At 35.3% G+C, this 69,765-nt stretch overlaps 3 protein-coding genes and 5 long non-coding RNA genes across 12 annotated transcripts; 1 reads left to right on the forward strand and 7 right to left on the reverse strand.

The window, feature by feature from the left end:
- The first annotated feature begins 8,990 nt into the window (after positions 1 to 8,990).
- LOC123905257 lies at positions 8,991 to 12,363 on the forward strand. Its single transcript, XM_045954873.1, has 4 exons — positions 8,991 to 9,080; positions 10,604 to 11,386; positions 11,503 to 11,955; positions 12,145 to 12,363. Exons 1-4 carry the CDS (start codon positions 8,991 to 8,993, stop codon positions 12,361 to 12,363), a joined length of 1,545 nt encoding a protein of 514 aa, XP_045810829.1.
- An 11,850-nt stretch (positions 12,364 to 24,213) lies between these two features.
- On the reverse strand, positions 24,214 to 26,183 carry LOC123905258 (importin subunit alpha-2-like). Its single transcript, XM_045954874.1, has 6 exons — positions 26,180 to 26,183; positions 25,833 to 25,960; positions 25,634 to 25,732; positions 25,068 to 25,253; positions 24,366 to 24,491; positions 24,214 to 24,240 (listed from the first exon to the last, which is right to left on the reverse strand). The coding sequence occupies exons 1-6, from the start codon at positions 26,181 to 26,183 to the stop codon at positions 24,214 to 24,216; spliced, it is 570 nt and encodes a 189-aa protein (XP_045810830.1).
- A 301-nt stretch (positions 26,184 to 26,484) lies between these two features.
- LOC123906396 lies at positions 26,485 to 27,102 on the reverse strand. Of its 2 annotated transcripts, none has more exons than XR_006808869.1 (3): positions 27,025 to 27,102; positions 26,739 to 26,912; positions 26,485 to 26,526 (listed from the first exon to the last, which is right to left on the reverse strand). It is a non-coding gene; the product is annotated as an uncharacterized LOC123906396 (long non-coding RNA). The 2 variants fall into 2 exon arrangements; XR_006808870.1 differs by having other exon boundaries at positions 26,656 to 26,912.
- Positions 27,103 to 29,258: 2,156 nt separating this feature from the next.
- LOC123906397 lies at positions 29,259 to 37,587 on the reverse strand. The gene is made up of 9 exons (XR_006808871.1): positions 37,414 to 37,587; positions 37,062 to 37,336; positions 36,681 to 36,960; positions 35,581 to 35,754; positions 35,258 to 35,388; positions 30,319 to 30,428; positions 29,927 to 30,034; positions 29,743 to 29,775; positions 29,259 to 29,409 (listed from the first exon to the last, which is right to left on the reverse strand). It is a non-coding gene; the product is annotated as an uncharacterized LOC123906397 (long non-coding RNA).
- Positions 37,588 to 39,109: 1,522 nt separating this feature from the next.
- Positions 39,110 to 43,193, reverse strand: LOC123906398. The gene is made up of 8 exons (XR_006808872.1): positions 43,079 to 43,193; positions 42,923 to 43,001; positions 41,642 to 41,752; positions 41,421 to 41,538; positions 40,683 to 40,697; positions 40,501 to 40,573; positions 39,277 to 39,368; positions 39,110 to 39,139 (listed from the first exon to the last, which is right to left on the reverse strand). It is a non-coding gene; the product is annotated as an uncharacterized LOC123906398 (long non-coding RNA).
- A 245-nt stretch (positions 43,194 to 43,438) lies between these two features.
- Positions 43,439 to 45,682, reverse strand: LOC123905259. The gene is made up of 6 exons (XM_045954875.1): positions 45,532 to 45,682; positions 45,385 to 45,457; positions 45,205 to 45,288; positions 44,926 to 45,075; positions 43,572 to 43,694; positions 43,439 to 43,468 (listed from the first exon to the last, which is right to left on the reverse strand). The coding sequence occupies exons 1-6, from the start codon at positions 45,549 to 45,551 to the stop codon at positions 43,439 to 43,441; spliced, it is 480 nt and encodes a 159-aa protein (XP_045810831.1). The 5' UTR covers positions 45,552 to 45,682.
- A 44-nt stretch (positions 45,683 to 45,726) lies between these two features.
- Positions 45,727 to 48,111, reverse strand: LOC123906399. 4 transcript variants are annotated; one of them, XR_006808875.1, is made up of 8 exons: positions 48,004 to 48,111; positions 47,831 to 47,924; positions 47,632 to 47,688; positions 47,213 to 47,324; positions 46,990 to 47,046; positions 46,524 to 46,698; positions 45,987 to 46,286; positions 45,727 to 45,900 (listed from the first exon to the last, which is right to left on the reverse strand). It is a non-coding gene; the product is annotated as an uncharacterized LOC123906399 (long non-coding RNA). The 4 variants fall into 4 exon arrangements; XR_006808876.1 differs by having other exon boundaries at positions 47,632 to 47,684; positions 47,831 to 48,105; XR_006808873.1 differs by having other exon boundaries at positions 47,831 to 48,105.
- A 1,421-nt stretch (positions 48,112 to 49,532) lies between these two features.
- Positions 49,533 to 50,522, reverse strand: LOC123906400. Its single transcript, XR_006808877.1, has 3 exons — positions 50,394 to 50,522; positions 50,199 to 50,298; positions 49,533 to 49,627 (listed from the first exon to the last, which is right to left on the reverse strand). It is a non-coding gene; the product is annotated as an uncharacterized LOC123906400 (long non-coding RNA).
- Positions 50,523 to 69,765: the final 19,243 nt, after the last annotated feature.

Below are 69,765 nucleotides of genomic sequence, written 5' to 3' on the forward strand. Positions count from 1 at the left end.
GTTTGTAACAAACAGGACATCCTTTTTCAAGATCAGTCACTCTGTCTAGAGTTTGCTGATACAGACCTTGAAAATGGCTTTCCTGATCAGTCAGAGTATTAAGTTTTTCTTGCAATTTTTTTTGTTTGCTTAATACTTTGAGATGCTTCTCAATAACCTTGTTAAGAGCAGTTATGAGTTGAGTTTTAGAACAATTTGAAAATAACTCATCAGCAACTTCTGAGTCTGACTCTGGCTCATCATCTGAGTCTACATCTGAGTCTGTTGAGGCCATAAGTGCTAGATTTGCTTCTTCATCCTCTTCAACTTCCTCTTCAGATGATAGATCTTCAAACGTAGCCATCAGACTCTTTTTCAACTTACTTTTGAATTGTTGCTTCTTGGAGTTGTACCTTTTACTCTTGTCCTTGGAAGACATTTCTGGACAGTCAGCAATGAAATGTCCTGGCTTCTTGCAATTTCCTCTGAAATTCTTCTTGTTGAACCTAGCCCATTGCTGAAACTTGGTGAAAAGAGCAAATTCATCTTCTCCCATCTCTTCCTCTTGACCATCTGCAGAAGATTCCTCCTCAATATCAAGAAGCTGAGTCTTAAGAGCTTTGGAAGAAGTCTTAGTTGACTGTAAGGCCACAGACTTAAACTTCTTATGAGCTGCTGTGTCAGCATTCAGAACCATCTCATGGCTTCTGAGATTGCTTATCAGTACCTCAAGACTCATATTCTTGAGATTTTGAGCTTCCTCAATGGCAGTGACTTTAGGTCTCCACACAAGAGGAAGACTTCTCAGAATCTTCTGAACATGGTCATAGGTAGTGTAACTTCTCTTCAGCACCTTGAGACCAGATACCAGAGTTTGAAACCTTGTGAACATGGTTTCAATATCTTCATCTTTCTCCATGGTGAAGAGTTCATACTGTCTTATCAAGAGACTAGCTTTAGCCTCTTGAACTTTCTCATTACCATCATATGTTGCACACATAGAATCAAAAATGGATTTAGCAGAAGATTTGTTCTCTATCCTGACATAATCCTCATATCTGATAGCACCAACAACAATGTCCTTAACCCTGTGATGCTTAATATAGAGCTTCAGGTTAGCTGGTGTAAGTAACTTTCTATGCTCAATGGATAACGTTCCATGTTCATTCAGATGCTCAAAAGTTACTCCCAACTCAACCAAGTCCCATAACTCATGATCAATGGCAGTTATGTTACTGTAAAGTCTTTCCTTCCACCATTCAAATAATGAAGCATCACCATTGAATACAGGTGCTTTTCTATTGCCACCGTGTTCATATGATTCATTATTCAAATAGTAATGTCCAAAGGCAGCTCTACCACCAATCCCTTCACCTGCACCACTAGCACCAGTTCTAGTTGTACTTTCTTCTCCAGACATGATGTTTTCACGATCTTTACTGTCTCACTGTTAAGTGAAAGTAACAGACCAGAGCTCTAGATACCAATTGAAGGTGTGAAAACACAAGAAGGGGGGGGGGGGGGGTGTGGGGTTGAATTGTGTTTTAGAAAAGTTAAAACTTTTCCAAGTTTGCAACTTAACTAAGATGACAGCGGATAAAAGGCAAACACAATAACAGAGATCAGAGAGAGAGAAAGCACAAAACCGATTTATACTGGTTCCTCTCACAAAACGAGAGTAGTCCAGTCCCCTTGCACTTCCAAGAGATTTCACTATAATCACACAAGATTACAATTGCTCAAGCACACAGCAAGAGACTTCTACACAATGCTCAAGCACTCAGCAAGAGACTTCTCAAACTAAAGTAAAGTATATCAGATTGAGAGTTAATACAATACTCTTAAAAGAACCTTAATAACAAATACAATGAGTACTAAAAGACTTCAAAGTATTTTGAATGAAACTGAGATTCAAGGTTCAAAGGATGAGAGTTTGTATTGACAATTTGATTGTTCAATGAGCGTGCGCGTATGTCTGTCTTCAAGAGTGAAGTGAAGATATATATATAGTCCAAGATGACGCTCAAGTGAAATGTGACCGTTGTACAAAGATCAAATTGCCCAGCTAACGTTATCTTTGCAGTCTGAAATGAAAGCAACGTTTGCAGACCAAAGTGGTAGTGAGGTTTCTCTACTTTGTCATGGCAGAAGGTGTTTATACCAAACAGAGAAACTTTCACGGTTTGACTTCTGAGCTACGCAAGAGTGGAATAAGGTTAAACAACTTGTTTGTCCATTTGAATAGCTTAAACCAATCTTGAGTAAGGTCCTTTTAACTTGGTTCCAACGTTCTCTGATTAAGCTGACATGAAAGTGACTTCTCAAGCACACAGTTCATGGTTATCTTCTGAAGTCATGTTGCTTATGAAGGACTGTCTTTCAGAGGAGAAAGATTAGAGTGTAACTGCCTTGCATCTGAGTCTGCTTCTGAACTTTGAATGTCAGAGGATACTTATAACGGTCCTGCACACTAGATTGAAAAATTAGTACTACCAATTGTTCATTTAATACTTATTGTTCTCATCAAAACTTTATAGATTTAAAACCTTGGGGCTTCAGAACCAATTTTGTTCCAACACCGTTTCGGGTCCAGATTCAAGGGTTGTATTTAGTATATAGGGGTCTTTAATGACTATTTGTATTTACTTTGGAAAATGTATCTTTATAAAGAGAATTTATTTTGTATAATGCGAGTTTTACTAATTAATTAAATTATTATTATTTTGATGAAGAATGTAATGCTCGAACCATAACTTTTATAATAACAAACTTCGATTTTCCGCCGCGTATTTTGAAAAAGATTTATCATGGTAGAATTTTATTAAATAATGAATTTGGGTGTTACATTGTTCACCATCCTCAAACTCCACTTTCAACCAACAAAAATCACTTTTCAAACTTCACAAAGTCAAAGCATCCAAAAGTTCATCCAATTTCAACAAACACTAATTAGAATTCAACAATATAGGCATCCACGTTTTCATCGCCCAGATTTCAACAATACATTATTACAATCTCAGTGCTGATATCGAAGACCCATCAAGTGGGATAGAAGATGTATGAGTTTCAATATTATTGATCGTGTGACAACGTGACTGCAAGTATACAGTCGTGTCGTGTAGTTTTAAAAAGATATCGAACCCAAAGGACCAATAATCGACCTACCGTTATCTAATGTTACTTTGTAAATCTAAGGCTTAATGATTTAATTAAAGGGAATTTAAATTATAAAATATATTTTTTTTATGATTTTTTTTATATTAATTTGGAATAAGTATTACTAGGATGTGCTTTTAGTTGCTTCAGAGGGTTCGATGCTTAATTCGTGCTAGACAAACTGTTAAATCTTCGAAACTATATTGTTTTAAAAACACTAATCTCAGCTCTCGCAAATCTTGACTAGTATTATAAATTATAAAGGTGGTGCTTAACTCTCGTCCTCGCACCCGCTAATAAAATACTCTTTGAAAAGCAATATAATTTAATTAACTCTAATCCCAACTCTCGTTGCGAATCAGAGTTAATGTTCAGTTTTTACTATCTAGTAGAAATCTCACGCTCTCGCTCTATTGATTTTTACTTTAGTTAATTATCACTCTCGTGACGAATTATAATCAACGTTTAATTAAAAACTGCTTAAGAAAATAAAACAGTTGTCAGTTTTCAAGAATTATATTTGATTTAAAAACACTAATCTCAGCTCTCGCAAATCTTGACTAGCGTTATACTTAGATAAAATAAATGCTCTGCTCTCACGCGCTCACTTACCTATATAAGTACCTTTGAAAACCAATATAAAACTCATCAATCCTAAATAGCTCTCGCGGACTTTAGAACTAACGATCAGTTTTAACTATCTGGCCCTAAACCTCAACTCTCGTCAATGTTGGTTTATTGCCTTTAAAACAATCCTCACTCTCGTGACAAATCGTTTGAAAACGTATTTATTTAAAACTGGTGGTTGAAAACTATTAAGCACGAATTAACTACCGAACCCCTATTAGCTACTAACTACACATCCTAGCAATATTAATTTAGCTAGACATAATTAAAACTAAAGACATAAAAATAAAATAAGCAAATAAATAAAAAGACATAATAAAAATAAAAACGAAAATTAAAAGCATAAAATAAAAGCAATAAAATAAGGACAAGAAATAAATAAGACCATAAAATAATATAAGAACCTGAAATAAAAAGGCCGAAAGTACGGACGCCGGGAAATAAAAAAAAACTTATTAAATTCTCAACGGAGAATAAAATAATACTAAACTCTCAACTTTAGAGAAGAGAACCTTGTGGTACTAAGCCTAGTTCTCAATTCTCCAAGTCAAGTGTTATCTTTTTGAGTGAAGAGAACTAGCCTATTTATACTAAAATACAAGAGAGGAAAAGCAAAAACTGGCCGATGTGGGACTTAGAATGTGTGGCGAGAGCCATACGATTGAATTTATTTGGACGGTGTTGGACATAAATTTGGTGCTTATTAATTAAAGATTAATTAGTAGGTCCATAATTTATTTGAAGGTTATATTAGTAAAATGGAACTTTCAAATATTGTGTCGAAGTTTGATCATGTCGAAACGGAGGAAGGTTTCGAAAGCTTAGAAGGATATGGTTGAGAAAAGCTTTGCAAAAGAAAACTTGTCGCAAGTACAAATGGAGTCGAAAGGCTAGTTGGGCTAGGCCCAAAAGAAATGGTAAAGGCCCAATAAACATTGGCGCGCGCTGACAGAGTGAAGATTGAAAGTGGAGAACGTGGGTCGATGTGGCAAACGAAGGACCGTCCAGATGATCGAGAGGCAGTTACCACTTTGCTTTAGTATTTATAGCAATTTTTCATTCAGAACAGGGGTCACAAAATTTTACATAAAACTTTCTCTGAAATTCTAAGTACTCAGCGTTCGAACGAAAGGAATATCTGAGAAGAAATGTATGTTTTGTGAACCATTTATTTGTAATTGTTTTACATTCAATGCAATTTACTTTCCAGCAATTCTCTTTAGTTTAATTTGAATACTTGCTTGAGAAACTGCTACTTCGAGGCGATTCGAACTAGTTTTCTCTTGTATTAATTGAAAACGTTTCAATTTCTAAGTGTTTGTTTCCTTGTTAAAATGAACATTCAAACCTTTTTCTAAGTAAACAAAACACAAAATTGTCCTGAGATTTACTAGTTGGTCTCGGGAGTTTAAATACTTAAACTAGCGGTTGTTTACCAAATTTTCACGTAAACAAATTGGCACGCCCGGTGGGACTGGTTTTGTGTTTGTTTAAAATATTTCTTATATTTTGGAATGAAAAACGTGTTGCCTGCGTATAACTTATGATAGTTTAGGTTATGGTTAAAACTACTCAAAGAACTAATTCAAATAAAAATCAAAGTTCTAGTGCAATGAGTAGTGAGGCAAGTTCGAGTGGTGGAGTCGATCCACCCCCACAGAGTTTGAACACGTCTGGATTAATTAACGTTCCAATATTTTCCAGTCCAACAATCTCGAATGTTCATGATGTCATTCCAACAACGCCAATAACAACTATGGCAATCCCGTCCGTGACTGTGGGTCTGGGACGTTCGAAACCACCATCAGGTCCTAATCCTATGTATGGGCCTCCCCCTACACTTGGCTTTGGGATGCCAGTTTTCGAACCTGATAGGTATACTTCAGCGAGGGTGACTCCCACACCCTTAACTGCTGCGTCTATGTTGTCTTTGAGACAACAAATGGATGACAGTAATCACGAAATGGTTAATCTCTTAACGCAACAAATTGGTACTGTGTTTAATCCCTTAATTCAGAACACCAATGAAAGTTACCAAATGTTAGCATTCCAAATGAGTCGAATTGCTGATTTTTTTGGTACACCCCCACCACCTCCTAGAGTAAATCCTGTTACTCCACAAGTGATATTACCTGCAATGTCTTCGACTCCAGTGCAGCAGAGGCCAACTTATGTGGCTAATGAATCAGTTCCTAACCCAACACCTACACCAGTTGTACAAGAGGAAACTTATTACCCTCACGAGGTTAACCAAATTCCTCAAGTAGTAAATCAAAATCCTCCCGTTTTTAACCCAAACCCTCAAGTGGTTCATCAGAACCCTCCAGTGGTAATGGTCAGGAGGAACCAAGACCCTGATGAGGTGGTGCGAGAGGTTCAGAACAATAACTTACTTGGCCAAAATAATTTGGCTAACATGGTCGAAACAATTTTGGCCCAAAACGGCCTAAACACAGGTTGTCGAAGGCCAAATTTTGTTTCTGCCTTCAATGAATATGTGTTGCAAACGGAGTTACCAAGAGGTTGGAAAGTCCCAAAGTACACTAAGTTTGCTGGGGACACTAATGAGTCAACTGTATAACATATTGCTAGGTACTTAGCTGAATCTGGGAATTTGGCAAATAATGAAAATCTGCGAATGAAGTATTTTCCTAATTCGCTCACCAAGAACGCTTTTACTTGGTTTACAACTTTGCCTCCCAATTCGATTCATAGTTGGGCCCAATTGGAAAGAACTTTCCATGAACAATTTTATATGGGCCAAACTAAGATAAGCCTGAAAGAGCTAGCCAGTGTAAAGAGAAAAAACCAAGAGTCAATTGATGACTATTTAAATAGGTTTCGTTTACTGAAATCCAGGTGCTTTACCCAAGTGCCTGAACATGAGCTGGTAGAAATGGCTGCTGGTGGTTTAGACTATTCGATTCGAAAGAAATTGGATACCCAATACCTTCGAGACATGTCACAGTTAGCTGACAGGGTGAGACAAATCGAAAGGTTAAAAGCTGAAAAAGCTAGAAATTCTAAGTTTCAGAAAAAGAAAGAAATTGGTTTTGTTGACTCTTATGATAATGAAATTGATTATGAAATTAGTGATGAATACTTAGAATTTGAAGATAATGATATTAATGTAGCTGAATTAAAGCCTGGGCCTCCTTACACTTGTAAGTTGTTAAGGCCGTCGAATGGAAAAAATCCAGTCGAACCAAAAAATGATAAGTTTGTTACAAAAACTTATACCTTCGACATTACTAAATGTGATGAAATTTTTGATTTATTGGTGGCTGATGGTCAAATTATTGTGCCAAAAGATATGAAAATACCACCAATAGAACAAAGAAAGAAAAGAGGTTATTGTAAGTTTCATAATTATTTGGGACATAAAACTTATCAATGTGTTGTTTTCAGGGACTTGGTGCAAAGAGCGCTGAATGAAGGAAGGCTGAAGTATGTTGATAAGGCAAAGCCTCCAATGAAGGTAGATGCAGACCCTTTGCCAACTGCTGATGCTACCTATGTCGAAGTCTACGACTGCAACATGGTTGAAGTTGTAGATGTTGCTGCTCCAGTTGAGGCTGTGCCTGAAGAGGAGTATGAAAAGAGGGTGCGTGAAGTGTACCCCAATGCTGAGGAAGAACTGGTGGACTTCCTGAATAAGTGCAAGCTGAAGAATTCTGAGGTGATGCTTTGCCCTAGGTGCAGTGCTGTGTGCGACAAAGAGGCCACTGCAGGCCTTCAAAATGTTGTACCTTACGCTGAAAACAAGAGAAAATGGCCAAAAGCTAGGCCAAACCAAAAAGTTTGGCCCTACAAAGGAGCCAATTGGGGAAAACCCATCACCAAAGGCCTTTCGATCCAGCAAAGGCTAGGCCCCCAGAACACTTTCAAACCATCTGGGAAAGCACCCATTAACCAATGGGTAAGTGAGTAGTATGTGACTTTCAATCGAAGAATGATGGAAAATGGAAGCTCTAGCAATGTCAATGTGAACATTGTGTCTGAACCCAAAGGTTCAAAAGTGGTAGCTGGAAAAGAAACAATGAATGCTGCCACAGAGGTCAACAAATACTCTTATAGAAACAACTATAAGGGAAAAAATCCTATGACCCGCACTCAGTGGCGAAGGTTTCAGAGGAAACAGAAGTTGACAGCAAAGGATGCTGAGGCTGGGGGCAAGGTTGTTGCAAACCAGAAAGCTGAGAAAGTTGAAGTGGCCAAAAGGCCAGCGAAAGAGAGGCTTTCCATAGTATTGGAGGAGCCAACAGCTGAAAATGCCCAAGAAGTGGCAGAAGGTGAAGATGACTTGGAGGATGATGATCTCCTAGATGAGGGATCTGATTTCGATGTTATGGTTAATGTGGTGTCCATCTTGCCGTTGGAGTATGATGTGCCTACAGAAGTCAACGAGTTGGAAGAGGACTTCGAGGCCCTTGATTTGGCTGATCACAAGCCAATGTGTTACTATGTTATGCAGAATGGTTGTGTCGAAGAACAAAAAGCTGTCTTCGAGAAGCCAGACTTGGGAATACAGAACCACTTGAAGGCTTTGTTTATTAGAGCAAAAGTCAATAACGTGGGAATCAATAAAGTTTTAGTTGATGGTGGAGCTGTGGTGAATATCATGCCCCATTTCATGCTGAAGAAATTAGGTCTTTATGATACAGACCTTCATTCCCACAATGTGGTATTGGCCAACTATGAAGGAAAAACTGGTCATTCTCTGGGGGCAGTGCAATTAGAAGTGTGTGTTGGTAGCACTGTTCGAAAGACCTTGTTTATGGTCATAGCCGCCAAACCCAATTACAATCTGCTATTGGGCAGAGAATGGATTCATGGTGTTGGGGCTGTCCCCTCAACCATGCATCAGAGATTAATCATCTGGAGAGAAGATGGTTTGGTCGAAAATGTGGAGGCAGATCAAAGTGCATATGTTTCAGAGACAGGCACTGTGACTTTGCAGAATTTCGATAAAAACCTGGCTTCAATTACTCCTTGTGGTGAGCAAGATGCTGCCTTCGATCCAAATGAAGTGGTGTCAAAAAACGTATACCACTCAGTTAAACTGCATCCAACCCATGGTTTTTGTTGGGAAAGGGAAGACATAGAGAAGCCCTTGTCTGAAGATGCATACCCACCAGTTTCTGGATGGGTCAATTATAATGAACATGATGATTAAGTCCCCAGCATGGGATCGAATTACGGCTTACGCAGCCGAGAATAGAATCAAAATGGCTCTCGAGGCCATTAATTTTCAAGAAGATATGGCTGTCGAAGCCAATGGTGACTTAAAAGATGAACTGGCCTTGGAGGCTAGTGAGGTAAATGATGGGAAAAAGCAAAGGTTAGATTGTATCTACGATGATGAACCTTTGGGTTTTGAAAAAGATCCACATAGTTCGATTCAAAGAATGCAAGCCCAAGATCCTTTGCAAGAAGTTGATATTGGAGATGGCTCCGTTAAAAGGCCAACTTATATTAGTGCCAATATTGATCCAATCCTAAGGGAAAGAATGGTTGAGTTGCTTAAGAACTACAGAGATTGCTTTGCATGGGATTACAACGAAATGCCTGGGCTGAGCAGAAATTTGGTAGAACATAGGCTACCCCTTCGACCAGACAAGAAACCTGTGAAGCAGCTTCCATGGAGGTTTGCGCCAGAAATCATGACAAAGATCAAAGCAGAAATTGAAAGGTTGCTCAAGTGCAAGTTCATTCGAACAACCATGTATGTAGAATGGTTAGCCAATATTGTTCCTGTCATTAAGAAAAATGGGTCACTTAGGGTTTGTATAGATTTAGGGATTTGAATAATGCTACACCAAAAGATGAATATTCTATGCCTGTAGCAGAAATGTTAGTTGATTCAGCAGCAGGACATGAGTATTTAAGCATGTTAGATGGCTATTCAGGCTATAATCAAATTTTTATTGATGAGGATGATGTGTCAAAAACTGCATTTCGTTGCCCTGGTGCTTTAGGCACCTATGAGTGGGTAGTGATGCCTTTTGGTTTGAAAAATGCTGGAGCAACATACCAAAGAGCCATGAACTTGATTTTTCATGATTTTATCGAAATATTTATGCAAGTTTATATTGATGACATTGTTGTAAAATCCTCTTCCCAGGATGAACACATCGAGCATCTTAGAAAATCATTCGAAAGAATGAGAAAATGTGGATTAAAAATGAATCCACTAAAGTGTGCTTTTTGTGTACATGCAGGAGATTTCCTTGGCTTTGTTGTGCATAAAAAGGGCATAGAAATTAACCAAAACAAGACAAAGGCTATCATGGAGACGAAACCTCCAGGAACGAAGAAACAGCTTCAATCCTTGCTAGGAAAGATCAATTTCTTGAGAGGGTTTATATCAAACCTAAGTGGCAAAGCTCACCCATTTTCTCCATTGCTAAGGCTCAAGAAAGGTGATGTATTTGAATGGGGAACAGAACAACAAAAGGCATTTGATGATATTAAGGTGTATTTGTCGAAGCCTCCAACTTTAATGCCTCCTATTCGAAACAAAGCAATGAAGTTGTATATTGCAGCATCAGATTCAACTATTGGAAGCATGCTCGCACAAGAGGATGAAAATGGCATAGAAAAGGCTATTTACTATCTAAGTAGAATCTTAAATGATGCTGAAACTAGATATAGTTCAATTGAAAAACTTTGTCTATGTTTGTATTTCTCTTGTACCAAACTTAAGCAATATATCAAGCCAGTTAATGTTTATGTTTATTCTCATTTTGATATCATTAAGCATATGTTGTTGAAACCAATTTTGCATAGTCGAATTGGGAAGTGGGCTTTAGCTTTAACTGAATATTCATTAACTTATCAGCCTTTGAGGGCTGTCAAAGGCCAAATAGTGGTTGACTTCCTTGCTGATCATTCAGTGGTTGAAGTTTCGATAACATATGTAGAATCTGAGCCTTGGGTGTTATACTTTGATGGCTCGAAGCACAAATATGGTACAGGAATTGGAATCTTAATCATCTCTCCTTTAAGGATTCCAACAAAGTTTAAGTATAAGATTAGTGGAACTTGCTCCAATAATGAAGCTGAGTACGAGGCTTTAATTGCAGGCCTAAAGATTCTTTTAGACTTGGGGGCAAAACATGTTAAAATCAGAGGAGATTCTGAGTTAGTGATAAAGCAATTGACAAAGGAATACAAATGTATTCAAGAACATCTGATGAAATACTTTGTTATTGCCTTCTCTTTACTAAAACGGTTTGATTCATGTGATATTCAACATGTACCTCGAATCGAGAACCAGGAAGCAAATGATTTAGCTCAAATTGCTTCTGGCTATAAGGTAACAAGAGAGAAATTAGAAGAATTAGTTGAAATCAAAGAAAAACTAATCTCATGTGAAGCGATACCCCATCAGCTGGGGGCAAACGAACAAAGCGTCGAAATCGAGTCAGAAATAGTGGATACACACTTCGATGAGGTGATGACTGAAGTCTTTGTCATTGACAATTTGGCTGACAATGATTGGAGACAACCCATTGTTGAATACTTAGAAAATCCAATAGGTACAGCTGAAAGAAAGGTTAAATATAGAGCCTTAAGTTACACAATCATGGGAAATGAGTTATTTAAGAAAACACCGGAAGGGGTTTTATTAAAATGCCTCAATGAAAACGAAGCGTATGTAGCAATTTCGAATGCCCATAGTGGGGCTTGTGGTGCTCATCAAGCAGGCCACAAAATGAAATGGCTTTTGTTCTACAGGGGATATATTGGCCTTCCATGCTTAAGGATTGCATAGAATATGCAAAAGGGTGTCAAGAGTGTCAAAAACATGCAGGGATACAACATGTTCCAGCAAGTGAATTGCACTCGATTGTCAAACCTTGGCCTTTTAGAGGCTGGGCCTTAGATTTAATTGGTGAGATTAGGCCTGCTTCATCAAAGAACCAACGTTATATATTGGTGGGGATCGATTATTTCACCAAATGGATAGAAGCCATTGCTCTAACAAATGTAGATCAAGAAACGGTGATCAATTTTGTCCAAAACCATATTATTTATAGATTTGGGCTTCCTGAAACGATCACTACAGACCAAGGAACAGTGTTTGTTGGTCGCAAAATGCAAGATTTTGCTGAACAATCAGGTTTCAAACTAATAACTTCGACGCCGTATTATGCTCAAGCAAATGGACAAGTTGAAGCAGCTAACAAGGTCATAATTGGTTTAATTAAAAAACACGTTGCTCAAAAGCCAAAGAATTGGCATAAGACCTTGGACCAAGTCCTATGGGCATGCAGGAATTCTCCTAAGGAATCAACAGGTTCGACACCCTTTCGACTAACTTATGGTCATGACGCCGTGTTGCCTGTTGAGATAATGATGCAGTCAATTCGAGTGTAGAGGCAACTAGAATTACCTCCTGATCATTATTGGAATTTGATGTTAGATGAGTTAACAGATGTGGATGAGGAGAGGTTACAGGCGTTGGATGCTTTAATTCGACAAAAGGAAAGAATTGCTAAAGCGTACAATAAAAAGGTTAAGTCTAAAACCTTTGACTTAGGAGATTTAGTTTGGAAAGTTATTCTTCCCATGGATAGAAGAGATAGAGTCTTTTGAAAATGGTCACCTAATTGGGAAGGGCCATTTAAAATCTCTCAAGTGTTATCAAATGGGGCTTACGAGATTGAAGAATTAACTCCTGAGAAACGTTCAGTTAACATGAATGGCAAATATTTAAAGAAATACAAGCCAATGTTGCAAGAAGTACGTATAAGAAGTGAATAAACGCGAGTTTAAAAGATTGCAAAATGGTAAAAGAAAGTGCCAAGAAAAATAAATGTTTATTCATTAAAATCAACATTACAACCAATCATTCAAGAATTTTCAAGAAAGTACAAGAAATGGTTGAATGTTGAAGTGTAGCCACTTAGGGTTTACCCTGAACTTGAGCTCCTCCATCCTTTGAATCAGAACTGGAGAGTTCTGAAACCTGAGAGTCTTCTTCCTCAGAAGAAGGAGTCCCTGGGTATTCTTCGTCAGGCTCTAGGGTGCTGAGAAACTCAAGGTAATCTTCATCTTCATCACTTGAGCTGGAGCTTGAAGAGTCAGAAGATAGAATAATAGTTTCTATCTCCTTGTCTTTTGCCTGCCTAGGGCGAAGGATTCTAGTGCGTGGAGGTTTGAAAGCTGGAATCTTGATTCGTCCTCTTCCAAGAGGACGTTGGGTGCTTGAGTCTTGGGTGGAAGAAGATGGATTTTTCTTGTTATCCATTCTTTTTCAAAGAGGTTGTGATACGTTGATATGTGAAGGGTGGTGAGAAAAGAGTTGTAAGCGCAGTTATTTATAGAGGAGTTTAATGTGCGTTAATGCCTATGCAGTTACAACTAACCATGGTCAGTTTTTCATAGGGAAACGTTGTGTCAATAAGTGCCCAAGGTCATGTAATCAGCTATGTTGACTGCTTTGGAAACATGTTTGTTTTATTCCTTACAAAATGATATTAATTAGACTTGGAATAACAACCAAAAGGAGGAAAGCAAACACCGATATAAACATGCAGCGTTAAAAATTAAAATGTAGGCGTACATTAAAAGAGCATGCCCGAATTTGTTCGACAATACCCAGTGTTAAAAGATTCACAGTCGAAATATCAAAAAGTTAAAACTAGAAAATTACAAAGTCCTAAGGTTGTTGTTGTGACGGCGAAGGGGGTTTTCGATTGGCTGCTTGGAATTGATAATACTGGTTTCGAATAGAAACCAACTTACGCTGCAGCATCTCTTTATCACTGGTAAGGCGCTCAACTCGCCTCTGGACAGCTAAACCATCACTGTAATGTCGGATGCCCTCGTGTGCTAGCTCATCAAGCTTGGCCCTTTGTGCTTCGACAGCCACTGCAGCTAGTTTCTCCATCTTGGCCTCTTCTTGTCGAATCTTCTCCTGTAATGCTTCAATCTCAGATTGCCATTGAGCAATATTGTTCTCACAGGTTACGAGCTGTTCGAGAGCCTCAGTAGAAGCGGCCTTAATCCTTGTGACTTCTGCATTGCAACTGGAGGCCTGCTCGAAATGGTGTTGCTGTGTAGCAAGCAGAGATGTTAGAAGTTCGCTGGTTCTGGCCAAGAGTTGAGTTTGGCTAACAAATTGTTCTAAGAAGGTTTCAGCTTGAGTAACCAAGAGGAACATTGCTTCGTCAGTCATTGGATTCTGGAGTTTGTGGAAAAGGGCTTTAATATTGTAGTATATGGAAGAATCACGTTCAAGCAAGCCCAACATATCCCCATTGAGGATTTCTCGCCTAAACCTGATTTCATGCCCAAATTGTTCCTGCTCAAGCAAATCTTCTTTGCTGTCTGTGTTTTCAGCAGCGGAACTAGAGGTGCCATGGCTTGACAGAAGTTTGTTGAGTGCATCTGCTGGAGTTAAATCTTTCAACTCTCTAGCAAGTTCAGCTGGCAAGACAACAGTATGATGCGGCTTCGAAACAGAGGTCCCTTCTTCACCAAGCGAATCACCAATGTGGGAATTGCTGTCATCAGAGTCGAAAGTGTCAGCACTCGTCGAGCCAGAATCATGGTTTGGTCCACTTGGTTGGGGTCGGTTGGTAATAGAATGCTCACCATCAACTGATGGCCTTTGTTCAGTGGAAAGATTGGCAGCATGGTCAGCTTGAATGTTGGTTGGAGGATCATTGGCAGTCAATACTTGGGCTAGATTTGACAAAGGGTCTTGTTTGTTAGGCCTTGGTCATTTTGAATCTCCTCATTGTTAGGCTTGAGAGCATTATCCTCCATAACATGGTGGGGTGAGCCAGTAGCTTTAGGTGGTGATGGTGTCCTGTTGAGAATAATGGTTTCGACAGCCTGAGGGGATGGAGATTTCTCTAGCATAGCTTCAGGCTGCGCACCAGTTGGTCCTTCGACCACTCCTTCAGCTGCTTTGCTAGGAGAAGGTTTATCTTGAGAGACAACTTAGGGGGAATCTTGTGGCTGAAATAAATGAAGCCATATAAAATAAGTAACAAGTTCAAGAGCTGAAGAAATAACAAGAGATGAAAAATGGCTTACTTGGGCTTTATGGACAACAGTAATTTCAAGCACCGAGGGCGCTTCTGTTGCAGCAGCAAGAGTCTCGACAACAGTAGTTGAAGCAGGAGACTTTCTGTGTTTCTTCTTCTTCTTCTTCTTCTTCTTCTTTTCCGTTTGTTCTGGAGGAGGGTTCTCAGGAGATGCTAGAGTACTAGGTTGTGCCTCAACTTCAGAGGACTTGTGTTCAGGAGTAGCCACTTGACTAGACTGTTGCTCCTTTTTCTTCTTCTTTTTCTTTTTCTTCTTTTTCTTCTTCTTGTCTTTGATGGGTTCATCATTATGGGGAAGATCTTGGGTGGTGGCAGTGTTTGTTTTTTCAGGGATAGTCGCAAGGACAGGCGTATCCTACAATCCACATCTCAATAAGTTCGCATTCGAGACAAAAGAAAAGAAATCTTTGGTTAGGTAGTTACCTTATCTGGAGCACTCGAACAAGTGGCTGGAGTAGGTCTTTGTTTCTTCGAAGCAGAAGGAGCTTCAGCTGAATGTGACCTTTTGCGTGAAGTAATCTGAAAAGGGCATACCAAAGTCAATATGGAAATCCCACAAAAGTGTGAGAGTTCATAAAAGGTAAGTGCTTACCTTTAGCTCAACCTTTGGTGGTGGAAGAGGAGGCTTGTTGGAGCTGCTAGAACCTGCTTTCGATTTACTCCCTGCATAAAAAGAGGTGGATATAAGAGAAAAGGACACAGGTTAAATTCAAAGTAAAAAGGGTACCTCTGGTGTTCAACTTCGACTTGATCTTGTTCAAAATTGATGAGTCGAATCCATCAGAAATAGCAGTGAGCAAGGCAACCTTGTTAACTAGACGTCCCTCATAGTGAAGGGACCACCAGTTAAAGAATTCCCTAGTGCATGCATGGGAGGGAGCAAAATCGAATGGAGTAAGCTCATAGGAAGGCTGGTTGAAATGGTTTAGGAATGAATGGAACTGTGGCTCTGTCATGCCATATTTACCTAAGCAAATCTCCCTTTCTTCCAAGTATATGCTCTTGGGGAGTATTTGAGTTAAGCCAAATTGGCGAGACACCAGATTTGGGAAATAACCAACTAGCCCAAAGTCTCCAGAAGTCAAACCAATCCGACAGGACAAAACTGTGGGCATTAAGTAGGCACTCCAAACATTGTTGGTTACTGTCTCGAACTCTGGTGGAGAAGGAAATTCTTGAGTAAACCAAGGGGGACCAAGTGGCCTATCCACGAAAGGAGCAAAGCTAGGCTTGAATTTCTTCAGGCTGAGAAAAGCATTAAAGTATTGCTGGAAGGCCACATCATAATTAAGGCCTCTTTCCCTAGGGACCATCCTTGCCAGCCTTGTGCCTTCGATTTGGCGCGTTCGTGACTCCTCATAATATGGCTCAGGCAAGAAAAGATCAAGTTCTGCATGGAATGTGGCATTTAACCACAATTGCAGCAACCAAAAGGGGCCAGCACCTAAAAAGGTGGATCCATCGCCTGTTTTCTTAAGGTGCTCACAAGCATCCCTCATAGATTCATAAAGACAGCCAAGAATGAGTCGAGCAAAATTGAATTGCTGACATTCGTGTAGTTGAATGGCCATAGGGATAAACGTTTTGGCCACTTGGAGAGATTGAGTGCAGAAGACGTACTGAGACAGCCAGAGGGTTAAAAAAGCAATATGCTCTTCATCACTCACTTCATCATCAGTTTTTCGATTTTCAACAATGTATTTGGAATAAGACTTGTTTCGAAAATCAAATTTGATGGTGTCGGAAGCTTTAAAAGGGTCATAAGTGTCACCAAGAGGTGATAGGCCAGTAATGGCAGCAACATCTAGCAGTGTAGGAGTCATCATGCCACATTCGAAGTGGAAGGTGTTAGTGGAAGACTCAAAGAAATGTAAAGCAGCAATGATCATCTCTTGCTGGTATTTGAGGCCTGTCTTGGAAAGTTGAATAAGGTCATAAATACCACAAGCTTGCCAGATATCAGCCTTATCACGTTGGATCCTATCTAACCAGCCAAGGTATTGGTCATTCAAAGAAGGAGCTGATCGAAACACCCTGTTAGGCGCTTTGATGTAACTAAAGTTATAGGGTTCACTGATGAAAACCCTAGGAGCACAAGGTTTGTAAACGGGAAAAATAGACAGGGTTTTGGAGTTACGACTCTTATCACTTGGTTTGGGTCCCCCAAACGCATGCACGAGATTATCAATGGAATAAGGAAAGATTACCTGGCTTTCCCAAACCTTTTGTAAGTCCAGTCGCAACGACGGTTCTGGAACAACATCTTCGTCATAAGAAGAAAGCGCGGTGGTGGTCCATTTACCGGCGTAAGGAAGCGTTTTTCCAATGTTTGAACTTGACGCCATTGATGGAGATTTAAGAACTTTGTGAAAGAACGACGATTAGGGTTGAAATTGGGAATCACAGGTTGTTTGGGACAGTTTAGAGAAAATCTGAGGAAAGGAAAAGTTGATGATTTGGTGATGAACAGAGTTGTGGAAGTAGAAGACTTTTGGAAGCAAGAATCCAAGAAGAAATCTCAGAAGATGAAGAGGAAGATGAACAGTTGAAAAAGCGAAATTGGAAAAAGCGTAATGGAGAGAGAATCCACCTATTTATAGAGGCGCGTGATTTAAGGATTAAAATAATCCAAAAAAGGAAAATAACAACTTCTTCAACTTCCTATGTTGACAATTGTCTAAATCCCTTGATAAGTGGGAAAGAAACAACTTTTGGAGTCAATCCAAAATTTTGGATATCAGCCCAAACGATAGGAGAAATAATTGGAAATAAAAGATATCCATTAAGACTTTCAAAAATGCCACTTCCTCCTTCGACAAGTCGAAAATGGCATTTTTGGGGGGCAATTTGTTGGACATAAATTTGGTGCTTATTAATTAAAGATTAATTAGTAGGTCCATAATTTATTTGAAGGTTATATTAGTAAAATGGAACTTTCAAATATTGTGTCGAAGTTTGATCATGTCGAAACGGAGGAAGGTTTCGAAAGCTTAGAAGGATATGGTTGAGAAAAGCTTTGCAAAAGAAAACTTGTCGCAAGTACAAATGGAGTCGAAAGGCTAGTTGGGCTAGGCCCAAAAGAAATGGTAAAGGCCCAATAAACATTGGCGCGCGCTGACAGAGTGAAGATTGAAAGTGGAGAACGTGGGTCGATGTGGCAAACGAAGGACCGTCCAGATGATCGAGAGGCAGTTACCACTTTGCTTTAGTATTTATAGCAATTTTTCATTCAGAACAGGGGTCACAAAATTTTACATAAAACTTTCTCTGAAATTCTAAGTACTCAGCGTTCGAACGAAAGGAATATCTGAGAAGAAATGTATGTTTTGTGAACCATTTATTTGTAATTGTTTTACATTCAATGCAATTTACTTTCCAGCAATTCTCTTTAGTTTAATTTGAATACTTGCTTGAGAAACTGCTACTTCGAGGTGATTCGAACTAGTTTTCTCTTGTATTAATTGAAAACGTTTCAATTTCTAAGTGTTTGTTTCCTTGTTAAAACGAACATTCAAACCTTTTTCTAAGTAAACAAAACACAAAATTGTCCTGAGATTTACTAGTTGGTCTCGCGAGTTTAAATACTTAAACTAGCGGTTGTTTACCAAATTTTCACGTAAACAGACGGCCAGGATAAAGAAAGTGGCGACCGCCACTTGGTGCTAGCTGGTGAGCGCCAGGCCTGTTTCCATGTGGGCTGGCGTGTTTGTTTGTGGGCTGCACATGTGTGGCCCAATTGGCTGCACATGTGTGGCCTTTTTGTCCAGTTTTGCTCCTTTTTAGTCCATTTTTGCTCCTTTCTTCAATTCGTGCACTTTTTATCTGTTTATTTAAAATACGAGAACTTCGAAATCGAAATAAAAACATATAAAATATAATAGTAAATTAACTAAATAAATAGCATCTTTTTAAGTGTATCAAACTCCCCTAAACTTGAATCATTGCTTGTCCTCAAGCAATTTAGCTTGCATATAGAAAACATTTGAAATGCGAAGCAACTCACACACACAGACTTAGAGAAAAATAACATCACAAGTACTCATACGTGGTCAGAAATTCAAATCGGCTAAGACTAATTAGTTAGGTTCTTATACAATCAAGAAGGGTATTTCAACGACACACAAAGTTCTCCCTCTTATACATATCGAATTTGGATCATGCCGTTGTACTAAAATCTAAATCTTCTCCTTTGTTTCATCCTTTTTCATTCTAGACAGTCACATTAAGACCCTTTATCTATGTCACACACATGGTAAGAAAGCCAGTTAGCGTCTTTATTCATCTTTTTCAACTCGCAATTAGCTTGATGATGCAAAATTTTGTATGAGCAATCATATAAATATATCTTTTTCCAAGGTTTAACCGTATTACCACAGTATGACCTTATATTATTATTTATTTTCTTTAAGGTTTAACCGTATTACCACAGTATGACCTTAAGAATTTGCTTAGATGATTCGCTTATATTCATTGACAAACCTACTTAATGTGTGACTTTATAGATGGTGTCCGACTGGATAGATAAACTACTAAAGGATTCCACAAATTTAAATCAGGAGATTTTGGCACAATGGTTATTCAAATTGATATCTATACTAGGGAGACTTCTGGGTGTTGGAAAAATACCGATTTTGTTGTAAAATTCCCTAATTTCCTTAACTTAGCCTCTCGTCTTTTCTTAACCTATATACTTTCTAAGCGAGCTATTATCCTAAGTCTTTGGAAATTTTTTTAATTTGGCTCAAGAAAAGGAAAAATTTAGAAAACCAAAGAAGATACTATAAATTCAATTTTTTTATTATGCGAAAGGAAATAACTAAAAAAATTATAAGTAAATAAAGATAGTAGAATACTCCCCTAAACTTAAATCCAACAGTGTCCTCACTGTTGCGACTCAAGAGTAGCATTGGAGCGTAAAACCTGTGGTAGATCATGGAGGAGGCTGTTGATAATTTTGGAAATTGTTGAACCGAAGCCTTAAACCGCCTAGATCATTGTCGAGCTGTTGTTGACGGTGCTCTTCTGAGCTCTCCCATCTATGATAATAGCCCTGTATCTCGTGTTGGTTTTGAAGGATTTGGTTTTGCTGGGCTTGCATGAATGTCATTTGTTCCATCATCTCCTCTTGTTGTTGGTGCATGGCATAAAATAATCCATCGCGCTCTTGATTTAATTCATTTTGGGCGCGTATCTCATGGAGTACATCATCGATGGTGCTTCGCCTTGATGAGGAGGAACTACCTGCAAAAGTGTTAGAAAAATGTGTAGTGTGTGCAGGTGGAACAATGCTTGCGCCCCCACTAGCAGCAACATTTGGAGAAATGTGCGTGGGAGCTCTATTAGTCGTAGGATTATTAGTATAGCAAAGATTTCTCGGGTCACGTACATCCGTTAGCCATTGGTTAGGAAGGGTGATATTATTAAAAACACGATTTTGAATCATTAAGTCATATCTACCATCTTCTCTTAACCTTACTAGGTTCATACTCCTTACCATATCTTCATCGATTAACCGAGGTGGAGTATGTTCTAAATTTTCTAATCGAGGTCCTAGTCCTATGGCTTTAGCTATGGTCGTGATTAGGCCTCCAAAAATTATCGCTCCGCCCCGACTTGTATTAACTTGTGAAAGCATATGTGAAAATAAAAACGGGACGGTGTTAATTTTCATTTTTCTAATTGCAGCAAACATGTAAAACATTTCTTTGGAGTTGACTTTGCTAAAAGAGGCTCGGCCAAAGATGGTATGTGCCAATAAGTGGCGGAAATAGCGTAAGGCCGGATTATGGATGGATGAGGCCTTACTTCCTTCGTGACTATTAATTTGTTTACCGGTGATAGTCATCCAAAAGTGGCTAAAACTATTTTGCCACTCTTCATTATCATGGACTTCACATGTTACATTTGGTCCATGGGGGAAACGCAAAATGTCAGCCATATCATTCAAAGAAAATTCATACTCAGTATTAAACATTCTAAAATAAACAGCGCCATGCGAACTCCTAGTTTCACGAACAGTGTTAACAATTATAGAGCTTAGGAATTCTAGCGTTAGTTGAGTATAAACGGGATTTTGTTGAGATAGGAAATGTCGAAGGTTTAAATTATCAAGCAAGTAATATACGCTATCTAACAATCCTAATTTTCTTAAGAGAGAATTGTCGGCATACCTTGTAGCTTGTATTTCCCTTCTTTTCAAATCCTCGTAAATTTGAGATTGATTTGAACTTCTTCTAAAAACTAACTCATAAACCATTTTGTGATTTGGAAATAGATAGAGAATTTATGCTTTAGAAAGAATGTTGTAGAAATGGTGAGTTTAGTTTGTGTTGAAAGACATGTATTTATAACTTGAAAAAGAATCTCCTTATGAAACACAAGGTCCTACCAATTAATTTTCATTGATTGTTTTGAAAGGTGGAAAGGAAATTGTGTAAGGGAATCAAAATTTTGCATGCCATGAACTTCCAAAAACATTTCCCTTTGGAATCTATAGCATGGTCACGCCATGCTTCTTTTGAAGAGTGTGGGAAATTGAATTTTGTTTGCTTTGAAAAAGGCTTTTTGACCAAAGACTACTCTTTTGATTGAATGCACATTTGACCAAATAAATAAACATTTGTAAGTGCATATACTAATCGACTAATAGACGGTTACGAAAATAATTGAAAATCATTGAAAATAATTTCGTAATAATGATTAAAATAAATACTAATAAAATACTTAATAATGTATTGAAATGGAAAAGGAAATGTTTGAATGAAAATACGTAAATATGCTGAAATAAAATCACACATGAAAACAGGGAAATAATTAAAAGAAAAAGAAAGCAAAAATAAAAGAAAGTGATAAAAGTCATGGGTTGCCTCCCACGTAGCGCTTTTGTTTAACGTCGTTGGCTCGACTGTTCAGAAATGTAAGCACTAAGGGTGTTTTCTTGAATCTCCGATTAAACTCCTAATTAATTTTGGTTTTCATCGCCATTTGTCAACCCATCTCCCATACCCTTCACTCTTTATTTTCTTTTTCTTGTAGGGAAGTTCAGAGGTCTGATCGTGTGGTGGTGGTTTTGGATCAATTTTTATTATTAGTTTTTCGGGACTAGGTTTAATTTCTTCATTACCCACCTCAAAGTCTACTCTCCCTTTTTCAACACTAATAATTTCCCTATTGTCCTCTAAATTTCTCTTTTTATACGGGATTTCATACAAAGGGGCATTAGTGTTTATGTTTTTCAACTCTTCTACATCCCTTTTAGATTGGGATTCTATCTTGGCTTCCACAAGCCTTTGGGTGAAAGGGGTCGGTGGATTGTAAAGGGGAGGAAGAATGTAAGTTGAATCCTTCTCTACCTCTTTGACAACCTCCTCTTGAGGCGGTGTAGGTGGAATTTTCTCAATCTCTATATTTTTCTCGTTAGATTTCTCATTGATTTCATTATCACTCTCTTTAGGATTTTTATTTTGACTTTCATTAGTTGTTATGACGTCTACATGACTCTTAGTGAACGATCCTAGAGATGCTTGTGCAAGCAAAGAGATTTGAGTCTCTATTGCCTTGCTATCGGCCGCGAGGGACTCGACCTTAGTGTTCATCTTCATGAAAGCTTCATTTACTTCTTTATTTATGCGAGTTTGTGCTTCCGCATACTCTAGTCTAAAGAGTGTTTGAGTCTTAATGAAATCCTCCATTAATATTTCGAGATTGGATTTATGGTGATTTTGTGGTTCCTCATAATATTGGGAGTGGTGGTCGTAGAGGAAATACGGGTATTCCATTTAAAATTTAAAATAAAAATGCCTTAGTCTCTACGGTGCAACATTGGAGTTACGATATCGACTAAATTGTTCCCCGGCAACGGCGCCAAAAACTTGATCGTGTGACGTGACTGCAAGTATACAGTCGTGTCGTGTAGTTTTAAAAAGCTATCGAACCCAAAGGACCAATAATCGACCTACCTTTATCTAATGTTACTTTGTAAATCTAAGGCTTAATGATTTAATTAAAGGGAATTTAAATTATAAAATATATTTTTTTTTATGATTTTTTTATATTAATTTGGAATAAGTATTACTAGGATGTGCTTTTAGTTGCTTCAGAGGGTTCAATGCTTAATTCGTGCTAGACAAACTGTTAAATCTTCGAAACTATATTGTTTTAAAAACACTAATCTCAGCTCTCGCAAATCTTGACTAGTATTATAAATTATAAAGGTGGTGCTTAACTCTCGTCCTCGCACCCGCTAATAAAATACTCTTTGAAAAGCAATATAATTTAATTAACTCTAATCCCAACTCTCGTTGCGAATCAGAGTTAATGTTCAGTTTTTACTATCTAGTAGAAATCTCACGCTCTCGCTCTATTGATTTTTACTTTAGTTAATTAGCTCTCGCGGACTTTAGAACTAACGGTCAATTTTAACTATCTGGCCCTAAACCTCAACTCTCGTCAATGTTGGTTTATTGCCTTTAAAACAATCCTCACTCTCATGACAAATCGTTTGAAAACGTATTTATTTAAAACTGGTGGTTGAAAACTATTAAGCACGAATTAACTACCGAACCCCTATTAGCTACTAACTACACATCCTAGCAATATTAATTTAGCTAGACATAATTAAAACTAAAGACATAAAAATAAAATAAGCAAATAAATAAAAAGACATAATAAAAATAAAAACGAATATTAAAAGCATAAAATAAAAGCAATAAAATAAAGACAAGAAATAAATAAGACCATAAAATAAAATAAGAACCTGAAATAAAAAGGCCGAAAGTACGGACGCCGGGAAATAAAAAAAAACTTATTAAATTCTCAACGGAGAATAAAATAATACTAAACTCTCAACTTTAGAGAAGAGAACCTTGTGGTACTAAGCCTAGTTCTCAATTCTCCAAGTCAAGTGTTATCTTTTTGAGTGAAGAGAACTAGCCTATTTATACTAAAATACAAGAGAGGAAAAGCAAAAACTGGCAGATGTGGGACTTAGAATGTGTGGCGAGAGCCATACGATTGAATTTATTTGGACGGCCAGGATAAAGAAAGTGGCGACCGCCACTTGGTGCTAGCTGGTGAGCGCCAGGCCTGTTTCCATGTGGGCTGGCGCTGCACATGTGTGGCCCAATTGGCCACACATGTGTGGCCTTTTTGTCCAGTTTTGCTCCTTTTTAGTCCATTTTTGCTCATTTCTTCAATTCGTGCACTTTTTATCTGTTTATTTAAAATACGAGAAATAAGTAACTATTTATATAATAAAACTTCGAAATCGAAATAAAAACATATAAAATATAATAGTAAATTAACTAAATAAATAGCATATTTTTAGGTGTATCAATTATGAGTTTCAATAATACACCCCTGACTTTCAATTTGGAGATCACGCAAGGGCTTAATACACCCCTGACTTACTAGGTACCTGTCAATAATGGAGAACAATTCTGTTAGGATATATAGAATAAAAGATATCTTGCAAGAAAAATAAATAAATTATAACACCACAATAACCCTCCTGGGGAATTTTAAAAATGTGTCTCCCCATACTTGATTTGTTGAGATCCACCAGATGTAGCATTTGAGATGGCCCAAGCAGCCTCTTTTCTTAATATCAAATTCAGCATTTTGAAGCAGGTTCACAAAATGACCAAATATATTGGCCTCAATCAAAGCCTGTTAATTATTAGCAAATTAGGATAAAGGAGTTGAGGAAACGTTCACTACAGTTATAACGCTGTGAACAATATCAAATTATTATCATACAATTCTACTGTACCTGAATCTGTTGTTTATTCCCAGTTGTAATGTTTGGTATGGTCCAACAAGCTTCCTTCTTTGATGCTTTTTTTTTTTATAATTTTTGGTCAGCAGATTAAATAGGCAAGGAAGAGACTGATGACTGATGATAACCTATGGGGCAGATCACTCATACTTTGCAATTTCATGATAGAAATTCATGAAAGATTTCACTTAAAGAGAATAAAGAAGAAAAAATAGAACAGTGTTGTTCATCAGATCAGGAGACCAACTCTACTTCCGTATGTTGCATAGTACTCCAATGTAACACTCTAAAGTCTAATCTATAGGGCGAGTAAGCAACTGAACATACTCTTCATTTTGGTTGTTACAGCATGTAAATTTAAACAATTACTACCACTCAAGTTACGGGTAGAAATGTAACGGGTAGAAAAAAATTGCAAGGACTCGGTTATTTGATTCATAGAGAATAAGCAATTTATGTTTTTATACCTGATCAAAAGGAGGCGGTGGCTTTCCCCTGCAGAAGTTTGAAAGCATCCAGGTAGCATTTCTCATCATAGAAAGCTTGGCAAGTTCATTCAATTGTGCCAAAAGAGGAACCAAGGCTCCATGACCGAGAACAAGATCACGGCATCTGGGAGAATCCCCAGCAACATTTCCTAAAGCCCACACTACCTGAATACCAAAAACCACAGGAGAAGTGTTTAGTTTCCAAGAAAAAGATACCATGGTATGGTACAACTAAAAGGTTTTTCTTTCATTCTTCTGATATCTGTTACACAATAATAAATGAAACCACTCGGCAGAAACGTAATGCATCTACAAAAATTATAAACACACGCGCCAAAATCCAAAATTCTGGCAAAAAACAAGTTTCGTGGTTTTTCAAGGAAAAGTTATTTAGTTTAGAGCTATTCCTTTAATTTCATTTTAATAACACCCAAAAAATATTAGGACCCCAACCTATTTAAAAATTACTAATAATCTCAGTTTCTGCATATTAAAGGTAAATGAAGGTATGTTAAGATATGTTGAATATACTGGTGTTCACGAACATCATCACTAGAAGAAGCAAGGAGCTTCACAAAAATTGTGACAGCCCCATGGTCAGACGTTCCAGAAGCGATATTTGTCAAAGCCCAAACTGCCTCAAACTACACCACAAAATACATGATATTTTAATTATTAGTAATTAATAATTAATTGCTAATTACTAACTAAATACACATATAAAACCCTGCTATACAAACAAACCTGCAACTGTGGAAAATCTTCCCTCAACAGAAACTCAACAAAACGAGAAACTACACCAGTCTGTATAACCTCCTCAGTCGGTGGAGTACGTATGTTTATCAATAAAATGTTTAATAAAACCTCCTCAACTACACCAATCTATATAACCTCCTCAATCGGTGGAGTACGGGTATGGGTGCGGGTACAGGTACCTTAGTACCCACCCTGCCCCATACCCACATAATATATATTTATTTTATATATATTATATATTATTATTATTATTATTATTATTATTATTATTATTATTATTATATAATAACATATGTTTATCAATTTTAAAAAATACAACACTATTAAACTATTACACATTTTTAATAAAATGTTTATCTATAACCTAATACAAACACAATGTAATATGTTAAAAAGAAATGAACTTTAACACGATGTTAATCAAATTTTTGTTTATAATTTTCATGAGTCGACATTAAAAGCTTTTTAGAAAATTAATTATATTAAAACGATATGATATTTTATAATCGATCGATTTATTTTTAGTAAAAATGCGGGTAACGGGTACGGGTACTTTGGTACCCATAGAGAAGAAAGCAGGCAAAAACTACACACTCACCTAGCCCTTTGTATCAAAAGCTTGCCACTAGAGACCGTCAAAATTAATGCGTTTAATTCCCGTTGCAGCTCTCTATGTCAACCACTGCATATTGTAGAAGAAAGGCAAAGTTAATTCATTTAATTTCATATAGCTTTTCAGAGAGTCTGAGAGAACAATGAAGGGTAAACAACACGACTTTGATAAAGAAACCCTGTTGGACAGAATGAATACCAAAAAAAGGACTCAGGAAGTAATTCCAAAAAGAATCATCAAGTCGGTCACACGCAACGAATCTTGTCGATCTTGTCGAATACCTTATGAGAGGGAATCATCAAGTCAGTTCATGCAATGAAGGAGATGTGGTGGCAAGAGCAAGAACAAAGTCAAAATCATTGTGATAAATAAACTACACAAAATCATTCATAAATTAGAATCTACTCGTGAAATTGAAGCTACACTCATTGCTCTTAGAAATTGTGTTCTAAAGCCTGAAAATCAAGTCATGGTAAAAGTGAAGTTAGATAAATTCTGTAATATCTTGCAGTTAGGACTTAGGATTTGACAACCTATGAAGGAAAAAATCCAGAACAAAAAATTCACCTTGCATTAGATCAAGTTGATTAGAAGAGCAGTTGTTTATATCTGGCTTGCAGCTATGCCAGATTGCCAGTGCCCTTGAGGATCAACAACACCTGGTGCCAAAATGTTCTTGATAGGAACGTGGTTGATGAAATGGGCCTTGACTATGGGCCAAAGCCAAAAATGTGGAGAGTATATTCTAGAAGGAAAGGGGAAAGAATGATGAGGTGGCAGTGTGTTGCATGAATTGCATGACCTCTATTAGCTATATAAGAAGTAGTAAAGAGTAAGAATAAGTTAGCTAAGAATTATCTTATTTTCTTGGCAGGGTCACTTATGTGATTTGGGAGCACTCTCCGTGCTTTGTGGGCTAGTAGCAATTTTGCTGTTAGTTTGTTATTCTCTTTCCATTCAGTTTTCTTATTGTAACTCATATTCCATCGCTATTCCAGTAATACAATATCTCCATTCATTCTCACAATTTCATCATTTCTTTATCTAATTCACAAAATTATATTCACATACCTATCAAATTGGTCCGACCTGCCGGATCAGCTACCACTTTGATTGTCGTTAGTAGATGCCAACGAGAGCCACAAAACCTAAGATGGAAGATCGCGTTGAAAAATTGGAAGTCACTGTTGGAGCTTTGGAAGAAACAGTGGGTGGAATGAACGAGACGATGAACTTGTTGATGCTACAAATGCAACAACAAAGTAAGATGATGGCTGAGGTGACGAAAAAACTGGGAATTCCACAACCAACTTCGTCAAGGGAGGATTCAGTTGAGGAGGTTCCACTTCCACCTCCGGCGAGAGCAGAATCGGTCGAAGCGTCGTCTCAGAATGAATCACGCTTAGCGGGTAAAAAGGTGAAGTTACCAGTCTTTGAGGGTGACGATCCAGTCGCGTGGATCACGCGAGCCAAGATCTATTTCGACGTACAGAACACACCAGATGCGTTGAGGGTGAAGCTTTCACGTCTAAGTGTGGATGGTCCTACGATCCATTGGTTCAATTTGTTGCTAGAAACAGAGGACGATTTGTCCTGGGAAAAATTGAAGAAATCCTTGATCGCTCGTTATGGTGGTCGAAGATTGGAAAACCCATTTGAAGAACTATCAACACTGCGTCAAACTGGGAGCGTTGAAGAGTTCGTTGAAGCTAAGGCGAGAGCTACGTCTTCCATTAACTTTTAGTTAATACCTGATGTTTCTTAATTGATGTTGAATTTTTCGTTTGAGGTCAGGTCCACTTTGGCCTTTCCAAAACTTAGCTTCATCAAATGGAACAGGACATGCAACTTGAAGCTTGGGGTTGTAAAGAAGCTGTTTTATCAAGGATTCTGTTTTAAGGTCCGCATTAGGATTACCTGTATTGTACTCAGCCGCCTCGAGATAATCTGCAGCCTAAACATATATTTCATCATGAATACTTCTTAACTGAAAGTTCTAAAAGAAGAAAAGTATATATCAAGATCAATCAATTAAAATCAGGGCAAATTATACTCACTTTGGTTACAGCTCGCAGGACAAAGAGAAAAAGTGAAATACAAATTTCTGACACGATCGGGGTATTTTTGGACTCGATCATACAACAAAGTCAGATTTTGTCCCCACCGGAATAATAAAAAGGAAGGAAAGAAGTTAGCATCTTCTTAATTTATGCTTTGCATTAGATTAACAATTTATATGTTGCCAACTTATTTTTGTGCATATAAAAAAAAAATATAACAGAAGAGTACCTACAAGCTTAAATATGCTATACTGTATTGATATCATTATCATGAAAGCAATGAAAATGTTTCTTTTGAAATAGAAAATTTAAGGCCCCATTGACTTTATGATAACATTTTCTACCCAAATTTTAGAAAATGCTTTCACTTTTCGCATAGTAAATAGGGTCTCAGCTACTTCAGAGAAGAGCCGAGAAAAGTTGAACTAAAGCTTACAAGGGGGTGAAAAGGCAAAACAGTGATGCACTTACGAAAACCACTGGGGACCATATGCTAACAATTGTGAAAGCATTGTGATTATCTGCAAAAATAAAGGCACTTAATAAGCCAATAGCATCAACAGGAAACAAAAAGACATAGCCATAAACTTAAACAAACCACTGCTTACTTTTAGAGACAAAAAACTAAATTTTTCTCTTTTATTATGTCCCTCGTTGGTTTCACAAGTGGCTTGATCTGCAAACCTCAAAAATAAAACATTCAAGTGTACAAGCATATAAGCATGCGTACAGTAGGTACAAGCAACACTATCCACTCACCCACATATGAAATTGTTCTTGACTTATATGCCTATATGTTCTTGTGTGCCTATATGTGTGGTCCAAGACTAAGAACCTCTCACAAGGTCTTGGCATTAAATTTTCCATCATTGAAGGCAATAATTGCTAGACCCTGAAAAGTTGGAATGACGTGAAAAAACATTATGATGCCAAATCAGATATTGCAACAACCGTGAAACTAAATTCTGATTAAAATTATATAAAATCATAAAACAATTTATGGTCAATAACAGCAGATGAGAACAGCAGCGTTTGAGTCTTTGAGGAAATATATTATGACTAGTTAGGACTAAAAGCATGTACAAACCTGGAACATCATGAAAAGAAATATCCACAATCATAATAAGATTGCTCTAGTTCAGTATATGTCAACCAAAAATTCGCCATCTATGAAATGTTTAAACTATTTTGGAATACTAAATAAAAATTAGGAGAAAGTACTTACAAGAAATCGTTGTCTCCGGAGCTTTAAATGTGACTAGGGACACAAAACAAAAACAAAAAAATTAATTATGTTGAATAGATAAATGTACTTCAACTTAAAAGTTAATATGCAATTTCAGTGTTATCTTCTGCATAAAAAAGAATAACCACGATTATAAAGTTGAGAAAAGGCGGTGAAAGTTTACCTCAACTATAGATGATAACCTTGATGAAAGCATGGGGTTAAAATAGTTGGGCCAGATTTCTGTCAACGATTTATTCAGCCATTCACATTGCTCCAATGGTGTGATGGGCTATATGAATAGGAAATTTTAGTCAACTTCATATATAAAGCACATTGGCAATGTCAAAGAAAGAATATGTCGAGAAGATACCGAGTTATTCAATATGATTCACTTCCATTTCTTATCCAATCTAATTAGAGAGATGTAAAGATTCATACAATTTTTCAATCTATAGACCGATTGAAGATTACTGAGGCCGGAAAACATGAAATTAACAAATAACCTTGATGCACTTCATTATTCACATCTCTATCGAGATCTAAGAAAGAAACCAAAGTAGCCATTGCACTAACCTTGACAGATGCATGTCATCTTTAATCTTCACAAGGATAGATGATTGATGATCCGAAAGCACAGTACCTGCAACCTTGAGCTATGCGGCATAGCAAACCTATATAATCTGCTGCATAAACAAGAAAAATCGTGCATAAGTATCAATATCTCACTCTTAGGTTGTGCCTTAGAGTGATATATATATCAACTCGCATATCATTTAGTGATATATATATATATATATATATATATATATATATATATATATATATATATATTGATAGTTATGACATATTTTATAAAAGGAAACGTGGGCAGAAGGATACAGCTAATCATTCCCTTATAGGAATGTTTCCTTATTCAGCGAGGGAAGAGAAAGTAAATCTAGATCTGATTGATTAAATAGGAGAGTGTTTCCCTGCCATTGTTTTTTATGCATGATTTGAGTGGTGAATTTTACCCTAGGAGAGCTAAGGCCTCTCGAAGTGCCTCATTTATCATTTACAGCTTATTTCCTTACATTTTAGTCTTCTGTTTGTATTGTGAGCTAGATCCTACATGAACTCTAGCTATTTCCAGCAATAAGAATTTCTATTCACTACTATATTTTACTGTTTTATTTTATTGATCAATGTTTAATCGAGATCGAGTCCTATCAATTGGTATCCAGAGCCTTGGTTACAATCCAAAATCCAATCACCGAATAGAGAAACGTGTTGATGCGTTAGAACAAAGGATGAGCAAAGCTGAAGTTGCAGTTGAGCAGCTTCGTCAGTTGGTTTTGGAACAACAATCACGACCGCCACCAGTCACGGTGGAGCAGATTCGCGAGCTCATCCTAGAACAACGGGATCGTTGTAACCGTCGTCGGGGGCGACCACGGGAAAGAGATCACCACTATGACGAAGAAGAGGAATGGACCGATAATAGCACGTGGTCGTGGGACTCACAATCTCAACCACAGCAAACTGACGGTGGTAATGATCAGAGTTTCTGTGACGTTGAAGAAGGAATTCATCTCAACAAATTAGAGTTTCAACCAGAAACAGAATTGAAGGTTTGTGAAACTGCGGTGAAGGTTGTAACAGAGAAGATGAGGGTGCTATGTACGACGGAGGAGAACGATTGTGCACCTACACCAACTTTGCAGTCTCGAACACCACCGCTGAACGTCGTTCGATCTACAACGACACTAGTACGGCAAGTTGCGCCGCCCAAACCTCTAGTGGCCAAAAACTTCCAAATCATTGAAGCACCGGTAGCGCACACACAGCTACTAGAGCCAGACCCGTCGGATTCCAACCAATCAGTGATGGTCCTTCCACAACGAGTTCCACTACCTAAACCTCCCGATCCGGAAAATTATGTTCAGGGGAATGGGTCGTTGGCCAAGCTACCACCATCATCGCAGTCACTGACCACCGATTCAGGAGCAGAGATAAGTCCACCACCACAGGCAACACCGGCGAAGATGACCTCTAGATCGACCGAGCAGATCGATCTCACTTCAGTTGAGAAAAATCTGGAAAGACGAAGGGAAAAAAGGTAATTTCTATATTGGGAGGAATTTTAGAAAAACTGGGGGCAAAATGCGGAATCTGTGAATTTGGTACATCTTTTAATCTAATGAACCAGACCCATGTTAATGAGGTTTTGCTTTTTGAGATATTCACCAATTGGGCAGGAGCAAAAATAATAGAGTTGGCCCAATTCAAAACTAACAACTTGTGGGTTCAGAAAAAGGGAAATTCACATATCCCAATTCAAGGGACAGAAGAAAGGTTACTTTACCTTCCTTGTGGTCTTGGTTCACTACTAATAGTGATTAGAGATGTCAAAGTGTTAGATGTGTTAAGGATGTCTACATATGTCATTTCCCAGTGGCAATATAAAGATGTCAAGGCATTAGAGGTGCTACAGATGTTGACATATGCAATAGCCAAGTGGGCATTTACATGTGAGTATGCATGGCATGCAGGGAAGAAAATAGGTGTTCATATTTTCATTCCAAATCATTATGTTGGCACATTGAAGGATATCAATGTTACCAAGGAGCTAAGCAGACCTGTCGTTGTATCTATGGGAGTGGGGAATTCTAATCTAATTAGGATTGATTGTTGGCTCAAACAACACAATAACAAAGTTATACTATCTACTTGTGATGCAATTCAGTCGGGAGCTATTAAACAATTATGGGCACTTGCAATTATATTTCAAACATATGTATTAAAGAAAGGTCATGCCAAAGATCTTGTTGGTGTGGCAAAGGAAGCATGTCAACAGGCCTCTCATAATGGGTTAGATGTGGTTCTAGTTGATATAGCAGAACGTAGACATGATTATGAATATTTTATCTGTGATAACATGCTTGAGTTCAATTCAAGTCTTAAAGACATGGATAAAATTGGGGGTCAACCAATGTTGGTGAAAAAGCTCTTAAATCCAACTATGGACAGCAAGAACAGAGAAAATGGCATAGCACCAGCAGCAATTGTTTTTCATTTAACCATTTTCTCAATAAAGGATGCAGTCTGTGATTTTATCATGCTTCTTGATTTTGTAGAAGAGACGCCACTGGATATACTGATTACTGACAAGTATAGTGGGCCATCAGATGTCAAAAAGTTGAGGCTGAAAATGATGACCGCAGTTGCAAATGAAAGTAACACAGGTGAGATGGTGACAGAGCAGCGTGAATATGATGCCAATGCAGACATTCCAATTGCGAGGAAATCAATTTGGGTGGTTGTGAAGATGGTATTGCAACAGTATGATGTCAAGGTTGTTGTTGTTCCACTTATTCAATTTCTTGAGATGGAAAGGGGCTATTTTATCTCTAAAGCTTTGATGTTTGCAACTATGATATTAAATTCATTAGTGAGGATAATACCATGGGACCCCGGAAAATTCAATGTGTTTAAGGCTAAAGTTGATTGTGAATGTTGTTGGAGAAAATCTTATTCAATCTATGGTTTGCTTAATTGGGTCTATGGCAAACATAATCATTTCCAACCTTTACCAACTAGTTTGAATGAAGAGTGGCAGCTGAAACCAGAACCTGAAGAAGCATTAGATACCAGAAGGAATGCAAGTGGGGAGGTTGAAGTGTTAGTCACGCGGAAAGGACTTCTAGGTGTTGAGAACTCTTGGGAACTAGCTGACAAGATGAGAAAAGAGTTTCCCAGATTCCTCCTTGAGGTCAAGGAGAATTTTGAAGGGGGAGGTATTGATAGTTATGACAGATTTTATAAAAGGAAACGTGGGCAGAAGGATACAGCTAATCATTCCCTTATAGGAATGTTTCCTTATTCAGCGAGGGAAGAGAAAGTAAATCTAGATCTGATTGATTAAATAGGAGAGTGTTTCCCTGCCATTGTTTTTTATGCATGATTTGAGTGGTGAATTTTACCCTAGGAGAGCTAAGGCCTCTCGAAGTGCCTCATTTATCATTTACAGCTTATTTCCTTACATTTTAGTCTTCTGTTTGTATTGTGAGCTAGATCCTACATGAACTCTAGCTATTTCCAGCAATAAGAATTTCTATTCACTACTATATTCTACTGTTTTATTTTATTGATCAATGTTTAATCGTAATCGAGATCGAGTCCTATCATATATATATATATATATATAAATGACTAGAGGTTAAGAAAATCAATGACAAAGGATATTGAATAAAAACGATTAATGGAAAGTACTGGTAATATAACTAATGTAATGAATTAATAAAATAAATACCTCATCATGATTTCTGGTCCAGTAACAGAAAGTGCTAGAAAAATTGTTCCTTGCCAAGCAAAGCTGGAGAGAAGGGTCAAACTTGGTTTGTGTAGCTTCCCGATCTTTCAGCTGTTTCCATACTGGTAAGATCTTTTATGATATTGATAAAAATGCCAACCCCAACAAAAAAAAAATATATTGACAATTTTTTTCTGCATTTAAGAAAAAATATAACAGAAGAATACCTACATGCTTAAATATGCTATACTGTATAGATATCATTAGCATAAAAGCAATGAAAATTTTTCTTTTGAAACAGAAAATTTAAGGCCCCGTTGACTTTATGAAAACATTTTCTATTTGCATTTTTAAAATTAAGGTTGTCAGAACCGGACCGGTCATCGAACCGGCGAGCTCACCGGTTCAAGGTTCAATTGGTCGGACCGGGTTCAATCGGGGTCGAACCGTTTTTAATTAAATATATATTTTAATTAATATATAAATAAAAATATATGAATAATTGTTCAATATTTCATAATTTCACACATTAAAAAGATAAAATATCACAAGTCAAAATAAAATAAAATTTATAATTCAAACCAAATGAAGAATAGATGAAAAACAAAAATCTTTCCTATTCCTACGACGTCGTTGTTTTGTTTCATTTTTTTTTTTTAAAAAAAAAAGTTAAAACGACGTCGTTTGCCCTATTTTTTTTAAAAAAAATAAAAAATCTGCAAAACCGCTTGAACCGCTCGGTCGGTTCACCGGTTCGACCCGGTTCGACCCCGGTTCAAGCGGTTTTTTGCCGGTCGGTTTCATATCCGGTTTTTGCTCAAAACCGAACCGTTTTCATGACCGGTTCACGGTCCGACCGGTCCGACCGGCCGGTCCGGTCCGGTTTTGATAACCTTGTTTAAAATATGTGTGCATTTTAACTTTCTAATAAGATGTGGGACTCTTGAAGTGAACCATTGTCATGGAAAGAAGATAAAATGTTACGTAGGGATGATTTGTTTTTTGGAAATAATGAATTCTTTTTGGCATTTTCATTGTTCCAAAAAGTGCACACCATTTGTTTACTTCAAGAGTAATCTTCGGTCTAAAAAAAAAAAAGAAAAGAGATTCTTATCTCCATGTTAGCAAATTAAAGTGAACACGAATTTTAGAAAATGCTTTCACTTTTCACATAGTAAATAGGGTCTTAGCTACTTCAGAGAAGAGGAATAAAAGATTTACCATATTTGTAGCTTCGTCAACTAGGTAATCAGCAGCTATATGAACTTATATGGTCTTGACCCTTCACAGGTTGCTCAAAAGCACGGCAGGAACAAAAGCTCTGGAGAAAAGCAAGCAGGATAAAGTTCCATCTAAAATAAAACAATGGTTTTTCCCAAAAAATAAATAAATAAATAAATAAACCAACTGTACACCAACTAAAGAAATTTTAAAACCATTGCCGTTTACATCAAAATTTTAAATAATACAGTCAACACATGGAATAATGAATGGATTTCTAAATGTAGGTCTCATTAATAAAGAGGTTTCTTGGATATACAAACCTAAGATCCGGTAAACATTCATTAAAAGCCCTTGTGTCTTCATCATCCCATATGGGTTCAACAACAGAATCTTACCCGGCAGCAGAAGAAACAGCCTCCTCACCACTAGTTACCCTTGTTGTGTGGCCATCCTCCAGAATTACAGGAGGCTGCATATCAAGTGCTTCAGCTAATCTGTAACAAGACAACCATAATACAGCACAGAAGAATTAAATGGAATAATTAGAGACATCAAAGCAACATATTCCACTTATAAAATCGTCGGCATGAATGAAACTTCAAAATTTTATAACATGTAAAACAAAAGTATCTTGCAGAGACATTACAAATTATCTATTTTTATCAATTTTGGGGGAACCTCGATGAGAGAGATAAAGTCCACCTTAGTCTTAACTCAGTATATATGAAAGAAAATGTACTTATGTTTCCAACCAACTGAATGGCCAAAATATATACAAATAACGCACTGAAAGGCCAAAATATGCATGGGCAACCATACATGTAAACCTTAAATTGGGTTCATAGTACTTTTTGCAAAAACATATGTAAATAATAGATATACAAAACGAAGTAGCCATTTGACATGTAAACATGAAAAGTCAACTATACGAAAGCAACTTACGATGAGACATTGTGGTACAAATGATCATAGGATTTACGAAGTTTTTCATATGTAGCGAGCTTTTCATCGCTAAGCTCGCCTTTTGCATTCAAAATCTTAGAATTCTCATGCTCCATTAATCGAAGTGACGGTCAAGAAATTAAAGACATCAATGATTACAAGGACAAACAAAACCATTTGCACATATTTGATGGAAAAATGTAGCTAGAAAAGAGAAGGTGAAGACAAACAATAATAAAGAATGTTTACAAATAAAGAAATGCTTACAGAATGCTCGGACTGTAGTCAGATTTTACATAAGCCTGAAGACTAAAATAGTGCACATTTCTAGACTCATTATCCAGCCTAGCAATAACCAATCGGCTTTCTCAAATTTGGTTTTTGTTAAGAACATATGAAATGACTATCTATTTTGAAATTTAAAATAAAGGAACTAAAAACTACAGTGCTAATTAGATTAAGAAGAATTAAAACTCACTTCTTAGTAGGCTGGGTAGAGTTTTCCACTAGAAGATCTCTTATCTTCTCATTGTAAACCTCCAACATACTAACATGTAAGTCATACTTCATTACACCCTTTCTCTCTTCGGATATCCTAAACAATTCTTCAAGTGTTCGGTAATTAACTCCCCTCTCTTCTGGTGTTCCCTCCATTGTAAATGTTTTACTAGTTCCAGTTTGCCCATAAGCAAATATACAGACATTAAAACCATCCTTTACTGATGTAGCAATAGGTTTAGATTGAGAAAAAACAGCCTCTGCATCATTATCAAATAACACACATTTGACCAGCTTCGAGAATGAAAATGAAATATTTAATGCAACGATATCAAAAGTTGCAACTCCTAATATACCTTACCTTGGTTATTGAATGAAAATGCGAAATTTCTCAGTGAGCATTTGAACCAAACAGTTATTTGTATCACAAAAAAGAAAAAAAAAATAAAGTCAATTGTGTGGGGATAGAAGAGTAAATTAGTAATTTCCATAGAAATATTTAACATTAACATATATGTGTGGAAGTATAACTAGACCAGAAATACAGACACACACACCAGAGAAAGATATTCCTAACCTGCATTTACGGCTTCTTGCAACGTTTCAAGTACCGTATGCAAGGAAACCATATGATGCCTGGAAACCATATTAAGTTAACTACACAGCAACAATAGCAAAATATATTCGAAAAAGGGATTTCTATTGTACAGTACATGATTAAGAAGATCCGTGAGGGATGAAAATAAACCGAATAACTGTGGTTGGACAATTACTTTCTTTGCTTTAGGTAGAAGTTGAGCAAATGCCCTGCAGGCACCTACTTTTACAGGTGGAGACCTGTCAGATTAAAAGTTAGAAGAAAGCTTGATGTACAAAGAATACAAATTGACACGTGTTTGCTTACACATTCATTATAATTGCCTTCAGTGCAGCATCAAGAGAGTGCTCTAGTACTTGATTGCTTATTTGTAAATTAAGAGAAGTTAAAAGTTTGACAGAGAAGGAGTGCCTATCTGAGAAAATAAAATAGGACAGAAAATAGTTACCACAAAGGAGAATTTGGCAACTGTAGTAAAGATACGAGCATATAGAAAGCGGTATTCCAGAGAATCTGTCACAAAAAAAGAGGGAAAGTTAAATAAATACACACACGCGCATATGCATGCATCATAACTGAAGCATAACGGAAGCTTAAGGAAGCATTTGAGAAATGACCTATTAGAAAGTCCTCGGCAACAATCTGTTCAATCATGTTCTTTAAGTTACTTGTCCGAAACCCTGACTCCTATATGAAAAACATAAAATATATATCAAAGTATAAGTATATCTCAGTGCAAAATATAACCCAGTTATTGAAAATGGAGATATAAATTTTAAGCATGTATATCAGCCCATAAGAATTAAGAAAACTGAAATCAATATCGTGTACATGTTTCTCAAGGAGCTGTTCTGAAAGAGAGGACAAGGCAAAAAGAGTAGCTTCTCTTATCTGACACAATTAATATGTATAGCACTGACTTTAGACATTTACATTTTCCTACTTCATCAGCTAACTTCCTCTTTAGACCAGCAAAACTTTTCTGCCCTGGATGAAAACCAAAATCAGCTGCAGATTTAGATCATGTTTGAATTAACAGCTTAACTATGCACTTGTAGCATGTGCGCTTATATATCAACTATTTTTATAAAAAAATAATAAAATGAAGTGAAGTTGTTTTTATGTAAACAATAAGCTGCGTTCATAAACAATTTGGAGAACTAATAAAAATAAGCTAGAAATAGTTCATAAACAATGTAGTACATTTGCTTTATGAAAATTTTCTTTCTTTTGATCTTTCTGATTTGCAAGTATTAAAATGCAAGTTGCATTAGTAATTGATAATTAATCAAGAAAAACTACCCAGGTCTAAAAAAACATTACCTTTTGACTACTTGAAGGCTATCATGTAACTTCTTTGTTTCCTTCTCGTCGTGTTTGGCCTTTTCTTCCTTTTATTATGACAAATTTACGGGTTTCAGTAATTAAAGAAAACACTGTTATTCTTATTGAAAGCAACCTTATACTTTAACATACCATTTGTTTGTACTTAAACAGCTCACTGAGGTCTACTTGTTTGCGAACTGGGCCACTCTCAATTCCAGAACACATGTGGCAAAATTCAGGGAATACAGAAGATACAAATATTAATGAGATATCATTCTGCAAGAATGTGTTCTAGTCGAAAAGAAAATCAAATGTAAGGAATGTGGGCCTGCTTTGGAAGCAAGGGCAGAAATAACATCACCTAGTGCCGAAATAATGGAACATCCAGTAGAATAACAGAATTACAACAAAAATGACAAACTATAACTGTAATATATTAAGCACCATCCTATTACATCTTGATCCATCAAAAACTAAACTTTTTGATGTGCCTGACCTATAATTTCCATCCATTTCTGCAGCGGGAAATATTGTAAATCACATGCATTAATTATCATACTTGGTTTCCAGAAAATTTTCACAAAACTTGGGCATAACATGAAGGATATTTGGCAAATGACATGGCTTCTAAAGCAATCACAATTCACAATACCTGATTTGGGAGCTGCATCAAACGCTAAATATATTCATCCCTCTTTTGTGCATCAGACTCTGCTTGAATAATATGAGAATCATATGAGCGACCTACAATTTTAAAAAATATAACTTATTGGTGCTAAACAAAATGAATTGCTAATGGAAGATTTGTGTGGCCAGTTTAACAAGAAAATAAATTGTATACTGAAATTCTTGAGAAACTTCTAGACACTGCTGTAAAATCAGAAAGATAATCTTTAATCTAGGTTTAAGAAAGAATTGGACATACCTCCCAGACCCTAATATATTTTGATTCTGAAGAAGCCGTCTGCATGAGTGCGCAACTATTTTTTGGCTTAAAAATAAGTAATTTACTCCTTTTCCATTAATAATCGTGTTTCCAATTTCCAGGTGTCGCAGCTTGAAAAAAGTATTCCAGATTTTAAGAAAATGAATTTGGAGCTATTCTTTTCTGAGACAAGTCCCACGGTACTCAAGGTTATGGAGGATTTTCACGTCGAGATTATAACATATGAAGACATGTAATCATTATATCCATATTAGGAAAAACACAAGTCCCACATTGAATAGAGATAAGGCCTTAAATGTGTTTGTAAAGAGTGGCACCTCAACTTACAAGCCATAATAGAGACATTACTCCAAGGTACAATTGTGGCTTGTAAAATGACAGGTGACACTCTTTATAAAAACTTAATGACCCTACAATCAATTTACTGATTTTCTGAATGTGATGTTATGATTAAATTTGATAATTTTCCATTCATTTACTTTAGAAATCGTCGAAGGTTAGTCAAGGGGAAAAGAGTTGCAGGAAGTAAAATTGAAAAGTTGGTGGATGAATTTCCACAGGCTATCTTCTCTTCAGGTATGGTTGTATTGGCTGTCCATTGTGTTTTTTTCCTTCAAAAATACTTGTGAGAAGGAATTCAGATCAGATTGTGGAAAAAAAAGGCTTTATGTTTCTCTAATCTGCCATACATACATGCATAAAATGAAGGAAAAAATCAATATATTCAGATTTTGCTGAAATCTGAGCGAAACAGTGCTTTAATATGAACTAGAAAGTGAGTAGTTCCTTCAATAGAACGGAGGAAATTCTTCCCCTAACTATTTTTATCAAACTTTGTCCGGTTTAATGTCATTTTCCTGCGTTATTTGAATAAGCTCTGATTTGTAAGCATTCTATTTGCAGAAAAGATAAATGATGATAAAGAATTACCTGGTGCAGCTTTATTATGCTTCTCTTTCACTCCTAAAAATGTGTACTCAGCCTGCTCGAGATAATCTACAGCCTAAAGTGAAACATAGGTTGCATCATGAACACTTCTTAACTGAAAGTTCTAAAAGAAGTAAAGTATATATCAAGATCAATCAATTAAAATCAGGGCAAATTATACTCACTTTGGTTACTGCTCGCTGGACAAAGAGAAAAGTGAAATACAAATATCAGACATGATCGGCGTATTTTAGGACTCGATCATACAACAAAGTCAGATTTTGTCCCCAATAGAATAATAAAAAGGAAGGAAAGAAGTTAGTATCTTCTTAATTTAGGCTTTGCATTAGAGTAACAATTTATATGTTGCCAATTTATTTTGTGCATATAAGAAAAAAAAATATAACAAAAGAGTACCTACATGCTTAAATATGCTATACTGTATTGATATCATTATCATGAAAGCAATGATAACAGAAGAGTACCTACATGCTTAAATATGCTACACTATCTTGATATCATTATCATGAAAGCAATGAAAATGTTTCTTTTGAAACAGAAACTTTAAGGCCCCGTTGACTTTATGAAAACATTTTCTAGTTGCATTTTCAAAATATGTTCATTTTAACTTGCCAATAAGATGTGGGACTCTCTTGAAGAGAACCATTGTGATGGAAAGAAGATAAAATGTTAGGTAGTGATTTATATTTGGAAATAATGAATTATTTTTGGCATTTTCATTGTTCCAAAAAAAGCACACACTTTGTCTACTTCAAGAGTAATCTTCGGTCAAAAAAAAAAAAAAAAGTCTCTTATCTCCATGTTAGCAAATTAAAGTGAACACAAATTTTAGAAAATGCTTTCACTTTTCGCATAGTAAATAGGGTGTCAGCTACTTCAGAATAGAGGAATAGAAGATTTACCATATTTGTAGCTTCTTCAACTAGGTAATCGCAGCTATATGTACTGATATGGAGGAGTGGAGACCTGATATCAATTTATACAAAATCTTTTCCTCCTGACACGATTCTTGCGAAAGATCTACAAAACAGAAACCTTTCTTGTTATAAAATATACACACCAAAAAGCTTGGAGATTTTGCATAATACCGCAGACATCAGTTTTGTTTCCGAAGACAACTTACATTTGGGGCAGTTCTCAGAGTAGACAACATCCCATATCCTTCTTGCAGATGGAGTGGTGTAACCAGTATATCTTTCAGGATTCAGTTGAAGACTCGCATGTGTCATCTCACCTTTAAATGCAACCATTTAGACAATCATTTTTCTAAAAATAAGTTTAAAACATTATAGGATGATTTAATTGGATATGTATCAGTGTAAAAATAAATTATTCACATGGTGCTACTAATTACCTCTTAAAAAGGTAAACTTAAAAAGTTATTGTTAGAAATCCCACATTGGCTAGAGATATGGTAAAGATAGCCTTTATAAGTGTAAAGCAATCCTCAACTCTCAAGCTAGCTTTTGTGGTTGAGTATAGGCCTCCCAAATTCTAATATGGTATCAGAGCCTATCCTAGATCCGTTTGTTGTTTGTTGTGGAGACCTCCCATATTTGGGTCACCCGTTGTTGTTTATCCCACGTTCCAGCTTGTTCAGTTCTGGACGTGAGGGGGTGTGTTAGAAGTCCACATTGGCTAAAGATATGGTAAAGATAGCCTTTATAAGTGTAGCTTGCAACTCTCAAGCTAGCTTTTGTGGTTGAGTATAGGCCTCCAAAATTCTAATAGTTACTTATGATAAACAACAATGATAAACATAAATTATTCACATTTGAAAATTGCCAACCTGCTAGAGTTCAAGTTCGGCGGCAATTATCAGCTGGTCAAATCTAACTTACAATTGCAAGCTTTGAGGAGCAGAAAGATCAGGTCGGTGTGGTTGGTCCCGATATTTAGTAAGATTAGCCAAATGATGGTTTCTTGTGATCAGGTCAGCCTTGTGATTTCACAATTTGTGAGGGATACCCATTTAGGAAAGGACAGCAGATTCTAGTTCTCCATTATGCTTCTAATTTAGGAGAGATATTCTTATTAATATATATCTCAAATGACTGGAAAATAGAGAGAGAAAATTATAACAAAAGAAGTGGCAAAAACAAAATTAAGGGACTGAAGTGAATGAGCAAGTCAATGGAAGGTGGGAATTGAAAGAAAAAAAAATTGTTGGAATTTAAGGCCCCGTTGACTTTATGAAAACATTTTCTATTTGCATTTTTAAAATATGTGTTCATTCTCGAAGCAGTTATTTGAACCAAACAGTTATTTGTATCACAAAAAAGAAAAAAAAAATAAAGTCAATTATGTGGGGATAGAAGAGTAAATTAGTAATTTCCATAGAAATATTTAACATTAACATATATGTGTGGAAGTATAACTAGACCAGAAATACAGACACACACACCAGAGAAAGATATTCCTAACCTGCATTTACGGCTTCTTGCAACGTTTCAAGTACCGTATGCAAGGAAACCATATGATGCCTGGAAACCATATTAAGTTAACTACACAGCAACAATAGCAAAATATATTCGAAAAAGGGATTTATATTGTACAGTACATGATTAAGAAGATCCGTGAGGGATGAAAATAAACCGAATAACTGTGGTTGGACAATTACTTTCTTTGCTTTAGGTAGAAGTTGAGCAAATGCCATGCAGGCACCTACTTTTACAGGTGGAGACCTGTCAGATTAAAAGTTAGAAGAAAGCTTGATGTACAAAGAATACAAATTGACACGTGTTTGCTTACACATTCATTGTAATTGCCTTCAGTGCAGCATCAAGAGAGTGCTCTAGTACTTGATTGCTTATTTGTAAATTAAGAGAAGTTAAAAGTTTGACAGAGAAGGAGTGCCTATCTGAGAAAATAAAATAGGACAGAAAATAGTTACCTTGCTCTTTTGGACTCCTAAACGAACTTAAAGGCCAGTTTCTTTATCTCTTTCGGCCTAAAATGTAGTCAAAATGCAGATTAGTTGTTAATATTAGGAACAAATATATTTTGGAGTAGAAAGACCAAATAGCAACAAAAAGTTTAAGATAAAATATAACCAGAATGTGGTGAAAAAGGTCATTGTGCTTAATGACTTTATCTTCCCTTAAAGGACAAACTTCTAGCCAATCCAATGCAAAAAACTTCAATGCAATTCCGCCATTTCCATTGTAGACACCAATCTACAAAAGTGAAGACAAACTCAAACCATAAAACTAAAGCAAGAGATTTAACAACTAAAAATATGCATATAATTAAATGCATAGTATTCCAGTATTATTGAACTCATGATTTAAAACTAAATATATCATTGAACTCATGATTTAAAACTAAATATGCATATAATTAAATGCATAGTATTCCAGTAAAGTAATTATATTAATCAAATGGTTCAATGTTTTCAAAACAAAAAATTATTGACATTGGGAAATGTCACCTATTAGAATCTATACTACATTTCCTCTAACACGCGTCGGGTGCTTTCATCAGTTGTACTTTCATCAACATGAATGAAAGCAACCCGGAGATTCCTGTTAGCAATGATAAGGTTTGGTGTAACAAAATATTTTTTAAAAAAAACAAAAAAAGCAATGACAAAGAAATTATGCTTTCTAAACGCTATGTAACTATGAAATAAAAGTTAATTGAGAAAACTCACCAATAGCATCTTCACCTAAATATGTACCAGCGTCACATTTGTAATCTAAAATGCCACAAATAAGATGGCACTCATCAACATCCCCCCGAATTATAACGGCATTTACACCACAGAAACCATAATACAAACAAATTAACAACCTCAATGGCTTCCAGTGAACACCACAGGAAGGATTAAATAGAAAATTATTTCCACGAAGAAAAAAAATTAGGTTAATATATGCGCTGCACTATGAAAGGTCATTGAATCTTCTGAGATTCTAGAATTTATAATAATTATCAGTTAGCGCTTCCCAGTAGAACTATCACTGACTACCCAACAGTTTTTTGACTACTCTAACAATTATAGCACATGCAAAAATATCACAGCAGAAAAGATACAGCAAAAACATGCAATACACAAACATATACACACACAAAGATAGATACCCTCAAATTTCAAATATGCAATTCATATTTGACATTAGGTAGCATCTAAAGCACACTTCAGTTCTATAAAAAAATTTATGCAACATTCTATAAAATATGCAGGAAAGCAGTAATGCTTGACTACCATACATACTAAGCTATACTGTCAGTCTTGACTAGGGGTGTCCAATGGATGGATATCCAATCCCACAGTACAAATATTTTTTAATGATATAATCAGTTCCATTATGTTTAGTTATGTTTTTAATAAACCAATAGCATATTCAAACATAATTACCTTGGAATGCAATATGACGTAGTTTGATAGATTCCACATTCCGCCTAAACGAAGCTCTTAGTGAACATTGCACGATTAATAAATGTACCATTATGTATTGTATATTTCCCTGTCTTCAAGTAGTGCTTGTAATTGTTGCTGCAGGACAAACGAACAAGGATATCAAAAGTGCATAAGGAGGATGAAAACCAAATCATATTCTGTCAAAAAGAGAATTAAAGGGGATTCATACAAAGAGAATTAAAGGTCCTAATTGACAATTGTAAAAGAAATTTGAACATAGTGGCATAAAGAACTGGAATATTAGATATAAAATTTTAAGCACACACATGTTGACATTCAATGTATGATCTCCTTAATTTGCTATCAGACTTTGTACCGAACTTTTTCACAGGTGTGTCAATCTGTTTTTCCTGCAAAGACAACTCATTTTAGATATACCGTTCAACATAAAAGTTGGCATGCTATAGAAAGAGAATGTAGATAAGAGTAGAAACTAATGCACTTACAGTAGCTGTCTGATCTTCTACCAAATGGTGACCACTATGCAAATCCATTGGAAGTATATATATGTGGCGGTAACTGCAAAAGAACAAAAAACATTTTGAGATGAAGAAAAATAGAAAAGTCAATTTAGTTATTAACAGTCTACTCACGGTTGACGCCTAGCCGCCATTCCAGCATGGGCTTTAAACTGGGAAGGGCTTATCTTTTTACCTGTGAACAAAAATCATAAAGCTTATCTTAGCACTTTCACTCCGGTAGGTATATGAACATACCTCTACATCACAACAACCACAGACTATACCATTTCCTTGTTTGTAACTTACAAGTAGTTTCAGAAAAGCACATCAGTCAAGTCACATATTTAAGAAAAATAAAAATAACGTGCAGATCAATCCATAAACACAAAATATTAAAGAGATAATATCAAGACAGACACGTGTCCTTTGACATAGTAAGCCAACTCAGCACCGTCTGGTAGGCCATTAGGCATAAAAAGAAACCTGTGCAAATCATTGTCCCTGAAAAAAGATAAACCCAATTCAAATTTCAAACTTCAGTAGCTAAGATATTTCAGTTCAAATGTTAGATTTTTTAATTGATATACCTTGACTTGCTTTTGAATGATTACTTCACCTTCTTTCCTGTTCCAGAACCTCTCTATTTCGGCTTTTTATCCTTCATGTCAGTCTGGAATAGCACCCGCATTTCTTCTGTCCTTGAAGAGGAAGGCTTTCGCGAAGGATTGGGTTTATTAGATTTCTTTTGAGGCTTCTTCACAATCTTACCAGAGTGTAGTGCCCTTTGGGTGGCCTTTCCTGCTTTTGTCCGTCGGTAATATTGTGGCTACCTTGCTCTTTTGCACTCTTAAACGAACTTTAAGGCCAATTTCTTCATCTCTTTTGGCCTAAAAGGTAGTGAAAATGCAGATTAGTTCTTCATATTAGGAACAAATATATTTTGGAGTAGAAAGACCAAATAGCAACAGAAAGTTTAAGATAATATATAACAGATTCATCAATGGCATATATCATTGAACTCATATGATTAAGCTTACAAATAGAGGGAATTTATAATTAAGAATAAGTTCCATTCTGTTTAGTTATGTTTTTAATAAACCAATAGCATATTCAAACATAATTACCTTGGAATGCAATATGACGTGGTTTGATAGATTCCACATTTCGCCTAAACGAAGCTCTTAGTGAACATCTTGCACGATTAATAAATGTACCATTATGTACTGTATATTTCCCTGTCTTCAACGAACTTGTTGTCTGTGATGATTTTGCTGGTTTTTTTCAAAGATGAAGAACCAACTGCAGATATACAAAATCAAATTCAAAAACTCTAACTCAATTTCTTCCATAGAAGGCTAATAATTATATTCTGATAGTGAAAAATAACGATGCTGCAAAAAGAGGGCATATTTGGTTCAAAGCACAATTGCTATAAAACAGACACAACTAACACACTTCATGCTGCAAAAAAAAAAAAAAAAGGGTAAGTCCAAAATCGCTACAGTAGGTCGAAATAGCAGTTGCAGAAGTGTATTTCATTTAATAATAATTACACTACTATACAAAATTGCATTTAAATTGATTCATTACCGTTAGCAATATCATTTAAAGGAATTCTTCTCGCCGATCCAATAACACCATGCTCTCCTTGACTCCCATGAAAGGAAGGGGTTTTAGTCACTATATTTCATAAAAACAAAATCAAAAATCCCCAAATTCATAATTAAAAAAAAGGTGAATATTAATTAGGAGACAACATTAGAAAATATTCAATTAAAGAGAATGAATGGGTTTGTTTGGATATACTCCTCACCTGATTATTCGATAACAATTAGTAGTTAGATCAGCTTTCAAAATTGGCCAAGAGATTATCTTGCATCATTATACAGAGATAGAACAACAAAGGCAGCACATTTTAAATGTCCCTGGACAACCCAAACTCCTACTGCAACACACTATGGAATACTCGAGAGTCAACTCAACTACTCAAGAATAAAATATGCAATCATCAACCAACAGAAACATATCAAATAATTTATTTCCCCCAAACCCTACTCTAATAACAACCAACACCCAATCTTTTTAATTGAAAAATCAAACAACAACTCTACACAAACACCAACAATTTTTCAAAATAACAATTAGAAGACGAGAACAACATAACATTCAAGTAGTATCATTTGCACAAATTGATAGTGAAAGGGTCTATTACTAAGGACACAATTTTCAAACCTTTTGTGTGTGTAAAGGCATCCCATCCCACATACTAGGACCTCTACCACCTTCTATCTAGAAATAATCATAGAATATCATAAAATTGAATCAAGTGTTAAAAAAAATGTTCAGTAACAGTGAATTAAGTTAAATACAATATTTACAGAGGCTTACATAAAAAGAGACAACAATATTTAGGAATAAGGGAGAAAATTACCTCACAAACAACTTTCATAGATTGTGTCATATTAACAGCTTTTGAAACTTCAAAAACAACATTAACAGTCTCATATGCCTTTGTTAGCTATGCACTGAAAGTAAGTATGAAATCAAGAGAGATTTTAGTTAGATCACATCCTAATTCCATATGGATTCATCAAAGTAATATACCCTTCTGTGTTGGAGTAGGATAATCTCTCCTCCATGCGGAAACATGCAACATCAAAAGCATTTTTGCAGGAAGCAGGGATTTCTGTTTGATCAACTAGTCCCAAAAATCGACATGAGAGAATACAATCAGGTTAAGACAATGATTTTCAAATAATATTAAGAGGGTGTTAAATGGCTTACATGATTGTTTTTGCTGTCATCATCGCAGATCTTTGATCTTTGCAATGTCCTAGTGTTGATATCCTTTCTAGGATCTTCATGAACAATTTTCAGGTCAAACATGAATTTTTTAAAGGTTGGTCTCTCTTCATTCTTTAGAATCGGATGAGCTTCATTATTGAATAAGCCAATCCTAGAAAGTGTCGCCATGATCTCCCTAAACCCTGTACACAGACCCAAAAAAGCCTGGATTAGTTAATTTATGTATGAAAGAATGCCACTGTCTCACCAAATATTGCCTTGCCTAATGCAGATAAAAATATGTATCAGAGAATGTTATTAAACCGTGGAAGAAGTTGGACGGAAAAATAGTAGAAACAAATAGAAATTCCTAACTTTTCAAATCCCTAAATGCTCTCATTAGAAATTCACATCGGTCAGCAGATTTGATTTTCCTATAAGATTTTGATATGTAGAGAGCTTAAGATACGGTTGAGTGACAGAGAGAAGCACAGATCAATTTCGGAAGAAACAACAATAAAACAGTTTTTTTTAATCTTTACCTAACAGTAGTTTGACGGTGTTAAAAATGAGGGGAGGTGAGTGTTTTATGAAAACTAGAGGGGGTGTCTCTGTTGTTTAAGGAAACTTCAGGGGAGGTCAATTACATTTTCCCTAAATTCTATATCCAAGAAAGAAAACAGGTGGAAAGGGAAAAAGAAATAACAAAACAACCTGTGTTGTTGATTGTACAGGTGGTGGTCTCATAGCAATGATACCCTGCGCTTATTGGTCTTGCAAGGCTTTCTGTGTGTTTGTTGTCATTGAATTCCTTTGAGCAGAATTTTCCTTTCCGTTCATTTGATGTGCGGACTCCAGCCAAATCAGAATGAATGAAAGAGAGGTTTATAAGCAACGCATCATCATAATCATAAACATAAAAAGCCAACTTTTGGTTTCTTCTTGGGCAAGGTAGTGGTTTTTTAACATTGACGTGAATTTACTTCACAAAAGGCAAGTCAATATAAAAAAAGGCGGGATAAGGACTAAATATCATTTGGAATAATCCTGTTTTCTCCCCAAGTGAACAACATTGTTACAACAGTGAACAAGCATATGGAATAAATATATAAATATTAAATAGCAAAGGTGCAAGCTACAATGTTTTATGAACTTTGATTTATCTAGCACAGGGGTGGAAACTGTGATTTGGTTCAGAAAAGTACCTTCGATAAACCATGGCTATGGCCATCCAGATGCATTATAGACTGCTCTAAACAAGGAAGGGTTTGAACCATTATTACTCAATTGAGCTCGCCAACTGGATAAAATTATATCATGACCGAAAGGACTCATATCAGGTAGTAGCAGCAGAAGATCATCAGAGTCTAATTAGCACACCTTGATTCATCACGGGACTTGTGAATTTGGAAGTCATAAAATCCCAAAAGTTACCATTATTTCCCTTCAGAAAGAAAGTTTAAAGATTAGACAACTAATGTGAGCATATCAATCTTTAAAAATTGAAAAATAAAATAAAACAGAGGTAATGATTAGACAACAATAAAAGGGGTTACTTTTTGCATAAAAAAATAGGCCAAACACATAATAATTATCTATTAAGAAAATTCAAATCTTCAAAATCGTCATAGTTTTACTAAACATCTGGTCTTCAGCAGGTTGTCAACAACAGGAGATACAGGCCACATTATTGTTTTCTAAGTATTTAGGGAGGTTACACCAAACACAAGAAACCACATCAATGAACTTCATGCCTTTAAGATGAATGATAGACAAGTCATTATCTGTATGTACATATCGCACCAAGTGAAATATTTAAAAGAAAGGATGCACCAAATAAAATGAAATAAAAAGTAATCGAACCATTAAAGAAGAATATGACCGGACACACATTAACTAAAGACAACTTCAACAAGATAACACTGTGTAGGAAACAATAGCTTAAGGGATATGCATACAGTTAGGACTTAGGATTTGACAACTATGAAGGAAAAAATTCAGAACAAAAAATCCACCTTGCATTGGATCAAGCTGATTAGAAGAGCAGTTGTTTATATCTAGCTTGCAGCTAAGCCAGTGCCCATGATGATCAGCAACACCAGGTGCCAAAATGTTCTTAATCTGAATCAAAGCAACATCTCGAGGATCAGGGAAAAGCCTTGTTGTATATCTCATCTTATTATTTAATCAATCTTGAAAGTGTTACTAACCTGAGATGCTTCCTTTCCGTTCATTTGATGTGCGGACTCCAGCCAAAGAAATGAGAAAAAGTTGAGTTTTTGGGGTGACATGCTGGCGGACTTATTATGAAATACCTCCCACTGGATCTGCTCCAAGTCATTTAGTGTTCATTATCCAAGGAATGTAAGTAATATTGGGTAAGATATCTTGTACTCGGCATATGAAGATGAGTTACACGAATTGAGTATGTCACAATTATGGAAAGAAGAATTTGCAATATATCCATACTGAGACAACTAAAAAGTAGCATTGTTGTGTCAAAACAAACCTAAATTTTAGTGCAATAGTAATCCACGAATAGTATCCAGAAAAATAATCAACAAAACTTGGTAGTTAGTTTTTTTACCTTTAATTGTGATGCAAATTTAAATTTAAAAAATGACCAAATTGTTAAGGTTAAATTAGTCGAAAAAATTGTCACACCAAAATTAGTAGTTAGTTTAGTGACAGTTTTTCACACTGCAGAAAAACATGTACACGATTCAATTTATGTCTAGTAATTGAATCCCAGAAATTAAAATAAATAAGAACGATTCAATGAAGGAATTTTATTTATCTAAACCGTTCTCTGGAATTTTATCTATCTCTGGAATCATAGTTACAAAGTGAACCCCACAAATTTGTGGCAATTTTAATAGATAATCACCAAATCAAAATGCTATGCCCATGCTATGAAGAAAGTTATTAGTTTGAGAAATCAAACCACACTTCAGAAAAACAATATATATTCAAAATTCAATTTTCCATTCTTGTCCACTGTATCAGGATCTCACAGCTGGCTGGAAAGAGGAAAGGATACCTCGCTGCAAAAAGGATAAAGATAAAGGATCTCTCGATTATCAAATGATGAATTATAAAAATTATACAAATAATTCTTGATAACCTTTCGTAGAGTAAGAGTCATTCTAAGTGTGATAACAGATCTGAGAAACTCATGTTACTATGTAAATCCCTAAATATCTAGATTATAGAAGCATGTAAGAGAATATAGAACCGCAAACACTGAAGTTCATCCATCAAGGAGCAAATCAAAAGAAACCTTTAGGAGGATAAAATTCCAGCGGCACCAAAGAGTACATCAAAAATCAAGAAATATATGCTCTCAAAATCAATAAAGATTGAAACAAAAAGAATTTACTAGGCAACAGCAAATCGAAGTTATTATTTTGACAAACCAAGTGGCAGAAAAAGCAAATTCATTGGTAAAAAAAAAAAGCAAGCTCAAGTTCAATTTATATGTCGTGTACTCAAAGCACAAAATTTTATATGTCATGCACTCAAAAGCACAAAATTTAAAATAAAGAATGATTCATGGAAAAAATGTGGATTATCTAAACCCATTCTCCAATAATAACCAATCTTCATCTCTCTGATAATAACCATACTTCAGCTCTCTGCCTGCCACAAATATCCCGTGTCAAACCCACACAGAAAACTCAAAGAAATTGCCAAAAGTAGATACTGATTATTATCAAACAAAGCCTGAAATGTAAAGAGCCTTAGTAGAGATGACCAAACTATACCCTAGTGACAGTAGAGAGTATACGACACAGCCTGTAGATGATGATTCATGAAAACAAATTTGCATCGAATTTCAAGATCGTTGTGTTTCCATATGAACAGACAATTTCAGGTTCCTCCTAATAAAGAGAAGTGCTTGGGCCACTGTTATTAACAGGATATCCTTTAAGCCTAGCAACATAACTGGTTGATACATGTAAATTGGTTGACAGAAGATTAGTAGTACAAAGGGAAAAGGCACTTATCTCCTATTTCTCCCCTTCGCAGGCCAAAATTAACTAGGTGCAGTGTTATTGAGAAAGGAGATGTCTTTTGCACACCAATCTCTTGTAAGACATACCCTGTGAACACCAGATGATACATGTGTAGAAAAATTATGCCGCGACAAATAATCGTAGAAATATCAAGAAAAACAATAAATATTTCTCCAAACCTAAGGTGTAAAGGAGTAAAATGATTCACAATTAAGAAGATTGTGCCAAAAGGAACCTGATTGCTTGATACTACATAGCAAGTTATAGCTTCGAAACAAACTACACAGCAGAAAACAAACAGTTTCAATTCACAATTCAACCTGGGTGATAATCATGTATCAAGTTTCACAAAACATTAACATTATCTGGTACTCAATTGGAAACACCTTAAAACAGAAAATTCACATGAGAATTCCAGCATTCTGCCAACTAATTAAACGCAGAACAACAAACTTTAAAATTGTAACCAACAATAAACAAATCAAACTTCAGAATTACGAGAACGAAATAATCACCAAGAAAAAGAATGAGAATGCAACACATGATCACAGAAAAGGAAGATATAAAACCCCAAGAAATCATATTTTCACTTACTACTTCTCATGAAACACCAAAGAGTAAATAACTAATCAACATATATATACTCTCAGAGTGGATGAAGAAATTTTAAAAACAAAGAAGAATTTAATAGGTATCCCCAAATAAAAACTGATAGGCTCCATGCTATGTAGAATTTTATTAATTTGACAAATTACACTGCAGAGAAAACATGTTCAAACTTCAATTCGTATATCTTGAGCCAAGAAATAAAAATGAAGAACAACTAATGAAAAACTGAAAAAACTAATTTATCTATTGGTGTCATTCTCTGTTCTTATCTGTTGCTAGAATAGAAGACTTCTCAGCGCACTGCAAAATGTATAAACAGAGTATCTCGATTATTATCCAATTATAAAGAATTATATACAAAAATTAGACAAATAATTCTTGATAACCGAGTTAAAAGAAGAGTTGAGAAGTGTAATTGCGTGAATTTCTTGATATAGAAAGGCATATCACTAACAATCTCCTATTCTCGTTTATAGCAAACCTGAAATTAAGCAATCATGGAAAAAACAACCTGGCCAACATATCAAGAAACAAAAGAAAATTGAACACAACCGGCAAACTTTAGAATTGAAAAATTAAAATCACATCTTCTCCTGCAGAACCAAAGAGTAAACACCAAATCAAGAAATCAAGAAATATATGATATAAGAATCGATAAAGAAATATTGAAACAAATGTTTTTACTAAGATAGCCAAACCAAATATCGAGGCACCATGCTATGAAGAAAGTTATTATTTTGACAAACCAAGCTGCAGAAAACACGTTCAAAGTTCAATTAATTTATTTTGCATCAAAGCCAAGAAATAAAAATTTAAAAGGAACGATTCATTGAAGAAATTCGAATGATCTATCTCATTGTTCTCTGTTCTTATCCATTCAATCAAGAATTGCTATTTGGACTTCAGCTCACTGCAAAACAGATAACGCACGTCTCAATTATCTATTATCTAATGAAGAATTATATCAATAAATGAAAATAATTCTTGATGACTGATAAGTAAAAAAAGATTCACGAGAAGTGTGATCAAGTAAAATTTTGATTTTTGATGGCTGCAATATGAGATTAAGCAATCACGGAGCACACAATCTGGCCAACATATCAAGAAATCAAGAAATCAAGAAATATAAGTATACTATACGAATAAGAATAAATAATAAGAATTAATCAAAAAAGATTGGAACGGATATTTTTTAATAGAGACACAAAACCAGAGGCTCCATAAGGAAGTTATGGAAGAACCATGCTGCAGAAAAACACGTTCACAGTTCAATTCGTTTATCTTGCATCAAAGCCAAGAAAAAATAAAAACCATAAAGAAGGACACTCATTGAAGGAAATCGATTTATCTATCTCATAAGTAAACGAAGATTTATGAGAAGCAATCATCAGATGGCTACAATATCAGATTTAAGCAATCACGGAGCACAACATATAAAAAAATATATAATATAAGAATAAGTTCAATTTTTTGAACAGGAAGAATAGTTTAATTAATGAAAAAAGATTGAAAGGATATAATTTACTAGAGATCACCAAATCACAAAACCAGAGGCTCCCCAAGAAAGTTATTGAAGAATCATGCTGCAGAAAAACACATTCACGGTTCAATTTGATTATCTTGCATCAAGGGCAAAGTAAAAATAAAAACCATAACAGGACACTCATTGAAGAAAATTTGTTTTATCTATCTGATTGTTCTCCGTTCTTATGCGTCGAATCAAGTATCGCGAAATGTTTTAGATCCAATCTCGATTATCTCCGTCAGCTCGCTGCAAAATCTTGGAAACCTATCCGTAAAATAAGGGTCAACAGAAATGTGATAACAGATATGAGAAAAGGATGTTCCAACGTAGATCCCGAATAATATAGTCTATAAAACCAGATCCATGAAAAAAGGAACAGCAAACCCTTAAATTAAGTCATCACAGAGGAAACCAGAACAAACAAAACCTTTAGAATCATAAAATTCCCACAGCACCAAATAGTAAATCAAAAATAAATATTTGCTCTCAGAATCAACAAAGAAAGACTGAAACGAAAAGAACAAGTCCCGAAGGGGCAAAGGCACTTATCTCTACTTTCCCCACTTCAGACAAAAATTAACAAGGTGCGATGTGATTGATAAAAGAGGCTTCTATTGCACACCAAACCCATGTAACACTTACCTGTGAAGAACATCATATGTCCAGAATCGTGGATAATTTTTGTCAGATTACAATGTCAAAAAACTAAATGTAAGAAAACCTAAGGTGTAAAAAAAGCTAAATGTAAGGAAAACCTAAGGGGTAAAGGAGTAAAATGATTCACAATAAAGAAGATTTTGCCAAAATGAACCTGATTGCTTGATATTACATAGCAAGTTTCGCAATCAAGAAGAATGTAAAAAAACTACATGGCAGAAAACAGACAGTTTCAATTCACAATTCAACCTGGCGTGGTAATCATGTGTCAAGTTTCACAAAACATTATTACCATTATCTGATATTCAATTGGAAACACGTTAAAACAGAAAATTCACATGAGAACTCCAGCATTCTGCCAACAAATTAAACAAAACAACAAACTCCAAAATTGAAACCAACAATAAACAAATCAAACTTCAGAATTAAGAGAACCAAATAATCAACAAAAAAAGAATATGAACGCAACACATGAAAATCACAAAAGAGGAAGATACAGAACCCGACGAAATCATATGTTCATTGACTACTTCTCCTGAAACACCAAAGAGTAAATAACAAATCAACATATATACTCTCAGAGTGGATGAAGAAATTTTAAAACAAAAAAAAATTGAACAGATATCACCAATTCAAAAATGATAGGCTCCATGCTATGTACAATTTTATTAACTTGACAAATCACGCTGCATAGCAAACATGTTCAAATTTCAATTAATATATGTGAAGCCAAGAAATAAAAATGAAGAACAACTAATGGGAAAAAAAAAAAACTGATTTATCTATTGGTGTCATTCTCCGTTCTTATCTGTTGCTAGAATAGAAGACTTCTCAGCTCATTGCAAAATGGATAAGAAGTGTATCTCGATTATCCAATTATGAAGAATTATATACAATATTTAGACAAATAATTCTTGATAACCGATTTAAAATAAGAGTCTAGAGAAGTGTGGATGCTGAATTTGTTGATAACGACGGTGATAAAAGCATATCATTAACAATCTCCTATTCTCGTTTATAGCAACCCCGAAATTAAGCAATCATGGAAAGAACAACCTGGCCAACAGATCAAGAAACAAAAGAGAATTGAACACAACAGGCAAAGTTTAGAATTGAAAAATTAAGATCACATCTTCTCCTGCAGAACCAAAGAGTTAATAGCAAATCATATGATAAAAGAATCAATAAAGAAAATTGCAACAAATGTTTTTACTAAATACCGCCAAACCAAATCTCGAGGCTCCATGCTATGAAGAAAGTTATTATGCATGAAGAATGTTTGACAAACCAAGCTGCAGAAAACACGTTCAAAGTTCAATTAATTTATTTTGCATGAAATCCAAGAAATAAAAATTAAAAAAGAACGATTCATTGAAGAAATTCGATTTATATGTCTGATTATTCTCTGTTCTTATCTATTCAATCAAGAATGGCTATTTGGACTTCAGCTCTCTGCAAAATCGACAACACGCGTCTCAATTATCTATTATCTAACATAATCTCGAGGCGCCATGCTATGAAGAAAGTTATTATTTTGACAAACCAAGCTGCAGAAAACATGTTCAAAGTTCAATTCATTTATTTTGCATCAAAGCCAAGAAATAAAAATTAAAAAAAAAATGATTCATTGAAGAAATTCGATTTATCTCTCTGGTTGTTCTCTGTTCTTATCTACTCAATCAAGATTTATATATCTGATTGTTCTCTCTCTGTTCTTTATCTACTCAATCAAGAATCGCTATTTGGACTTCAGCTCGCTGCAAAACCGACAACACACGTCTCAATTATCTATTATCTAATGAGGAATTATATCAATAAATTTATACAAATAATTCTTGATGACTGAAAAGTAAAAGAAGATTCATGAGAAGCATTATCGTGTAAAATTCTGATTCTTGATGGCTACAATATGAGAATAAGCATAAATAATAAGAATTAATGAAAAAAGATTGAAATGAATATTTTTTACTAGAAATCACCAATTCACAAAAGCAGAGGATCCATAAGAAAGTTATTGAAGAACCATGCTGCAGAAAAACACGTTCACAATTCAATTCATTTATCTTGCATCAAACCCAAGAAAAAATAAAAACAACAAAAAGGACACTCATTGAAGAAAATTGATACGTTAATACAGTAGGTCATTAAAATAAGAACAGCAACCTCCAAGATCAAACCAACAAAAAGACACAGAACCAAATCAAACCTCAACAAAAAGACACAGAACTGAGAATACAAAACTTAAAGATCAAACAAGAGGAAGACAGAACCATAAGAGATTGCGTGTTTATAGATTACCTCTCCTGCAACAACAAAGAGGAAAATAACTACTCAAAAATATATATATATGAACTAAGAATCAATATTATGAAAAGAAAAAGACTCGCAATTCCATTTGTATATGTCTTGTCTTAATCACAAAGCCCAAAACAGAAAAGAACACCATGATGAAGTAATTGGATTTATCACCCTCCAACTGAAAAGAACAACATGTTGAAGCAATTAGATTTAACTTGACCTTCCTTTCTTATCCATTCTATGAAGTATCCCAATGTTCTAGATGTCTAAACATCAGCTTACTGCAAAACAGACGTGTATATCTTGATTATCCAAGAAAGAGATGGACATCTACATTCAAGGAAGAAACAAAACCCATTAAATTCAAAAGGCTCAGAATCTTGTATGTTACACACTCACACATTCCTGATGCAAAAACTGCTAAACTAGCAGGGGACACCTTCATATCAAGACGTTTAGATCACGGCTAGAAAAAAACCCCACAAAGCTCTGTCCACTTTCTTCAGAATTGAGTAACCTTTCGCACTGTCAATTATATGTCAAAAACCTAAATATAAGAAAACAGTACAATGATAGGGTAGTGTGGCAAATAGTAGTAAAAAAAAAGAAGAAAAAAGACAAAAGATTAGCATAATTCTCTAAACCAAGCCTCTGATCAGCATATCACAAATACAGTATCACAAAGTTGTCCCAACTTTTCCAGAATCGTGTAATACAGAAAGATGTCATACAGAAACATTAATGTAAGGAAACAGTAGTGAGCTGAACTATTCAGATAAAACCAGCAACCCTACTCGCACATCAATATCTCTCGCACGTAACAACCATGGAACGAAAACAAAAAAGACTGGACACTAAAACACAGAGCATAACTGAAATGAAAATGAAGTTTGCCAACAGAGAATAACAGATACACAATTGGAAACACCTTAAAGAGGAAGATAGATATAACCAGAAAAAATCAAGAAATTGTAAGTTCACAAACTACTTGAAAGTTTGAAAATGAAAATAATATAATAGATATCACCGAATCAAAATGCTAGGCTCCATGCTATGAAGAAGGTTATTAGTTTGACAAACCACACTGCAAGAGTCATTCGAAGTGTGACAACAAATCATGTTACTATGTAAATCCCTTGCAATCTAGATTATAGAAGCAGCACCAAAGAGTAAATCACAAATCAAGAAATATATGCTATCAAAATCAATAAAGATTGAAACAAAAAGAATTTACTAGACAACAGCAAATCAAAACTGGAGGCTCCATGCGTTGACAGAAGTTATTATTTTGACAAACCAAGCTGCAGAAAAAGCATATTCATTGGTAAAAAAAAGCAAGCAAAAGTTCAATTTATATGTCATGTACTCAAAGGACAAAATTAAAAATAAAGAATGACTCATTGAAAAAATGTGGATTATCTGAATTCATTCTTAAATAATAACCAATCTTCTCATTCTCCTATAATAACCAATCTTCATCTCTCTGATAATAACCAAACTTAAGCTCCCTGCCTGCCACAAATATCCCATGTCAAACCCACACAGCAGACGCAAAAAAATTCACAAAAGTAGAGATGACCAAATCATAGCCTAGCAACAGTAGAGAGTATACGACACAACCTATAGAGATGATGATTCATGAAAACAAATTTGCATCCAATTTCAAGATCGTTGTGTGTCCATATGAACAGACAATTTCAGATTCCTCCTAATAAAGAGAAGTCCTTAGGCCACTGTTATGAAGAGGATATCCTTTAAGCCTAGAAACATAACTGGTTGATACATGTAAATTGGTTGACAAAAGATTAGTAGTTCAAAGGGAGGAGGCACTTATCTCCTATTTCTCCACTTCATAGGCCAAAATTAACTAGGTGCAGTGTTGTTATTGAGAAAGGAGATTTCTTTTGCACACCAATCTCATGTAACACATACCCTGTGAACACCAGATGATACATGTGTAGAAAAATTACGTCGCGACAAATAATTGTAGAAATGTCAAGAAAAACAATAAATATTTCTCCAAACCAAGCCACTGATAAAAAGATCATAGTAACAAAGAGAACCTCATAATGCTGTCCCAAGTTTACCAGAATTGTGTAAACTTCCACTGTCAGATTACATGTCATAAACCAAAATGAAAGAAACCAGTAGTATGATGGGGTAGTGTGACACAGTTGTAGAAAAAACCAAGAAAATGATTAGCATAATTCTCCAAACCAAGCCACTGATCAGCGGATCACAGTTACAAAGAGAGAGCCCCACAAAGATGTTCCAATTTTTCCAGAATTATTAAAAAATTTGCACTGTCAGATTACATGTCAAAAACTTCAATGTAAGAAAACAGTTGTGTGATGGGGGTAACAAAACCTAAGGATGAACTTATCAAATATAACCACCAACCCTCCACGCATATAAAAAAAACTAATCGTAATTAAAGATCATATAAAGAGTGGATTAAGAAGACTGGACAATAAAATATAGAATGAATGAGATGAAAATGATTCAGAGTCTATATGCTTTGATCAGTTCACCATGAAATGAATTGTGCCAAAATGAACCTGATTGCTTGATACTACATAGCAAGGTATAGCTTCGAACCAAACTACACGGCAGAAAACAGACAGTTTCAATTCACAATTCAACCTGGGGTGATAATCATAATTTCGCAAAACATTACCATTATCTGATACTCAATTGGAAACACATTAAAACAGAAAATTCACATGAGAACTCCAGCATTTTGCCAACAAATTAAATGCTTGGAACCAACAATAATAAACAAATCAAACTTTAGATTAAGAGAACGAAATAATCAACAAAAAAAAAAGAATAAGAACGCAACAAATGAAAATCACAGAAGAGGAAGATATAGAACCTGAAGAAATCATATGTTCGCTGACTACTCCTGAAACACCAAAGAGTAAATAACAGATCAACATATATATACTCTTAGAGTAGATGAAAAAATTTTAAAACAGAAAAGAATTTAATAGATATCACCAAATCAAAAATGATAGGCTCCATGCTATGTACAATTTTATTAATTTGACAAATCACACTGCATAGAAAACATGTTCAAACTTCAATTCATATATGTCGGGCCAAGAAATAAAAATGACGAACAACTCAATGGAAAAAATGAATAAACAGAAAGAACAACACATACGAATACAAGACTTCTCAACTCACTGCAAAATGGATAAAAAGTGCATCTCAATAATCCAATTATGAAGAATTATATACAAAATTTAGACAAATCATTCTTGATAACCGATTTAAAAGAGTCAAGAGAAGTGTGATTGGGTGAATTTCTTGATATCTACAATATGAGAAAAGCATATCACTAACAATCTCCTATTCTCGATTATTGGAACCCTGAAATTAAGCAATCATGGAAAAAAACAAGTGGCCAACAGATCAAGAAATCAAGAAACAAAAGAAAATTGAATACAAGAACAAGCAAATTTTAGAATCGAAAAATTAAAATCACATCTTCTCGTGCAGAACCCAAGAGTAAGTACCAAATCAAGAAATATATATGATATAAGAATTAATAATGAAAGATTGAAACAAATGTTTTTACTAAAGATCGCCAAACCAAATCTTGAGGCTCCATACTATGAAGAAAGTTATTATTTTGACAAACCAAGCTGCAGAAAACACGTTCAAAGTTCAGTTCACTTATTATGCAACAAAGCGAAGACATAAAAATTAAAAAAGAATGTTGTAGAAAAAAATCTTGAGACCTCTGTTGCACACCAAACCCATGCATTCTACAGACCCTGCGAATACCACAAATGATACATGTGCAGAAATATTACGCCGCAACAAATAGTTGTAGAAAACAAACAAAAAACAACCAAAAGATTTCTTCAAACCAAGCCGCTCATCTCTGAAATCACAGTTACAAAGTTGTCCCAAATTTTCACACTGCAGAAAAACATTTACACAATTCAATTTATGACTTGCAATCAAATCCCAGAAATTAAAATAAATAAGAACGATTCATTGAAGGAATTTTATTTATCTATCTTGAACCGTTCTCCATTTTTGTCCATTGTATCAAGTCGTTTAGATAATGGCTACAAGAAAACCCAACAAATGTGTTGCACTTTTCCAGAATCGAGCAAACTTTCAATGTCAGATTATATGTCAAAAACCTAAATATCAGAAACAGTAGAATGATGGGGTAGTGTGGCAAATAGTTGTTGAAAAAACGAAGAAAAAAGAGGAAAGATTAGCATAATTCTCCAAACCAAGCCCTCTGATCAGCAGATCACAAAGAGAGCCTGACAAAGTTGTCCCAACTTTTCCAGAATCGTGTAAAACCTCACTGTCAGATTACATGTCATACATAAACATTAATGTAAGAAAACAGTAGGAAACAAAGAAGTTAATCGCAAAAGACTAGGAAATGTACACAATGAAACGAAGAATAAAATTTGTCGCAAAAGAGGAATTAGAAGAAAAACAATTGAAACCCTAACAAAATAATCAGATCATTAAAATATAAGAAGAGGAAGATAAATATAACAGGAAGAAATGAAGAAATTATATGTTCACAAACTACTTGAAATTTTGAAAATGAAAAGAATTTAATAGATATCACCAAATCACAATGCTATGCAGCATGCTATGAAGAACGTTATTAGTTTGACAAACCACACTGCAGAAAAACAATATGTTCAAAATTCAATTTGTATGTGTTGCAACCAAATCCCAAAAATTAAAATAAATAATACGACTCATTTAAAAAATTTGATATATCTATGTGGAGCCATTCTCCATTCTTGTCCATTGTATCAGGATCTCTCAGCTAGCTGGAAAGAGGAAAGTATATCTCGCTGCAAAAATGATAAAGGATCTCTCTATTATCAAATGATGAATTATAAAAATCATACAAATAATTCTTGATAACCTATTCATAAAGTAAGAGTCATTTGAAGTGTGATAACAGATCTGAGAAACTAATGTTACGATGTAAATCCCTAGCAATCGAGATTATAGAAGCAGATCAAAGAAAAGTATAACCAAAAGAAGTTAATCCATCACGGAGCAAACCAAAAGAAACCTTTAGGAGGATAAAATTCCAGCAGCACCAAAGAGTAAATCATAAGTCAAGAAATATATGCTCTCAAAATCAATAAAGATTGAAACAAAAAGAACTTACTAGGCAACAACAAATCACAAGTTGAGACTTCATGCATTGACAGAAGTTATTATTTTGACAAACCAAGCTGCAGAAAAAGCATATTCATAGGTCAAAAAAATGCAAGCTCAAGTTCAATTTATATGTCATGTACTCATAGCACAAAATTTAAAACAAAGAATGACTCATTGAAAAAATGTGGATCATCTGAACGATTTCTCCAATAATAACCAGTCTTCATTTCTCTGATAATAACCATAGTTCAGCTCTCTGCCTGCCACAAATAATCCGTGTCAAACCCACACAACAAACTCAAAGAAATTGACAAAAGTAGATACTGATTATCAAACAAAGACTGAAATGCAAAGAGCCTCAGTAGAGATGACCAAAAAAGGATAAAGGATGTATGGATAATCAAATGAAGAATTCTTGGAAACCTATCCGTAAAATAAGAGTCAAGAGAAATGTGATAACAGATCTGAGAGAAGGATGTCAACGTAGATCCCGAGCAACAAACCATTAAACTATGTCATCACAGAGGAAACCAAAACAAACAAAACCTTTAGAATCATAAAATTTCTACAGCACTGAATAGCAAATAAAATAAAAAATTTGCTCTCAAAATAAACAAAGAAAGACTGAAACGAAAAGAACAAGTCCAGGGAGCAAAGGCACTTATCTCCAATTTCCCCACTTTAGATAAAATTAACAAGGTGTGATGTGATTGAGAAACGAGGCTTCTATTGCACACCATACCCATGTAACACTTAGCTGTGAACATCATATGTCCAGAATCGTGGATAATTTTTGTCAATTAAATTGTCAATTAAAATCACATCTTCTCATGCAGAACCAAAGAGTAAATGCCAGATCAAGAAATATATATGATATAAGAATTAATAAAGAATGATTAAAACAAATGTTTCACTAAAGATCTCCAAACCAAATCTCGAGGCTCCATGCTATGAAGAAAGTCAAGCTGCAGAAAACACATTCAAAGTTCAATTCACTTATTATGCATCAAAGCCAAGAAATAAAAATTAAAAAAGAATGTTCATTCAAGAAATTCGATTTATCTATCTGATTGTTCTCTGTTCTTATCCATTCAATCAAGAATTGCTATTTGGACTTCAACTCGCCTATTATCTAACAGAAGAATTATAACAATAAATTTATACAAATAATTCTTGATGACTGATAAGTAAACGAAGATTCATGAGAAGTTTTATTGTGTAAAATTCTGATTTTCTTGATTGGCTACAATATGAGATTAAGCAATCACGGAGCACGCAATCTGGCCAACATACCCAGAAATCAAGAAATACATACCGTAAGAATAAGAATAATTTAATTAATGAAAAAAGATGAAAAGAATATTTTTTACTAGAGATCACCAAATCACAAAATCACAGGCTCCATACGAAAGTTATTGAACCATGCTGCAGAAAAACACGTTCACAGTTCAATCCGTTTATCTTGCATCAAAGCCAAGAAAAAATAAAAACAACAAAGGACACTCATTGAAGAAAATTGATTCGTTAATATCAGTAGGACATTAAAATTAGAACAGCAATCTCAAAGGTCAAACCAGCATGAACCAAATCAAACCTCAACAACAAGATACAAAAGTGAGAATACAAAACTTGAAGATCAAAAAGAGGAAGACAGAACCATAAGGGATTGCGTGTTTGTAGATTACCTCTCCTGCAACACCAAAGAGGAAAATAACTACTCAAATATATATGAACTAATAATTGATATACTGAAAAGAAAAGGATTCGCAATTCAATTTGTGAATGTCTTCATCACAAAGCCCAAAACTGAAAAGAACACCATGTTGAAGTAATTGGATTTAACTTGACCCTCCTTTCTTATCCATTCTATGAAGCATCCCAACATTCTAGATGTCTAAGCCTCAGCTTACTGCAAAACAAACGTGTATGTCTTGATTATCTAAGAGATGGACATCTACATTCAAGGAAGAAACAATACCCGTTAAATTCAAAAGGCTCAGAATCTTGTATCATACCGGATACTTGCATAGTATGGGTACTCCTAAAATGGTGAAGTACCTGTACCGGTATTGTACTCCTAAAATGGTAAAATACCGAATCTTCATAGTATGGGTACTCCTAAATTGGTGAAGTACCAGTACCGGGTACGCACCAGTACCGGATACTTGCATGGTACTCGCTGGGTACTTACATATCAAAATCCATTGTTATTTGATTGATTCGGGGTGGTGGATACGGCAAAAATGTGCAGGTGGTTTAAAAATAGCATAAAATGTTTTATTTTTTATTACATATTAATTATTTATCTTGCTTTTGATGAAAATAGTTGAGGTGGTGGACAAATTCACCTAAAATATAATTATTTTGATATTTTGTATTAACGTACCCGTATCTTAAATCTTTTCAAAATGCCGTATCCCGTACCAGTTCCCCACCTGTATCGGGTACCGTACCCGTACCTTGGCAACATAGCTTCATACTCACATTCCTGATTTAAAACTAACAGGGAACACCTTTATAGGACCATTATCCCAAATCCCAACACAAAACACATGTAAGTATAAAATGACCAGTTTTATCCCAGGGATGAACGGAAAGTAAGAGGGATGACCTGTTTTATTTCATTGCTGAACGAAAAGTAAGTGAACCTCTCTACCTGCCACACATTTATAGGCCATCTCCCCTGTAACAACCACACAAAAAACTTAAAGGAGCCGACAAAAGTAGATGTTGATTATTAATTTATTATTCTCCAACAAAGACTAAATGTAACAGATTCTCAAATAGAAATGACCAAATTATAGCCTGGGAATGCCAGGGAGTATACGACAGCTGGCAGAACATGATGATTCATTGAAACAAATTTCATCAAATTTGGAAGATCGTTGTGTACCCATATGAAGAGACAATTTCAGCTTCCTCCTAATACAGAGAAGTCCCTGGGCCACTGTAACGAAGAGTATATCTTTGGAGAAGTATCATCGGGAATGAAAAATAATCAAGAGTCAAGACAACAATACAGTAAAAGACAATTATAGTGTAAACCTCCCCGAACAAAGTAATGTCGCCCCCAACACAAACAAATCACCAGAACAAACAGCACGTAAAACGTAATCAAATTGATCATAATCACTCATCTTGGGAAGGGCGAAGAGATAAGCGAGAGTAGTACTCAAGTTCCGGATATGGAAACAAAAACACTGAAAGAAACACAAAAACATGAACAACTTGTACACAATTCAAGGACAACTATTCAGGAACAGAAACAGATATATGTAAAAAGAACCAAATTATATCGCAAGGATGAATGAGAAAGTGTGCACTAACCAAGCCCAAGCCTGTAGGAACGGACCGAGAAGCATGTAAATTGCTTGACAGAAGATACGTAGTTACAAAGGGAACAGAAGAGGCACTCATCTCCTACTCCTCCACTTTAGACAGAAAAATTAACAAGGTGTAGTGTGATTGAGAAAGGAGGCCTCTGTTGCACACCAAACCCATGTATACCACAGACCCTGCGAACACCACAGAAGATACATGTGCAGAAATAATACGCCGCAGCAAAAGGTTGTAGGAAAAAAAAAACAACAAAAAGATTTCTTCAAACCAAGCCGCTGATCTCTGAAATCATAGTTACAAAGAGAACCCCACAAAGTTGCTCAATTTTTCACACTGCAGATAAACATGTACAAAATTCAATTTATGTGTTGCAATTGAATCCCAGAAATTAAAAGAAATAAGAATGATTCATTGAAGGAACTTTATTAATCTATCTGGAACCGTTCTCCACTCTTGTCCATTTTATCAAGACGATCATGGCTACAAGAAAACCCCACAAAGCTGTCGCACTTTCTCCAGAATTGAGTAAACTTTCACACTGTCAAATTATATGCCAAAAACATAAATATTAGAAAACAGTAGAATGATGGCGTAGTGTGGCAAATAGTTGTAGAAAAAACGAAGAACAATGAGAAAAGATTAGCATAATTCTCCAAACCAAGCCTCTGATCAGCATCGTGTAAATTCAGAAAGAGTACATGTCATACAGAAATAATTAATGTAAGAAAACAGTAGTGAGCTGAACTATTCAGCTAAAACCAGCAACCCTACTCTCACATCAATATCTATCACATGTAACAACCATGGAACGAAAAAAAAAAACTAGACACTAAAACACATAATAACTGAAATAAAAATGTAGTTCTACAAAATAAACCTGTATGCTTGATACTAACAGAACTTTGTTGTTCCAAGAGACACACTGCAGAAAACGGGTACATGTTTCAATTCAGCATTAGTAAGAGGGAGATAAATATAACCATAAGAAATCAAGAAATTGTGTTCACAAATTACTTGAAAGTTTGAAAATGAAAAAAATTTAATAGATATCACCAAATCAAAATGCTATGCTCCATGCTATGAAGAGAGTTATTAGTTTGACAAACCTCACTGCAGAAAAACAATATGTTCAAAATTCAATATGTATGTCTTGCAATGAAATCCCAAAAATTCAAATAAATAAAATGACTGGTTTAAGAAATTTAAAATATCTATGTGGAGCCATTCTCCATTTTGTCCATTGTATCAGGATCTCTCAGCTAGCTGGAAAGAGGAAAGGATCCCTCGATGCAAAAAGGATAAAGGATCTCTCGACTATCAAATGATGAATTATATTAATTATACAAATAATTCTTGATAAGCTATTCGTAAAGTAAGAATCATTCGAAGTGTGACAACAGATCTGAGAAACTCGTGTTACTATATAAATCCCTAGCTATCTAGATTATTGAAGCAGATCAAGGAAAGTAGAACCGCAAACACTGACAGCACCGAAGAGTAGATCCTAAATCAAGAAATATATGCTCTCAAAATTAATAAAGATTGCTTGTCAAAAAAAAATCAATAAAGATTGAAACAAAAAGAATTTACTAGGCAACAGCAAATCAAAACTTGAGTCTCCATGTGTTGACAGAAGAGATTATTTTGACAAACCAAGCTGCAGTAAAAGCATATTCATTGGTCAAAAAAAGCAAGCTCGAGTTCAATTTATATGTCATGTACTCGAAGCACAAAATTTAAAATAAAGAATGACTCATTGTAATATGTCATGTAATCAAAGCACAAAATTTAAAATGAAGAATGACTCATTGAAAAAATGTGGATAATCTGAATGCATTCTCCAATAATAACCATAGTTCAGCTCTCTGCCTGCCACAAATATCCCGTGTCAAACACTCAAACCCACACAGAAAACTCAAAGAAATTGACAAAAGTAGATACTGATTATTATTAAACAAAGACTGAAATGTGAACACAGAATGTAGAGATGATGATTCATGAAAACAAATTTGCCGTAAAATAAGAGTCAACAGAAATGTGATAACAGTGTGAACATCATATGTCCAGAATCGTGGATAATTTTTGTCAATTACATTGTCAAAAAACTAAATGTAAGAAAACCGAAGGTGTAAAGGAGTAAAATGATTCACAATCAAGAAAGATTGTGCCAAAATGAACCTGATTGCTTGATACTACATAGCAAGTTATAGCTTCAAAACAAACTACACTAGAGAAAACAGTCATGTATCAAGTTTCGCAAAACATTACCATTTTCTTATACTCAATTGGAAACGCCTTATAACAGAAAATTCACATGAGAACTCCAGAATTAAGCGAACGAAATAATCAACAAGAAAAGAATAAGAACGCAACACATGAAAATCATAGAAGAGAAAATAGAACCTGAAGAAATCATATGTTCACTGACTACTTCTCCTGAAACACCAAAGAGTAAATAACAAATCAACATATATATACACTCAGAGTGGATGAAGAAATTTTAAAACAAAAAAAAAATTAATAGATATCACCAAACCAAAAATGATGGGCTCCATGCTATGTAGAATTTTATTAATTTGACAAATCACGCTGCAGAGAAAACATCAAACTTCAATTTGTATATGTCGAGCCAAGAAATAAAATTGAAGAACAACTCAATGAAAAAATGGAATGAACAACTCAATAAAAATGAAGAACTCAATGAAAAAAGTTCAATTCGTATATGTCATTCTCCGTTCTTATCTGTTGCTAGAATAGAGGTCTTCTCAGCTCTCTACAAAATGGATAAAAAGTGTATTTCAATTAAAAGACAAGTCAAGAGAAGTGTAATTGGGTGAATATCTTGATATCTACAATATGAAAAAAGCATGTCACTAACAATCTCCTATTCTCGTTTATAGCAAACCTGAAATTAAGCAATCATGGAAAAAACAACCTGGCCAACAGATCAAGAAACAAAAGAAAATTGAACACAACAGGCAAACTTTAGAATTGAAAAATTAAAATCACATCTTCTCCTGCAGAACCAAAGAGTAAACACCAAATCAAGAAATCAAGAAATATATGATATACGAATCGATAAAGAAATATTGAAACAAATGTTTTTACTAAGATCGCCAAACCAAATATCGAGGCACCATGCTATGAAGAAAGTTATTATTTTGACAAACCAAGCTGCCTGCAGAAAACACGTTCAAAGTTCAATTAATTTATTTTGCATCAAAGCCAAGAAATAAAAATTTAAAAGGAACGATTCATTGAAGAAATTCGAATTATCTATCTCATTGTTCTCTGTTCTTATCCATTCAATCAAGAATTGCTATTTGGACTTCAGCTCACTGCAAAACAGATAACGCACGTCTCAATTATCTATTATCTAACGAAGAATTATATCAATAAATGCAAATAATTCTTGATGACTGATAAGTAAAAAAAGATTCATGAGAAGTGTGATCATGTAAAATTCTGATTTTTGATGGCTGCAATATGAGATTAAGCAATCACGGAGCACACAATCTGGCCAACATATCAAGAAATCAAGAAATATAAGTATACTATACGAATAAGAATAAATAATAAGAATTAATCAAAAAAGATTGGAACGGATATTTTTTACTAGAGACACAAAACCAGAGGCTCCATAAGGAAGTTATGGAAGAACCATGCTGCAGAAAAACACATTCACAGTTCAATTCGTTTATCTTGCATCAAAGCCAAGAAAAAATAAAAACCATAAAGAAGGACACTCATTGAAGGAAATTGATTTATCTATCTGATAACTAAACTAAGATTTATGAGAAGCAATCATCAGATGGCTACAATATCATATTTAAGCAATCACGGAGCACAACATATCAAAAAATATATACTATAAGAATAAGTTCAATTTTTTGAACAGGAAGAATAGTTTAATTAATGAAAAAAGATTGAAAGGATATAATTTACTAGAGATCACCAAATCACAAAACCAGAGGC

The sequence above is a fragment of the Trifolium pratense genome, linkage group LG2 (assembly GCF_020283565.1).
Source record: "Trifolium pratense cultivar HEN17-A07 linkage group LG2, ARS_RC_1.1, whole genome shotgun sequence".
Classification (NCBI taxonomy): domain Eukaryota; kingdom Viridiplantae; phylum Streptophyta; class Magnoliopsida; order Fabales; family Fabaceae; genus Trifolium; species Trifolium pratense.

What these genes read in the sequence shown, in the direction of transcription:
- LOC123905258 (XM_045954874.1), bottom strand. An exon ending in TTGCTTCTTCTAGTGATGAT is followed by an intron (nt 25,254 to 25,633) that starts GTTCGTGAACAC and finishes TTTGGTATTCAG; the next exon opens with GTAGTGTGGGCTTTAGGAAA. An exon ending in CACCGCCTCCTTTTGATCAG is followed by an intron (nt 24,492 to 25,067) that starts GTATAAAAACAT and finishes AATAATTAACAG; the next exon opens with GCTTTGATTGAGGCCAATAT.
- LOC123905257 (XM_045954873.1), top strand. Translation starts at nt 8,991, where the DNA reads ATGGCTCTCGAGGCCATTAATTTTCAAGAAGATATGGCTGTCGAAGCC. An exon ending in TGGCCTTGGAGGCTAGTGAG is followed by an intron (nt 9,081 to 10,603) that starts GTAAATGATGGG and finishes TTAACTTATCAG; the next exon opens with CCTTTGAGGGCTGTCAAAGG. An exon ending in AAGTTGAAGCAGCTAACAAG is followed by an intron (nt 11,956 to 12,144) that starts GTCATAATTGGT and finishes ATTCGAGTGTAG; the next exon opens with AGGCAACTAGAATTACCTCC.
- LOC123905259 (XM_045954875.1), bottom strand. Translation starts at nt 45,551, where the DNA reads ATGGCGGCTAGGCGTCAACC. An exon ending in CAATGTTCACTAAGAGCTTC is followed by an intron (nt 43,695 to 44,925) that starts GTTTAGGCGGAA and finishes TCACTTTTGTAG; the next exon opens with ATTGGTGTCTACAATGGAAA. An exon ending in ACCTTTTTCACCACATTCTG is followed by an intron (nt 43,469 to 43,571) that starts GTTATATTTTAT and finishes ACTACATTTTAG; the next exon opens with GCCGAAAGAGATAAAGAAAC.